The sequence below is a fragment of the Aquarana catesbeiana genome, linkage group LG11 (assembly GCF_042186555.1).
Source record: "Aquarana catesbeiana isolate 2022-GZ linkage group LG11, ASM4218655v1, whole genome shotgun sequence".
NCBI lineage: Eukaryota > Metazoa > Chordata > Amphibia > Anura > Ranidae > Aquarana > Aquarana catesbeiana.
The window spans coordinates 81,199,275-81,271,363 of NC_133334.1; positions in this window are offsets into that span (position 1 = coordinate 81,199,275).

Consider the following 72,089-nt stretch of genomic DNA (forward strand, 5'->3'; position numbering starts at 1 on the left):
TTCAATTTGTGTGTAGTATTTAAGCATCGAATATATAACTGTTAATAATGGCAGTATATACAGAAAAGTCTGTTTCTGCAGGCATGAATGTAGTCAGTATAAATAGATATTAAATATCTTGTAGGGTTAACAGCTATAGTAGTCAATGTATATAAGGAATTCAAGCAACAGACATGGTTAAACATTAATTCCAAATAACAGTAATGTTGGGACTCTGGGAAGGGAAATTGATGAGGAATTGTATAATAGAAACGTATATAACGGAATGGGTAGTGTAGAAAAGTATAAAAAGTACCTTTTTTGAAGAAAATTTGAAGTAAGCCAGTCACGCATCCCAGCATCCAGCATGTGCAACGCTCGGGCTGCGAGTGAGTGAGCCTGGCATTTATGTGAAATGAACTCTCATCAGCTGGCGCAACTAATTGCGCTCAGCTAAATGATTGAGTTCGTTGTTAGGGAGACCTCAGAGCCGCCCCCTGAGCCGTAGGTGCGCGGCGCCGCCCTTACCGCGCACACGCCAGCATAGCCACGTTGGAGCGACGTCGCGCACACCTGGCCCACTGACACGATATGCCACGCCGGAGGACTGCGCATGTCCGCCGGAGTAGCAAGATGGAGGTTGTGGGCGGAGATGTCGGATCGCCCAGCTGACCTCTCATAGCACCGCCCAGATAGTGTGTCTGGGCAGCTTTCCGTGCCGGGCAACCGATCTGGCCAATCGCATCCAAAGAGACCTAGGGAAGAACAAGAAAAGAAGTATTAGATTTGTAAAAACCATGTTATAGATTTTATATATACAAGTGGACATATCACTTCATAATGCGAAAGGACATTGTATGTCAAGATGGGAACAGCAACATTGATGGAAAAACAAAGTTATATATACACATGTAATGACATATACTTTTAGTGGGTAGCTATTTGAAAGTAGACAGAACTAATTGATAGTATAGAGGCGAAGCCAGTATGATAATGTAATTTCATATAGGCAAGCAAAGTACAGGCAAGAAGATGGTAAGCTGACAAAGATACATATTGTAAATTCTCTGATTGAAAGTCTGTATCATAAACCATAATAGCCTGTTTGATATGGGTGAAGGGTAAACATTATGACATAGATGTTAGTTCCATAAGTACAAATAGGCTGCTGAACATGGTAATATGAACTAACAGTAGTACAAGACATATTGATTTTATAGGTACAGACTGAATATTACATACAATAGTTCACAATATAGAGGTATAACACATATTGATATAGAAGGTCAAAGTAAAACCATATGAAGAAAAATATTGGTCATGCTATAAATTATAGGGTGTTTGTCCATGGCTATACATGTCTTCACATGTCTAATAGCTTAATTGAATCCCTTTTCAATATAAGGTGGACATATTATATGTTAGAAGAAACAATTCAGAGGGCATATAGAAGATGTCCCTCTACAGTGTAGGGTAGACATATTTTATATTACGAGGCAGTTCAAGGAACATCTGGAACAGCTGCATATGGTTTAGTAATCTACTATCTTAAAAATAGATTTATGGGAGTGAGGCTATTGAAGACATATATGTCATGGACAAGAAATCAGAAATTTTGAGCACTTATAGGTCATACATAGTATTTTATCATTCTATTTGTGTAAAGATATGCTGGTATTACACAGACGGAGAGACAAATCTCCACATTAATAGCAGAAGAAAATAGTGGGAAAAATATAGATGTTGAGAATAGTCGGAAATTAGTTAGAGGTCGTTTATTTCTCCATTCCGCCGGAGCAAAAACCTTCGAGGAATGGTTTAAAACAAACAGCCTCGTTTAAACCTGGAGGTAAAGTAGCCTATAGTAAGTAGATCCACCTCAGTTCTCCTTTGGAGGAGGATCTTGTTCCAGTCGCCCCCCCTAGGGCTCGGATGTATCCGATCTAATATTAAAAATTTAATCCTAGGAAAATTCCCTCCGTGTACTAATGAGACATGGCGGCCTAGGGGGAGATCAGGATCACAGGTTTGCATGGAAAGTATGTGTCTATAGGCTCTTCTCCAGAATTCTAATTTTGTTTTTCCTACGTAAAAGCAACTGCAGCTGCTCTGGAGCAGATAGACTACTCCAGTGGTTCTGCAGTTGGTGAAGTGTTTGGGGTAGAATTTTTTCCCATTTGGGAGAGTGGGGTTTCTCTGTGTGAGCATATACTTACAATAGTGGCAAGAGCCACATGCAAAGGTGCCCTTGTATTTGCAATGTGTTCTCATTAATTCGCTTTTGAACTCGCTGTTTGCAATTCTATCACTGATAGATGTAGCTCTTCTAAATGTGAATTGCGGTTTGTCTGGCACAAAGTGACCCAAGGAAGGATCAAGGGTCAGCATGTGTCAGTACTTTTCAATGATTCTTTTGACTTGGCAATGTTGTGCCAAGTCACCATATAACGTCATATAATGTCACCATAAAACCTTCAGACAAAGGCGGTAATGTGGTTGTTCTGTACAACGAACACTACATCAATATCTGTAAGAAAATTCTGAATAACGTAGATTGGTATCGTCGCATGTCGGCAACCATTATAGAAAAATATAATAAAGATTTTTACACATTAGTAGACTCCGCCTTTTTGAATAATACAATCAACAAATCAACCTGGACCTTTATTAGGAATAATTTTCCCAGAACTCCTACGTTCTATATACTCCCAAAAATTCACAAAAGTCTTACAGACCCGCCAGGCAGGCCAATCATCTCAGGTATCGGCTCGATTAGTGATAATGCGAGCAAATTAGTGGACGAATATCTAAGACCGTTTGTAATCTCACTAACATCGTATGTGAGAGACACAAGTCATCTCTTACAAATTTTGGATCAATTACATGTTTCAGACCAAATTTACTTAGTAACAATTGATGTAGAAACGCTACATAGCTCAATTCCTCATGAACGTGGATTAGCAGCTATTAGACATATCCTCCAACAAAATACGGCTACTGATCCTACATATAATGAATTCATTATTACACTGCTCGAGTACATCCTCACCCATAACGTCTTTACTTTCAATAGCTCCCACTACCTCCAGGTGCAGGGGGTTGCAATGGGGACATGTTGTGCCCCATCGTATGCCAACCTGTACCTGGGGGAGTGGGAGAAGATGTTTTTCTCTGATGAGAACCTTACTCAGTACACTAACCATATTATGGGATGGTACCGCTATATAGATGACATTTTGGTCATCTGGGACGGCCCCACTTATGTACTCGAGCAGTGTTTATCAAGAATGAACAAGAATTACTTTAACTTAACATTCACTATGTCCTTTGACAAGAACCGGATAACATTTTTAGACATAGAGATTTACAAAGGCGAACAAGGTAAACTATGCAGCAAGCTATTCAGAAAAACCACTGCAGGTAACACAATACTCCACGCTACCAGCTTTCACCCACAACCCCTCATCAATTCCATACCATATTCTCAATATCTCAGAATTAAGCGCAATTGTACAGATGACGATACGTTTATAAGAGAGGCAGGCAATTTACGAGACAGACTATTAGCACGAAGCTATACCCATACTTCCCTAAAAAAATCTTTTAAAAAAGTAATGAAAAAACCCAGGAACACTCTTTTCCAGGCTACTAGGCATAAAGACGCAAACCAATTACGAATTATCACGACATTTAATCAACAACATTGCCAAGTCAAAAGAATCATTGAAAAGTACTGGCACATGCTGACCCTTGATCCTTCCTTGGGTCACTTTGTGCCAGACAAACCGCAATTCACATTTAGAAGAGCTACATCTATCAGTGATAGATTGTAAACAGCGAGTTCAAAAGTGAATTAATGAGAACACATTGCAAATACAAGGGCACCTTTGCATGTGGCTCTTGCCACTATTGTAAGTATATGCTCACACAGAGAAACCCCACTCTCCCAAATGGGAAAAAAATTTTACCCCAAACACTTCGTCAACTGCAGAATCACTGGAGTAGTCTATCTGCTCCAGTGCAGGTGCAGTTGCTTTTACGTAGGAAAAACAAAATTAGAATTCTGGAGAAGAGCCTATAGACACATACTTTCCATGCAAACCTGTGATCCTGATCTCCCCCTAGGCCACCATGTCTCATTAGTACACGGAGGGAATTTTCTTAGGATTAAATTTTTAATATTAGATCGGATACATCCGAGCCCTAGGGGGGGGCGACTGGAACAAGATCCTCCTCCAAAGAGAACTGAGGTGGATCTACTTACTAAAGGCTACTTTACCTCCAGGTTTAAACGAGGCTGTTTGTTTTAAACCATTCCTCGAAGGTTTTTGCTCCGGCGGAATGGAGAAATAAACGACCTCTAACTAATTTCCGACTATTCTCAACATCTATATTTTTCCCACTATTTTCTTCTGCTATTAATGTGGAGATTTTCTCTCCGTCTGTGTAATACCAGCATATCTTTACACGAATAGAATGATAAAATACTATGTATGACCTATAAGTGCTCAACATTTCTGATTTCTTGTTCATGACATATATGTCTTCAATAGCCTCACTCCCATAAATCTATTTTTAAGATAGTAGATTACTAAACCATATGCAGCTGTTCCAGATGTTCCTTGAACTGCCTCGTAATATAAAATATGTCCACCCTACACTGTAGAGGGACATCTTCTATATGCCCTCTGAATTGTTTCTTGTAACATATCCACCTTATATTGAAAAGGGATTCAATTAAGCTGTTAGACATGTGAAGACATGTATAGCCATGGACAAAAACCCTATAATTTATAGCATGACCAATATTTTTCTTCATATGGTTTTACCTTCTATATCAGTGATGGCGAACCTTGGCACCCCAGATGTTTTGAAACTACATTTCCCATGATGCTCATCCACACTGCAGAGTGCATGAGCATCATGGGAAATGTAGTTCCAAAACATCTGGGGTGCCAAGGTTCGCCATCACTGTTCTATATCAATATGTGTTATACCTCTATATTGTGTACTATTGTATGTAATATTCAGTCTGTACCTATAAAATCAATATGTCTTGTACTACTGTTAGTTCATATTACCATGTTCAGCAGCCTATTTGTACTTATGGAACTAACATCTATGTCATAATGTTTACCCTTCACCCATATCAAACAGGCTATTACGGTTTATGATACAGACTTTCAATCAGAGAATTTACAATATGTATCTATGTCAGCTTACCATCTTCTTGCCTGTACTTTGATTGCCTATATGAAATTACATTATCATACTGGCCTCGCCTCTATACTATCAATTAGTTCTGTCTACCTTCAAATAGCTACCCACTAAAAGTATATGTCATTACATGAGTATATATAACTTTGTTTTTCCATCAATGTTGCTGTTCCCATCTTGACATACAATGTCTTTTCACACTTCTTATGAAGTGATATGTCCCCTTGTATATATAAAATCTATAACATGGTTTTTACAAATCTAATACTTCTTTTCTCGCTCTTCGCTAGGTCTCCCTTGGATGCGATCTTCCAGAGCGGTTGCCGGCACGGAAAGCCACCCAGACACACTATCTGGGCGGCGCTATGAGAGGTCAGCTGGGCGATCCGACATCTCCGCCCACAACCTTCATCTTGCTACTCCGGCGGACATGCGCAGTCCCCCGGCGTGGCATATCGTGTTGGTGGGCCGGGTGTGCGCGACGCCGCTCCAACGTGGCTACGCTGGCGTGTGTGCGGTAGGGGCGGCGCCGCGCTCCTACGGCTCAGGGGGCGGCTCTGAGGTCTCCCTAACAACAAACTCTATCATTCAGCTGAGCGCAATTAGTTGCGCCAGCTGATGAGAGTTCATTTCACATAAATGCCAGGCTCACTCACTCGCAGCTCGAGCGTTGCACATGCTGGATGCTGGGATGTGTGACTGGCTTACTTCAAATTTGCTTCAAAAAGGTACTTTTTATACTTTTCTACACTACCCATTCCGTTATATACTTTTCTATTATACAATTCCTCATCAATTTCCCTTCCCAGAGTCCCAACATTACTGTTATTTGGAACTAATGTTTAACCATGTCTGTTGCTTGAATTCCTTATATACATTGACTACTATAGCTGTTAACCCTACAAGATATTTAATATCTATTTATACTGACTACATTCATGCCTGCAGAAACAGACTTTTCTGTATATACTGCCATTATTAACAGTTATATATTCGATGCTTAAATACTACACACAAATTGAATGCTATAACTATTAATTTAATAGAACATATAGCATCTATCTATACTGGCCATTCTTTTCCCTGCATAAACAAAGTGTAATACCCACATAGTAAGAATAATTATAAAACCATATGATTAGTACAAAAAAACTCTATTTGTTATTCACTTAAAAAATATTGTCATTCCCTACCTTTATATTTATTTTTGTTAATACAATACTGTACAACCGTAGTTAGCACTATTAATCTTACTTGTTATTATTTAAAATATACTGCTATTCCTTACCTTTAATCATTATTTGTGCCAATACAATATTACACAATCTCATTTACTCTTTCACCTTTAGCTACAAATTTGATTTATAAACAACGTGTATTACATATGCCTCAATCTCTATTGGACATACGATATCTACATATTACTCGGCACCACATCCTGTGTCTCATACTATACATCTACAATTTTTAGTTTCATTCTCAACCCTCCTCATACCAATACCAATCAAAGATCCTTCACCCCCACAGACTCACTTCAGCTCCTTTTCTACTCATAGGGATTCCTATTTTTTGCCTCAGTATACCGCTCTGGCCTGTACGCATCTGTGGAAGGCGGGGGTAGGTGAGAAAATATACCTCTTGAATGAGATTACTGTTAAGCGACACTATCTTGTGACAACTATGATGTTAAAGGGACTGCAACCCCACCAGCACCAATGTGCAATGCTATCCTATCTTCAAGTTTTTGAAAGCAAATTAACAAAACATACCATGTAAGTGATTTGTTGATTATCTAACTTCAAGTGGATTAATGTATATATATCTACATGTTGTGGTAATTCACTCATCATTTTACACTCTAATTACTCTAGGTGAATCTCTCTTTTCTTCTACACCCCTGAAGAAGGACTAAAATACTGTATATCCCGAAATGCGTTGGGTGTGAAAAGAGCTTCTGTAAAAACCCACTGTTTAGTGACAACAATGAATCTGTCTATTATGTAAATGTTTCGTTGAACCTTATGTATACAATGTTTTAATATATGTTGTTTTCAAATAAAAAAACTTTTTTACTTTTAATACGCTGCTATAACCTCTTACTATCTATAATTTCTTACAAGTGCCGTTAAAGTCCACTTAGGGGAATCTTTCTTTATATGTATCTGTGCATTGGATGTGGCACTGCCCTTTTAAACCTAGGGGGGCTGATCACCCCTTATTTTACCCCACCAATGGGTGTCTCCTCACCTGCTTGAATGGACCTCACTAAGTAAAGGAGGTCTATATGCGCTTTGCAGTGTTATAAGTGGCACCGCTCCCACGGCTGTACACTCCAAATATTTAGCTCTCAGCAACTCTCATTGTGGTTTCAATCATATAGGAAGCTAGAGGAAAGAACCATAGTGCAAATCGCTAATAAAAAGTATTTATTTCCATCTAAAAATCCGCTCACATTTCAGGAGTAAAAAATGGGCATTTCACAATACAATCCTCAGCATACACAGCTCCCAGCGTGATTATGTCACCGTCCACCTTATGCGTAGCACCCAATGGGCTTTCTCAAAGGTTCAGGTTTTATTTAGCGATTTGCACTATGGTTCTTTCCTCTATATAATTGACACCACTCCGAGAGCTACGGATTTGGAGTGTACAGACAGTGGGAGCCGTACCACTTATAACACTGCAAAGCACATATAGACCTCATGTAATTAGTGAGGTCCATTCAAACAGGTGAGAAGACACCCATAGGTAGGGTGAAGGGCACTGTGGTGTTCAGAGGCAATTACTGAACAGTTTTTGGTGTATGGGGCTGCAACCTTTTTTTCACAGACATTTAATCATTTATTTATGGACTGTATATCTGTTTAAAAGAAAAGATGAACTCACATAAAGACATTTACCTCCTGCAAGGCTATTTAAAACACCTAGACATTTTCAAAAAACATTATCAAAAATATGGGGATTTGGTCACACCATATTGCTATATGGTGCTTAAGCCCACTTACTGCAACAAAGTACCCCATGGTTAGTGAGTCCTACGCTATCCATAAACTGAGAGATCCTGCTTCTCTGTGCCTCTCATTAGTGTCCACCTGTGTCATAGGTGGAGACCTCTAGTTCTCCCATATAGAGGAGTGCATGGCTCCCATGGTTCAGAGAAGCAGGATCTCCCAGTCTATGGATAGCGTAGAACCCACTAATCGTGGGGTACTTTGTCACAGTAAGTGGGCTTAAGCACCATATAGCAATATGGTGTGACCAAATCCCCATATTTTTTGATAATGTTTTTTGAAAATGTCTAGGTGTTTTAAATAGCCTTGCAGGAGGTAAATGTCTATTTTTCATGTGTGCACTGTAATAGTTTGTTCTGTTGTATGGTCTTATGGCTGCACCATCTTTAATGCATCTTTTAGGGTGTGCCCCCCAAATATCTTGTTTGTCTATTGAATGGATTCTGACCAAATCCTTTTGGGCAGGAGCACTCTACTCCCTCATGAGTGCCTCCCATTAGTGTCCACCTGTGTCATAGGTGGAGACCTCTAGTTCTCCCATATAGAGGAGTGCATGGCTCCCATGGTTCAGAGAAGCAGGATCTCCCAGTCTATGGATAACGTAGGACCCACTAACCATGGGGTACTTTGTCGCAGTAAGTGGGCTTAAGCACCATATAGCAATATGGTGTGACCAAATGGTGTAAGATGGCAGTGCCCACTACTTTGCCCAACCATAATTCTAACACAAGTGCCCAGAGCAGTCTGGGAGATGTAGTCATGAGAGAGGATCTTGAACACAGTGAAGCTGGGGTCACAACTACAAGGTCCACAAGCAACAGAAATGGGGAGGGACGATATAAAAACAAAAGCCTGGGAAGGAGCCGAGCAGCTGGAGAGAGAAGCACCAACTAGGAAAATGTGTGTGTTAGCCATGCTGTCATGTGCCATGCTGAACCAGACAAGGTTGGATTGAATCCTACTGGCTGTATCAGAGCCAAGGGGCAGAACGCTGAGTTGAGGTAGTCCAAGGTGGAGCCCCTCATTTAACTTTTCTTTAACTTCACCCCCTAGAAACATTGCACTGCTTTTGCATGCCCACAATAAAGGGCCCCAACTGTGCTGGCAGAAGATAATGTCCAAGGACTGTTCAGATCTTGTTGAATACATGGGGCAGAAATGGGTTTCTGGTAGTGTGTGAAACTCACAGGCCTATGTAGCAACTTTTGTCTGAGAGCCCTCAAATGAACTAGCCTGTTGTACCTATCCTTAGTCCTCCACAGCCACTTGGAGCGTAATCTATTGTTTATGTGCTGAGTCTATCCTTAAATGTTTTCTCATACGTTGAGCCTGAACTACTGATCTGCCGTGTTACCTTTTTTACTTTGATCTGCCATTACTACACTGGTAATGCGTGGGTCAGTGTGGGCCAACTTTGTGTGACTGCTGGGAGCTCCTAAACAAGGCATTCTGGTGGTGTCTGCAGGAGTGAGGTCCTCCCTAGGGTCAGAGAAATTACTGAGAACCCAATATTACAAGTGGCTCCTGCAGGTGTAGCGCTACATATGATTTTGCATTTTTACCATAGAAATGCTTTAAGGAAGTAGCATATGTAAAGTTGAAGAGAGTAGTTTTGTCTTATTGTTGGTCAATTTCAAAATAGGATTCACAGTATACAAACAAGAACTGTACGAGCACATAGGATATATATTTTCCCTAGGTTAAAAGTAGTCTTTTAACAACTTTCCATTTTTTTGTTAGTGTCCTTTTAAATAACCCGCAGGTGGGCTGAGACCCATAAATAACATCTTAATGTTATAAAGCCCAGGATTATTTCAAACAAGCCACTGGCAATATGAGAATGACTCTGAAATGTGGTTTTAGACCAAAGTAGGAGCTGCAAAAGTTCCCTGGCTGACGTCTTTAGGTTAAGTAACATGTTCAGTACTCGCTAAGTTACACTGTGTGTTTACATATCCAGGGTACAATGCCTCCCAGTCCCTCAGGGTGTATAGGTTTTAACGCACAGAGCCATAAAAGGCAGATATAATAGAATAGAGACATCTGAAAGGGATGTGTTATTGTTAGGATGCTATAGAAACTAATCTTCATATAAAGAAGTTATTAAGGGAAAAAAAAAGTGCTCTGCTCATGGGGAGTTTTCAGCAGATAATTTGTGGAAACTTTCATAATAAATCTAGCCAGCTTCTGCTGCAATTATTAAAGCTCAACTCTTTACAGATATAAAGTACTACCTTTTAAACTATGCATGTCCTAAAATAATATTACATTTATTGTAAGTGTACGTATCCAAATATGCCTTTATTTTCAAGTCCGGTAAAACTTTGAACAGAAAGACTGGGCGAGAGGGGTACCACACGTGGTGTAACTAGAACCTTCAGGGCCCCGGTGCAATAAACGATGAAATCCTCCCCCTGACTCCAGACCAGGGCCCTTCTCACTGATCCCGGGACCCTTTATTATGGTCCTGCAGTAGGACCCTTTCACATGTTCTGCAGCGGACTCCCTTCCTGCTGTCTTGGGGTCTGCTGCATTGTTTTTCCCACAATGCTTCGGGGGGGGGGTCTTAGGTGAAATAAAAGGGGTCTAAACAGACACCTGATGTCTCATTTTTGAGACACAGAAAGAGACTGAGGAAACAAGTTCCTCAGTTCCCTTCTGTAGCCTCAGCTGCACAGAATAAATGAACAAGAAGAGCTCTGTATAGCCTTCCTGTCCAATCATAAACGGAAGCATATGCTTCGGCTATGAACACAGTGAATGATCGGTAGCAATCACTCACTGTGCCCATTCAGAAAAGGAAGGGGCCAGTAGACATATTTACTGGCCCCTTCCCCAACTTCCATCTTGAAAAGATCCCCTGCAGCAGCCTGCGGGAGAGGGGAGGGGGAAAGCCACCAGAGCTGCAGAGGGCACACAGGGGCCAAACAGGGGCTGGGCAGCAGACATAGATCAATAATCAGTATAGAGAGGGTGATCGATGCGGTAGGGGACAATTAAAGGAACTGATCCCCCGTATGCAGCAGCTGAAAGCAGAGGGAGGGAGAGGAAGAGAAGAAGCTGTCTTTCAGCTGCCTTCAGGCTGAGCCATACATGGGATCAGATCCTAAAATCACAAACCTAACATACCAGGGAGGCTGCATGGGCCCCCCTGCAGCAGGGGCCTGCGACCCCTGATGGTACACCATTGGGTACCAAAACTCTATGCAGGTAGTTACTTCTACATTGTAAAGCATGTAGCTTGCTTACAGGGGCAGAAAGCAAGGTAGGCAGTAATGCTGCTCTTTCACTGTCCAAGCAGCAGGCTATGGGTATGTCAGTGATCAAGCTGCACTGCTCAAAAGAAGACTGATGGAGATATTTGACAGATTGGACAAGGAGGAATTGACAACTTGCAGTTAACTAAACAGGTGCAAAGTTTGAGCCAATAATGCAAACCAGGGTCAGGGTGGCAAAAGCATGCATACGCTGCAAAAAAAAAAAAAAATTATGAAGGGTGTACAAACATGGACTTTTCACAGTAATGTCTATGTGGCTCAATCAGGGTAGCTTGTTGCTTAGCATAGTCTCTATTCCAACAGAAAGTCTAGCTGAGAATCACTACTTTAATAAAACAGTTTGAACACAAATAGTTCCTTGTACTTGTCCTCATAAGCAGCATCACACTCATAAGCAGCATCACAGTTGGGGAGGTACTCTCCATAGTACAGTAGCTGTGTGTTATTAGGTTCCTAGGCTGTCTGCATGCTGGTTCTGACAGTAAAGGGTCTCTCAACTGACTGCAGATTACTTGCTCAACTACTACTGCCTCATTAGGTATGGCGTCTCTCAGCTGCTGAGTGAGGAAAGCTGAGGAACCTGAGGGAGTTTTTGGAACCCAGAGAGTTGTGGAAAATTGAGCTAAAGGGGCCTGGTGCCTGCATCTGAGCATGGTAAGTAAATAATCACTCCTCTATACTCCACTCCACTTGAACTTGCTGTATGTGGCAAGTTTACTTACCATTCAATTCATCCTGCATAAAGTATACTATCTTCCAGGTCTCCCAAAGTTAGGTTTTTGGGAGCACCTCAGGGAAGTCATCATTTGATCTTCCAGGACAAGAGGCAAGGCATCTGTCTTCAGGATGTTGGTTCAGAGGTCTCCACAGAGAAAGTATGGACCTAAGCTGGGATTGCATCAGTACCAGAAGCAGCAGTACCAGCGAGCAGTACCAGTCCTGGAGGACAGCCAGCAGCAGCCACCAGCCATACCCGCCTGGGGGACAGTAGCAGCCAGCGATACCTGCAGGAATCCTGAGGAAGAGGTGAAGATTGAGGTCAGTTGAGGTGCAGGTAAACCGCAGTGCATCAGTGTAAAAGCAGCCTTAGGCCCCTTTCACACAATCGGTCCGATCGGGACATTCTGTCTGTTTTTCAGATGGACCCAGTTGGACTCTCCATTCACCTCTATAGAGCGGCAGATGTAAACGAACTTGTGTCTGTTTATACCCGCCTATCTCCAATCTGATCCACTTAAAAAAGCAGAAGCGGATTCGTCCCCTTCTGTCTGGGTGGATCAGATCGGAGGGCCCGTAGAGTAGAGCGGGCTGTGTCCATGTCCACTCTGCATATGCATCTGTAAAACCAAGCATGGGGTACAGCCAACGTTTTACTGGTATACCGTGTGTGACTATTAGGGGGGGTTCGTATTCTTCATTCTCTGTTTAAGTTTGTCTGAAGTGGAGTAATGCCTCCAGACACTCCAGATATATGAAAATTTAGCTTGCTTGTCCAAGACATTGGCCTGCATTTCCTCCATTAGCATTATATTATTCATTTAATTGACCCATTCCAATATAGAGGGGGAAGTGGTAGATTTCCAGTGTCTGGGAATAAGCTGTCTCCCTGCACTCATGAAAAACTTCAAAAGACTGTTTTTCTGTGATTTTACAGCTCCGGGAAAAATAGATAGGAGGGCAATGGTGGGAGAAGGCATCAGGGTTTTATCATAAATCTCTGAATAAATGTGAAAAATCTGCGTCCAAAATGGTAAAAGCCTATCGCATTCCCACCAGATGTGCAAATAAGTACCTTTCTTGGAGTTGCATCTCCAGCACGTGTCCGAATTGGCAGGGAACATCATCCTAAGTGTTGTGGGGACTCGGTACCACCTTGATAGGATTTTATAGTTCCTCTCCTGCATATAGCTCGAGATCGAGGTCTTGCTTGTGAAAAGAAAGGCCTTACTCCAGTCCGCCTCAGATATATCAATTCCAACCTCTGCTGACTATTTTGTTGTGTAAATGGGAAGGACATTGTGAATGTGTTCTAAGATTTGTTTGTGTATAAGTGATAAGGGGTGTCTTGGGGTCTCCGGTAGGATGCAGAGTTGTTCAAATCCTGTTAAAGGTCTGTGAATTAGGCTAGAGTCGTGTAGTTGTTTGCAGTATTCGCTCAAGTGTCTACGGGTGAGCCAGGTCACTCTAGAGGTTGTATCTGGAAGAGCAGAAGCAAATGTACCTAAGGTGGGGTCCACAAATTGTCGTGCGGTGGGCCAAAGCTCTCTAAAATAGTTGTCTATGGAGTTTATGAGGTGGCCCTCCGGGAATTTAGGGTTATCAAACAAAGGGGTGAGTGGGCTGGGTTCCGAGGATAGAGCATAGGTAAGTTTTCTACGATACCAGATCGTCAAAGCATCTCTTGTAAGGGGGGACAATGCCGCTATCGATTTAAATGAATGGTCGTGTCCCCAGAGAAGGGCTCTGAGATCGTATGTGGATAGGTCTTGCTCCACGAATGTGGTAGCTTTGGTCATAGGTCGAGGAAACCACTCAAGGATACGGGAGATTACTGTAGATGTATGATATAGCTCAAAGTCAGGTAAACCCAACCCACCTTTTGTAATTGGGGAGCTCAGGAGTTTATGTTTCAGCCTCGGGTGTCTGCTCTTCCAAACGAAGCGGATAGCCATTGATCTTAGGGAGCGGAAAAAGGCAGGGGGAAGGACTATAGGGAGGGCCTGAAACAAGTATAGAAGTTTGGGAAGGATGTCTATTTTTAGTGTATTGATACGGCCCATCCAGGATACCGCTAACTCCATTCGTTCTTCCGTTAATTGTCTGAGTTTTAGGAGGAGGGGGCTAAAGTTCAGGGCGTAAATATCCGAAAGGTTTTTCGGGATGGCTGTACCTAGATAGGAAATGGAGTTCTGTTTCCATTGAAATTAAAAATTTGATTGGAGGGTTGAGAGTGTGGGTTGTGGTAAAGAAATGTTTAGGGCCTCAGTTTTGGAGATGTTTAATTTATAGTTACTAAAGCGACCGAATCTGTCTATCTCTGCTAGTATAGAGGGTATGGATATGTGGGGTTTGGTTACGTATAGGAGTAGGTCATCAGCGTAGAGAGAGAGCTTACAGTGAGATGAAGGGGTCTGGATGCCTTGTATGTTGGGATTCGATCTAATGGCTTGGGCTAGGTGTTCTATGACTAGGGCAAACAGGAGAGGGGAAAGGGGGCAACCCTGCCTGGTGCCGTTAGTGATCGTAAAGTTTTGTGATTGGGTGCCATTCACTAGGACAGTAGCAGAGGGTCCAGAGTAGAGTGCCATAATGCGTGCCAACATTTTCGGGCCAAGGCCTATTTGGGAGAGGGTGGATTGGAGGAAAGACCAACTGACCCTATCAAAGGCCTTCTCCGCGTCGCAAGAGAGAAGGCAGGTTGGTATGCGGTGGCGCTGGGCAAAAGTAATTAAGTGTATGGTCTTGGTGGTGTTGTCCCTGGCTTCTCGGCCCGGGACAAAACCAACCTGATCTTTATGTATTAAATTTGGTAACAGGGGGGAGAGCCGGTTAGCAAGTATTTTGGCATATAACTTTAAATCAATATTTAGGAGAGAAATCGGTCTGTAGTTGGAGCATATGGACGAGTCCTTTCCAGTCTTAGGGATGACCACTATTTGGGCTTGGAGGCTAGATGTGGAGAGGGCAATATTATCCTCTAGAGCGTTAAAAGCTTTCGCTAATAAAGGGGAGAGTTGTGTTGCGAAGAGTTTATAGAAACGAGAAGAGAACCCGTCGGGTCCAGGACTCTTACCATTCTTGAGGTTTTTAATGACAGAGAGGAATTCCGTATCGGATAAGGGCTCCTCTAGGTCTTGTGAATCTGATGTGGGGAGAGTTGGGAGAGCTGTCTCTTGAATATAAGAAGCTAAGTCAGGCGGTGAGGATGAGGATAGCGGGATCTGGGGGGTAAGGTTATACAGTGCTGAGTAGTACTGGCGGAATTCTTCGGCAATGGCCGAATTCTGCCTGATTTTACCTTTAGTGGGAGAGTTTATGAATGGAATGGGCGTTCTCTTTTGGCGGGGTTGAAGGGTGGATGCGAGATGTCTACCGCACCTATTGGCTTGAGAATAATAAGTGAATCTGCCTTTGTCTCTAGCTATGAGAGATTTCCCCGCGTAAATGCGCAGGAGGTCCCTCCTGGCGTTGGTGAGGTCAAGGAGTGTCGAGTCAATGGGATTTTGTTTGTGCGATTCTTCTAGAGTGGCGATGGTAGTGAGAAGACGCTTCGTGTCTGCTATACGCGCGTGTTTAAGTCTGGAACCGTGTTGCATCAATTTACCCCTGAGCACACATTTAAGGGCTTCCCATTTCGTGAAAGGATTAGTGGGGTCGTGAGTGTGGTCTGTCACAAAGTGTTTAATAGTCTGTGTTATATCTTGAGAACATACCAGGTCATTTAAGAGATTGTCATTCAATCTCCAGGACGAGTTTCGGTTGCGTGAAGGTGTGCGTCCCAAGCTAATGTGGATAGGGGCGTGGTCAGACCATAGAGAGATACCAATAGACGCGGATGGCGAGAAGTCTAATAGGGATTGTGAGATAAAGAGATAATCCAGTCTCCCGTAAGTGGCGTGTACGGGTGAGTAGAAGGTGTAATCTTTGGTGGAAGGGTGTAGCATACGCCACACGTCCACCAAAGATAAGTCAGATAGGAGGGTTCTGATTTTGGTCAGAGAGGTTGGAGAGATCGAGGACTTACCGGTTGAGGAGTCAAGACGAGGTATCAAGGTGGCATTCAGGTCCCCTCCCAGAATCATGTTGACTGTACCAAATCTTTTCAGACGGGCGATGACGGAGGTGAGGAATTGTTGCTGGTTCTGGTTAGGAGAATACACGTTAATAACAGTGTATATAACATTTTTGTATGACAGTTTGAGAAAAATATATCTGCCTATCGGATCGATATACGAGTCAAGCACATCTGGAGTAAAGGATGCGTGAAAGGCTATAGAAACCCCTTTAGATTTTGCTGAGGGATTGGAGCTATGAAACCAAGTGGGATATCTTTTATAAGGGATTTGCGGGATTTTTTCTGACCTAAAATGGGTTTCCTGTAAAAGTAGGATTTGAGTCCGCATTTTGTGGAAGTGAAAAAGAATTTGTCGTCTCTTCTCAGGAACATTGAGACCCCTGCAATTTAATGAGGAAATTTTCAAGGCGGTTTCTGATGCCATAAGAAAATTGATCTAATTGACGAAAAATAACAGATAAGAGGTAGGCTCGCTGTCTTCATAGATAGAGAGTAGGGGGTTGGGGGAGGAGAAGGGGGACATCTAGTGGTGAGTAAAAGGAGAGAGTTGAAGTTGAGAGAATTGAAAGGGAAAAAGGAAAAGAGAAGAGAAAAAAGGAAAAAAAGAAAAAAGGGCCAATACGGCTTCACTAATGGTGTTGTCAGCAACGTATCAGCTAACACCCCGAGGGGCGCTGAATGACCTAAATGGGGGAACAGTGGTCAGCGCAGGGGGGAGCCCGCACACGCCGGGCTATAGAGTGTGAGATAACAAAAGAAACATGATGGCTCTGTGTATTAACATAAACTGGTAACAATGAACATAACATTGCAGGGCCCTGCATGTCTAAATAAGCTAAAGACTGTACTGTTGACCTCCTAGGAGAGAATATCCCCAAAAGGTTTCAGATTAAATGTATTGCATACAGGGCCTTTACTCCAGCAACAAGGGGGGAAAGGGAGGGGGGGGGGGGGAAGGGGAGAGGGATGGGAGAGGATGGGACAATACATGGAGTTTGAAGCGCAGTGTCCTTGTGACGGGACACCGCACGTCAAAGATATCAGGGAACATTATCTGTAGTATAAATCCTACAGTAAGGAAGGAAAACATATTGTGTTAGTTATTCATATGTTCCAATGAAATTGTAACCGGGGACGCCGCCACCGATTAGGAACCTGTGGGAGAGATGGAAAAACAAAAAAAGGAGAATTGAGGAGATAGTTCATCCTTCGGTCGTCGAAGAGAGGTCCGACTTGGGTCGTTTGTTCTTCTTCGAATGTTTCTGCCAACCTGGCGCGGCTTTGAAACCCGGAGTGGCGGCATGGAGGGGCCAATCTGGGATGGAAATCTGTGGCAGTTCAAAAGTTCCAAGAAACTTAGGTAGATCGCCTAACGTGCGGAAAGTCGCAGATTTTCCTTCATGGGATGCAAACAGGTTTAAGGGGAAACCCCAGCGATACTTAATCTGCTTGGCTTGAAGGGCCCCGGTGAGAGGCTTCAGAGCTCGTCGCATGTCCAGGGTCAGTTTAGATATATCAGGGAGGAGAGACACTGGGGTTTCGTTGAAGTAGATGGCAGCTTGAGCACGTGCGGCTTGCATGATGGCGTCTTTAACTGCATAAAAGTGTACTCTGCAGATCACGTCTCTGGGGTGTTTCAGATTTGGATTTTTAGGGCCTAGGGCTCTGTGGACCCGGTCTAGCTCCAGCGGGTCATCTTTATCTTTCTGAAGTAGGTCATTAAAGATGGCTGTGACAGCCGGTGCTAGGTCCTTGGTTTCAACCGATTCAGGCAGACTGCGTATGCGGATGTTGTTGCGTCTGGCCCTACTCTCTTGGTCATCCTGATGATACATCAATTGCTGTATCTGAAGAGTATGCTCATGTAGAATAATGTCATGCGTTTGTAAAGTGGTTGCAGTTTCCTCCATGGTGTGTTCTACCTCCTCAATTCTGTTAGTGATATCTCTGCGGAGCTCAGACATCTCTTGTTTATATGAGCGCTCTAAGCGTTGCACGTAGGCCTCAAAATCATGTCTGGTGGGGAGTGCTTTGATATATGTTTCCATGTCCCATCCTGTGTAAGATCTGTGGGATTCAGGGAAATGGCAGGCCGAACGGGTGGATCCAGCTTCAGAATCAGGGGGAGATCGGGCCCTTTGCCTGGTTTTCATGTGTGGTGTGGAGCGCTGTGAAGCGGCTCCCTGTGAGGCAGCATGTGAGCCTGGGGTCCGGGCGGGCGCCATCTTGGACGAGGGGGGGCCGGAGCGGTTGTGGCCCAAGTGTGTGAAGAACCGATCTATGTCCCCTTCAGGATGTGGATCGGGGGTTCGGTGTCTGTCTCCCCCACCCTTCCTCCCCATAACAGACCTGGATGGCGGTGCTGGGAAGCGCTGAGAGCCTCGTTTGTGCCGGCGTGTGCGGGAGCTCCTAAGGAGAGCGACTTACTCCTCCATGCGTCAGGCCACGCCCCCTTATCATGATTTTTTAACTCTGTCTGATGTCAAGTTTGAAATGGATGTAGTAGTGTACTTTTACTCTACTGGGTCATCAAAGCGTCATCACAATTACGATAATGTTTTCATGATGGCACCATTGAAGAACAGCCTTTGAATCCTCCCCATAGTGAAAAAGCAGGAAGAATTGTCACTGTTGCCAAGACCAACCAATAAGATTTTACAGCTCTGTTAAACAAAAGGGAGAATCTCATTGGCTGATAGGAGCAGCGTTATGTAGAACTATTAGCTAAATGAGATAAGACAAACAGTATTGTGCAACTTGAAGTTTACTTTATGGATGCAAGATACATTGACAATACCATTAAATGGTAAATTGGTATGTAACAAGCATAGCAAATAAATATAACAGGCATGAAATTACTACAGTACAAAGCTGCCAGTTCCCACAAAGGCTGCTAGGTGACAGCGCAATATAGAATAACAGTATCTAGAAAAACATAATATAAGAAAAAATTGCAAGCAATAAACAGCACAATACAGCTCAGTCTAGTGCAAACCAAGTTACTGGCAGTTCCCCCTTTGGCGGGAATAACACCTCTCTCATAGGAAGATGGTAGCCCAGGTGGTCAAGAACAGGAATCTCCAGACAGGCTCCACAGAGGGAAGGCAGTGGGAGTCTCTGTTCTGGATGTCCAAGTATTGGCAAAAGTCCCCGGGAATGGAGTGTACAAGGAAACAGCTGATGATACAGGGTCATCCTATTGGAAAGGTAGTATTCTGGGGCCAGCAAGCACAGAGCCCAAAACAGTTACTGGGTCTACGATGAAGCTGCATGCCTCTTGCTCTTGATCTGGCAGCCCGCACACTGGGAACATCAAAATAATTTTCTACCTGGTGACAGCTAACGTGCCCAGTTCCTGTTGTCACACCCCTGTTGTTTGAAATGTTGGGTCATTGAAGTTATACCTCAAGATAAAAGGGGGGGTAATGTTGACCAACAGGTTCTCCAACATGGAGCCCGTTGGATTTGGGAGTTGGAGGCCACAAAGGTCCCTGGGTTAAATAACAGCCTGAGTATTGTTCCTTTTCTTAAATAACTGTGATTGGGTTTTCTCTCCCCCTCTCTTTCCCTCTTCCCCCTTTTTTTTTCTTTTAAGGTTTCCACGGCCCGCTATGTGTACTTGATGTTTTGTATTCCTTTTGGGAAGAATTGTTTATTGTTATCATTTACGGGAGTTGGTCCTGGGGCTTTGACATTGCCGCTGGGAATGTTGGTTTATGTGGATGGGCTCTGTATTTCCCTCGTGTGGACATTTCGTAATTATCACTTAATTTTCCCCTTCACTCATTGTGAAACAATTCAGAGCGTTTGCGCCAACGTGCATGATGCGGGAGGACGTCACCCGACGTATGACATGGTGACGACGCCATGCACGCATCAGCATAGCTGATGAGCATGCGACATGCTGTGACGCACGCACGCCGTGCAGAAAAGCACGCACCAACAGCCGTTTAAAGCCCAGGGGCGATGCATGGCAACAGGACTGCTCCCGATTTTGCGCCTCTGAAGCAGCCAGCAGAGTCTGGTGAAACCAGTCAGGCCATCCTTTTGACCACCTCTTGTATCGCAACCTTTCCACCAGCTGCAGCTCGACACCAAAGAAGTGGCAAACCAAGGAAATCTTTCCAGGACAATGATAAACCACAGGATTCGAAAAGTACTTTAAAATTCCCTTTCTTTCTTTTGGATATGGATTCATGTTACATACCATTTCACCTTGGATTACAAAAGACCCTATGGGATTATAATTTGGTAGTGTTTTGTTGTGACAATGTCTGTGAGTTTATGATACAGTGCAAGGGAAGCAGTTCAGGACAAGCACTATTTTACAATTGACTGTGTGGAACCATAAATTCATGTTGCTTCAAACTTGTTCCTGACATCTGTACCTCCCCTGGACCACTGTTACAACCTAACACATTCAACTACACACCAATATTCCCCCTTTGGTCCTCCATCTTGTCCGGGCTACGTGTACTTTATGGAATTCTACAAACCATTGTCCAACTATTTCACAAACAGGTTCCTTGGAGCATCTTTCATCCCCTTGCAGGAATATTTGCCACAAATCTTGGTGTGTTATACACACATTCAACCTATACCCTCTCCTTCCACATGATCAGGGTGGGTGTGGAGTATTAATCAATTTACAATTTTTGATTATTATGTAGTTTGGGCTACACGATTCAAGAGGTGGCCATGATGTTTTATTAGTATGCACGGTTGTATATTGATTTTAATGTGTCATTTATAAACTTACTTTTTACCTAATAAATATTTTGCTAATTTTGTATACACAGCGAGCTGCTGCATATTTGTTTACCAATAGGGATGGTTGAGCCTAATCAGGTCTTTTATTCTTGAGTTAGATGTATAGTTCATACCAAGGGCTCCCATTCCTCACCCCCTTTTCTTCCTTTGTTTAGGTGAGTACATGCATGATCATTTATCTACAATTACAGTAGGTGGTACCTTGAGAGTCCCTTATCTTTAGTGTTTCAAGGCTGCCAGTTCCCACAGAGGCTGCTAGGTGACAGCACAATATAGAATAACAGTATCTAGAAGAACAGAATATAAGAATAAATTGCTAGTAATAAACAGCACAATACAGCTCCGTTTAGTGCAAACCAAGTTACTGGCAGTTCCCCTTTGGCGGGAATAACACCTCTCTTAGAGGAAGCTGGTAGCCTATGTGGTCGACCACAGGAATCTCCAGACAGGCTCCACAGAGGGAAGGCAGTAGGAGTCTCTGTTCTGGATGTTCAGGTATTGGCAAAAGTCCCTGGGAATGGAGTGTACAAGGAAGCAGCTAAAGACACAGGGTCATCCTATTGGAAAGGTAGTATTCTGGGGCCAGCAAGCACAGAGCCCAAAACAGTTACTGGGTCTAAGACGAAGCTGCATGCTCTTGCTCTTGATCTGGCATTGATAAACACAAATTATTGACTGCGCTGACCCCTACCATATATTTCTAAAATACACCACTTAAAGTATGTCACCGAGTGATTGATTAATTAAATTATCTTATGTACAATGTGCTAGTGCCTATATAACATATATGTAATCATCAAACATTAACTAATATGCTAAATAATCCAATCCATATTATAAGTGAATCAATCAAAAAATGTGACAAAAATAAAATAAAATATAAATGCTAAAAATTAGTAATAAGTGTCCAATACACAAATAATAAATCAATGAGTGTCCAGTGATAATAAAACAATAAATGTCCAATATTGTTGCTAGTTAAATTGTGCCCACTAGTTTAATCAATCTCAATTAAAAATTCTCCTCTGTGGTTAAACTTTTCATGTGCACTCTTATCCCACATCCGTGATTCCGTGTGACTAATCCACCAACTCAGTGACAGCACCACCACCATATGTATTGGCCACTCACCAGATATTGGTAAAAACACGCCTTTGGTTCATTAAGAGGGATAACCACTCCACTCAAGATGTTGATATATGCTACTTCCAATGAAATAGGTACAAGAGATATCCGTCCTCATAAAAAACGAACTATGATCATTGCGCAATATGTAAGTACTGTTTATTTTAAAAAAGTTAAAAAAGAGAGACTCAAAACTCACATTTTCCTGTGCCCATAAGTCGGCACCAACTATTCCAGCATTTTGGATGGGTGGAGCATTCGTCGTGTGTCCCCGTGTATCTCCTCTGCCGGCGTGCGTCCCAAGCCTCACTATCGCCCGGTCGGAAGTGACATAGTATTCTTCCCAGCAGCCTCTATGCGTTTCGCAAATACAATTGCGTCATCAGGAAGCTCCTGGGAACAACAAAAGAATTTCCCAACTGGTGACAGCTAACATGCCCAGTCCCTGCTGTCACATCAGACACAGTCTCTCTAAACACCTAAGGATAGGAAACTGGAATTTATATCCCCTGGAGTATGAGGCCTGCATCCACTGCTGAACAAGGTAGGTAAATAAGGACTCCCTTACAGCAGCAGAGACCGACAATAGCAGAAACATGAAATGCCTTCACAAGTATAGGCACATAGAATTGTTGAAATGCAAGTTACCTTCTCCATTTTACAAGGGGCATAGGCCGTTGGGCCTATTTGGCTTCTCAAATACACATTTTTTATACCAATGGTGTTCCTCCTTGCTTCAATTGTGTCTTTCAATTCCCTGATCACAGTGGTGTACCTAGTAACAAATTTATTATTGCACCAACTACAAATCCTTTCTTGTTATCCTTCTTAATTTGACATCTTAGTATTTAAAATTAGAAATTTCTACCACACCAGCACATGTAACAATATGTGGATAGGATATACTGTACATTATTTCCGTGTGTACCCATAACTAAAGTTTTGTAACTTTCTTTCAAGGGGTTTACTCACAAAAAAGTTGCATTTACCAGACAGCAAACAAGCATTTAATTAAAGCAACCATTCTCAGCCAGGGTTTCGTGGAACCCTAGGGTTCCTTCAAAGGTGTCTAGGGGTTCCTTGAGCTGTGGATGATTGAATTCCCATTTGATGGTGTAGGCATAGTTCCCGGGCCAACATCACCTGCCAAAGCTAGCAGCATGCCACCAGAAATCTTTTTAAGAGTTTCATTCTTCCTACTGCCCTCCCATGTAATGCGGAATTTTCCCACTTAATTGGTTTTAGCAAGAGTTCCTTAAGGAGACCTGTAAATCAGTTTAGGGGTTCATCTAATGTAAAATAAAACATGGTTATGGATGTATTCTTGACACTGGAGTATACAAATAAAGGAATGAAAAAATGGTAGCCTGAGGCTTGTTGAGCTTGATTAGTGGAAAGAGAAATTGTAGGTGCTCTGGCCCCAACTAGACTCAGGAGGAAGGTTAATAGGTGCCAGCACCCTCTGCAGTTGTGATTGACCTTTCCATGGAAGCTAATGCACAGTGCTCAGACAGTTCTTGTGACTAGAATTACTGTGAATTGACTTTAATGAAGAACATAATTTCATAACCATGTACACAGCCAATTCTGTTCTGGAGACAGATGCAACAGAATGTTTATTTGTTCATTTAAAATGTCCTCAACCCATTCACACCTGAGCAATTTTCTGCTTGAAGCTCCAAGCTGCTCACTAAGCAAAATCCTATTCATTTCAATGACCCATGTTCAAATCTGAGTGTTTTGTTGCTTGTAGCAAAATGCCTGTCGCTCAAAAAAGTACATGAGCCTCTTCTAGGCAGATTAGACGTGCACTGTGTTACCTTTTAAATGAATTGGCTCCCTTAACACAACTCAGGGTTTACATATAGCCAAAGGTAGATGTGTCTCAATAGTGAGCTTTGAAGATGAATTTCTCTATAGTGTCAGCAGCTACAGAAATCAGTGAGGAATTGTTGTAAAGCTATCTTACTGCTTATTACGAATTTAGTGTCTATTATATGAACAAAATTTCACTTTAACCACTTCAATACAGGGCATTTTCACTCCCTTCCTGTCCAGGCCATATTTCAGCTTTTGACGCAGTCGCATTTTCAATGACAATTGCGCAGCCATGCAAAACTGTACCCAAGTGAAATTTTTATAATTTTTTTCCCCACAAATACAGATTTCTTTTGGTGGCATTTGATCACCTCTGCGGTTTTTATTTTTTGCGCTCTAAACAAAAAAAGACTGACAAGTTTGAAATAAGCACAATATTTTTAACTTTTTGCTATAATAAATATCCAATTCTTTTCTAAAAAAAACACATTTTCTCCTCAGTTTAGGCTGATATGTATTCTTCTACATATTTTTGGTAAAAAAAAAATCTCAATAAGCGTATATTGATTGGTTTGTGCAAAAGTTAGAGTGCCTACAAAATAGAGGATAGATTTATGGCGTTTTTATTATTATTATTTTTTTTTTTTACTAGTAATGGCGGCGATCTGCGATTTTTATCGTGACTGTGACATTGCGGCGGACATATGGGACAATTTTGACACTATTTTGGGACCCTTGACATTTATACAGCGATCATTGCTTTAAATATGCACTGATTACTGTATAAATGTCACTGGCAGGGAACGAGTTAACACTAAGGGGCAATCAAGGGGTTAAATGTGTTACCTAGGGAGTGATTCTAACTGTGGGGGGAGGGGACTGACTAGGGAAGGAGACCGATCGGTGTTCCTATATATTAACTACCTTGGTGATCTATGATATATCAAGCCCCACCCAACCACAGCCTTGAAGTTAAAGTTGAATGATGCATGAAAAGGCTAGTGCAATATAAACCTCATTAGCAGTCAAAAAGTGTATTTTTATACAGATCTCTACCCCAAAGAGGGACATTTTAAGTGGCATGGTATGTAGCAAAAATTGGATATCTGAAAGCTATGCGAACTATAAAACATATGTGAAAGAATGTCCAGATATACATTCAAATTGTTGTACGACAGGTTTAATACAATATAGTGATGACTCCTTAGGGAGCCACTGGAAATAATTGGATTCCTGTCATGTCCAGTGGCCACCTTCCCTGTATCTGGATCCAAACCTCTGACAACAACCAAGGGCCAGTCATTAGGGTCTTTTTATCATTTACTGCAATTTTCCAACTGGAGAGAGGGTTTAGGCAGGGCCGCCAATAGGGGGGGTACCCTGGTCCTCCTGTAGGGGGCCTGGGCACACAAGGGGGCCCGGGCAGCAAGGGGAATGGGTGCGGCAGGGCGGGGAAACAATTACAGGACGATGCCCTGTGCGGCTCTCTGCAGTAGCTGAAAGCTGGGTTCTCTCCCGTCGGCTTTTAACTGCTGCTGGGAGAGGCAGGGAGAGACACACACGGGGCATCATTCTGTAATTGCCCCCCTCCACACCGATCCCACTCCCTGTTTTGCCAACATCTTATTCCCCTCTATGTGCCCCCCTGTGTGCCTGGGCCCCCCTCCTGCAGCTCTGCCGACTTTCCTGTCCCGCCGGCTGCTACGGGTACACAGAGGGGTGTTTCCGAAAGGAGCGCGGTGGAAGGGGCTTGTAAATATGTAATTTACTGGCCCCTTCCTTTTCCGATCACTCCTGTGTCCATTGATAACTGACCTTCTGTCTCCTGTTCATTCATCTTCAGAGGCTGCAGAGAAAGTAATGAAAGAATCTGTTTCCTCAATTTGTTTCTCTGTCTGAGATGTCAGGGGTCTGTTGTTGATATCTCACCAAAGCCCCCAAAAATTTGTAAAAAATAATTTTAAAAATGTAAAAAAATAATTAATTTGTTAAAAAAAATGTAAAAACTGTGAAATAATTTTTACAATTGTAAAAAATAGTAAAAAAAGAAAATTAAAAGCTCATTCATATGGGTTCTCTGACCCATACAGTGTAAATGAGCAGTTTGTGCGGCTGGAGCTGTATGTGAGGATGCAGCGGCTGTATAAACACAGCGGCAGGTCTTAATTTGATAAGTGTGTGGGTAAGTGGCCCTGAATACACTCTGTCTTTGTTTGGGGCCATACACCTGCATCCACACACCTGTCAAATTAGGATCTGAGGCTGCTGCGTCCCCATAGCTTAACATAGGCTGCCTGCACACAGCTCCAGCTACATTAACAAAAAAAACACTGATGCCGCGTACACACGATCAGACTTTACGGCATACTTGGTCCGGCGATCTTTTCGACGGACTTTGTACGATAGGTGCGCCGGACTTAAAAATGGACGGACTTGGGCACACACGATCACTCCAAAAGTCCGATGGTTTTGAACGCGGTGACGTACAGCACGTACGACGGGACTAGAAAAAGGAAGTTCAAGCCCCACTACGCCACCCTTTGGGCTCCTTCTGCTAATCTCATGTTTATCTTGTGTTAGTAGAAGTTTGGTTAGAGACGATTCGCGCTTTTCACACTTCAGCTTATTTCGATCGTTTTCTGCGGTTCAGTTTGTGATTGTGAGGTTTGTATCTGATTTTCAGTGCGTGTTGGTCAGTTCGTAACCTGCCTAGCAGGCCGTTCTGGTCCACTCGTTCCTGATTTTCAAGTCGCTCTTCATAGGCCTTGCTGTTCTTCAGTGCATTTGTTCTAAGTTTGTTTGTTTGACCAGCCGACCGTTTTGAATCCATGGTGCATGGACGTACTCGTTCTCGAGTTCGTGCTGCGTGGGGACCTGGTGTTGGGGTTAATACTTTGACCCAAGTCCAGTCCATGAACAGGGCGAGGAGGAGTTCATGTATGAAGAATTGGTTGCGCCAGCGTGACCAATTCTCGCACATGCCTTTACTCCGTGAGATCCTGAGGATTTCAGGAATTTTCTCAGGATGACGGACCCCGTTTTTGAACGTCTGCTGGCTATGCTGACCCCCTATATCAGCAGGCAGGATACCTGCATGAGGCAAGCCATCACTGCGGAGCAGAGGCTAGTTGCCACTTTACGTTACTTGGCGACTGGGAGAAGTTTTCAGGACTTGAAGTTCTCGACAGGCATCTCCCCCCAGGCTCTGGGGATCATAATCCCAGAGACCTGTTCTGCCATTATTCACGTCCTGCAGAAGGACTATATGAAGGTAAGTTTTTTCCTTTAACATTACATGATATGTATTGAATGTTTGCTAATGTATTGTCTAAATGTCCTCGTTACCTAATTACCATGCTTTGAATATGCTGCGAAGGTCCTCTTTATCTTCATTCATGCCTGTTTTTTTACCTTAATCATTTTTGGGCCTACATGCATATTTCCCTTCAATAACCTCCCCACCATGCAATCCTGGGTCCATTTATACCTCTAGCCTATAGTCCTTTGAACAATGTATATTGTCAGCTCCATTGTACTGTTTTACCCTCCCCCACCCCCTCAAATGTTTGCATATGTCAGGTGTGTTCTTGGCCCCAATTAGTACCCCTCCCCCACCCCCTCAAATGTTTGCATCTGTCAGGTGTGTTCTTGGCCCCAATTAGTACCCCTCCCCCACCCCTCAAATGTTTGCATCTGTCAGGTGTGTTCTTGGCCTCAATTAGTACCCCTCCCCCACCCCCTCAAATGTTTGCATCTGTCAGGTGTGTTCTTGGCCCCAATTAGTACCCCTCCCCCACCCCCTCAAATGTTTGCATCTGTCAGGTGTGTTCTTGGCCCCAATTAGTACCCCTCCCCCACCCCCTCAAATGTTTGCAACTGTCAGGTGTGTTCTTGGCCCCAATTAGCCCCCCTCCCCCCACCCCCTCAAATGTTTGCAACTGTCAGGTTGTTCTTGGCCCCAATTAGTACCCCTCCCTCACATACAAATTGATCAATGGGCCATCAGAGGGGGTGAGTAATCTTATAAGTGGGCCTTATTTTTTTTTTTAGCTAAAAATAACACATATTAATAATGTTCAACTGCTGTTGTTCAAGAATGTTTTTGTGTAATCTGATATCCAAGTTATGTTTAAAAGTACTTATATTTTTTTTTCTTGTTTGACTTCACAGTTTCCTTCAAAAAAACAGGAATGGCAGACTGTGGCCTCCCAGTTCGCTGACCATTGGGACTTTCCCAACTGTGTCGGCGCGATCGATGGGAAGCATGTCCACATTGTGCCACCACCCCATTCGGGGTCTTATTTCTACAACTATAAGGGGTTCCATAGTGTAGTTTTGATGGCGGTGGTCTCGGCACAATTGGAATTTATGTTTGTGGACGTGGGGAAGAACGGCCGGATGTCTGACGGAGGAGTTTTTGCACAGACCGAGCTGTGGCAGCGTCTCCAGACTGGTGGCCTGGGATTGCCACCTGATGACCAGAATGTGGATGGACTCCCCTCAGTTTTCATTGCTGATGAAACGTTTGCTCTCGGCGAGCATTTGATGAGGCCGTTCCCCCAAAGGACACTCACCCCTGAGAGGAGGGTATTTAATTACCGGCTGGCCAGAGCAAGAAGAGTTGTGGAGAATACCTTTGGGATTCTGGCCAGCCGGTTCCGTTTGTTCCTCTCCGCAATAAATCTAGCAAAATACAAAATCAATTATGTGATCTTTGCTTGCTGCATCCTGCATAATTTCTTGAGACGTCATTCTTTGACATATATAACTTTGTGGCCATATTGGCTTGGCCCCCCAAACCGCCCGTGAAGTGCGTGACAGATATGTCAATTATTTAAATGGTCGGGGGGCCATTGCAATGCAACAAGATCTTTAAGATTTTTTGAAAAAAAAATAAAAAAATTTTGGCAACAATCTCTTGTTTTGATTCTTGTTTGCATTTAGTTTTGTCTTTCTCCCGGTGCACTTGGAGTGGCAAGTGCATTTCCCTTTAGTTAATTAAGCCCTTTGTCACTGTAACCACACAAAAAAATAACAAACAGTTATTGATAAATAATAAGCCATACACATTGTAGTAAAAACATTTTACTGTGTGCACATTGAAAGGTGCATTTTGTTTGAACGTGTTTTTTTTTTTTTTTTTGGTTATCAATATTTTTTTGAATATTTTTAGTTTAGGCATATTTGTAGAAAATATACATTGTTTACAAAATATGGCTTCACAACAGGGTTTTAAAAACCATAAGAACAAAAAATAACAGGAACTTACAAAGTTCAACATGTTAATAACAGTGCTGGTGATGTCACCCATGTAAAATAACAAAATTGCAGATGCTCACAATTTCTCGTGAAAAAAGGTTCAAGTCAACATGTGCTATCTCCCATCACGGGGGAGCAATGGACGTGTTTTGTGTGTGCAATCCCTTTGTTCCTCTCACAAACTAACATTATTCTGATGAAGGGGTTGCAAACACAAAACAAGTACATTGATATCCCCTGATGGATGATTGCATATGATGACACACAGTGTGCATCTGCAAAATTTTTACATTATAGTATTTAGCAAGTTAAAACATTTTAGAAAAATAAAACTTGACAATGAAATGAAGAACATGATTGATGTTTTTAGGCAAAAAGTTATTAGATTCTGCCCAAAACATCAATCATGTTCTTCATTTCCTGTTGCATGCTGTCCAGCCAATTTCTCATGCTGTCAATTTTGTCACACATTCTATCAAGTTGGCCATTCCACACCATTATCTGACCAATGAGGATTTGTGCACTGTCGGTGCTAAATGGCTCCGCCGCTTGGCCTTCCACAACCAGAACATCACCTAAATTTTGTGGAAAAAAATTATTGTAAAATATGCACGCCTAAATAGATGAACTTAAGCTGGGGTGTCAGTCACTCACTTGGTGGGGTGGAAATATCGCACACTTCCTCCAGCTCTCCTTCCTCCAGCTCGACGGGTGGGCGTGGTCTTGGGCTGGGGCTTGGGGTAATGTCAACTTCAGGCTGGTGACTTGGGGAGGTCCTGGGATCCTTGTACTGTTGTCTGAGTCTTTTCTCCCCTATGATAATTAAACAAAAGGTATAGTTAAAACACAAAAATGCCAAACAATACACATTTTCATGCAGCCGATTTCTCATTCTATCAATTTGGCCATTCCACACCATTATCTGGCCAATGAGTCTTTGTGCACTGTCTGTGCTAAATGGCTCCGCCGCTTGGCCTTCCACAACCAGAACATCGCCTAAAATTTGTGGAAAAAAAAATATTGTAAAATATGCACGCCTAAATAGATGAACTTAAGCTGGGGTGTCAGTCACTCACTTGGTGGGGTGGAAATATCGTACACTTCCTCCACCTCTCCTTCCTCCAGCTCGTTGGGTGTGCATGGTCTTGGGCTGGGGCTTGGTGTAATGTCAGCTTCAGGCTGGTGACTTGGGGGGGTCCTGGGATCCTTGGACTGTTGTCTGAGTCTTTTCTCCCCTATGATAATTAAACAAAAGTTATAGTTAAAACACAGTGATATTTCAGTCTTGAAAAAGGAATATGAAACGTTCGTTAGAAGTTGTGAACAATTGTCATTTTTTGGCACCAAAAATTTTGAAGACAGGATTAAAATTCACTATGCCCAAAAATGCCAAACAATACACATTTTCATGCAAGTTTCACAGATGCAGAGACCTCAAGTATCCCCTGGAGCCCCTATGTGTATTACCCCCCAAAATTTTCTCGGGTGTCACATAGTACACTAGTGCTCGTGAGTCCAGATGTGGAAACAGCTGCTATGTCCTGTCCTTACATTAAATAAAAAGAAAAAAATTTGTGCGCTTGCATTAGATACTTAAATCTATATTCCTGTGTGATTGTCATAAATAGATGAATAAATGAATAAACACCATCAGAGTTAATTTTAAGTGTAAGTGAATAAAAAGTCGCTATGCGACACAGCAAATAGCAATATGTAAATCAAATACTAATATTAACCATTCCATACAGATAAATATAGAAAACTTGCAAAAAACAAGGTTATTCCTCCCAAGTACAAAATCATAAGTGAAAGAGTTCAAAATTGCGTCATGAGTCGCAAAAAAAAAAACGCATATCCAAAGTTCATGAGTTGCATTCCTTAGTGTGTATAAAGGAATAAGGGGACGTGAAGGGACCTCCAACCACCAGTGGATCCAAAGGTTGATAACAGATGTATCCTTACCAGACGCGTTGGACCTCCTTTATAGCAAGGTCTTAGAAGCATACAGATTTAGCCCTCTGCAGGGACAGGAGATGACAGCTCACCACACGATCGGAGATGATTCCGAAACTTCCGCGTTGATGTAAATACTCCCTCGTTTTAAACTCGTGAATAAAGAAGGGGAGAAAAAGAAACTCCAATAGAGTAGTAGATAAAAAAAGGGAATTTTATTGCCTCAGACAACTAGGCATCATACAAAAACATCCAAAATATAAAAGCCGGCAAAATATAAAAACAGCAGAGACGCCCGTGCTAAATTACATGGGGCTCTATGGCGATCTGGCATACACTGCGTAGCCACGGGCGGGGCGTGGCTACGCAGTGTATGCCAGATCGCCATAGAGCCCCATGTAATTTAGCACATTTTTTTCTTTTTATTTACATTTTTCAACTCATTGATATTTGTGGTTTTTGTTGCAGCTGCAGTCACACTAATTTTTGCTTGGTAGCGCAGGTTTTCTTTCTTTTTTCCTTTCTCTCTTTACATTACACTGAATCATTATTGAAGAAGCATTATATTTTCAAACACATCTACACAACATCACCACATTTTTGGAATACGACAAGTTATCAAGATCTAAATGTATGTCAAAACCCTGTACCATCGTATTTGGCGAAAAAAACACGTCATTTTCTTAGTGTCATATGTTTTTTCAAAAGAACGGTCTTTACAAACGATGCTGTATAAACTAAAAGCATATGGATCAGCATGCAAGTTAAGTATCTCATTAGGAACACACAACAAGTACTTACTTTTTTAAGCAGCTTCTTTATTCGCCAATATTGTTCAGGCTCCCTACTTTTGAGGTCAGACCACCGCTTTCTCAATTGTTCTTTAGCCCGTTTAGTGCCAAATTTTTGTTCAAGAGCGGTGACAACTGAGGACATTATTTTGTCCTTACGCATATTGGGTCTATGTACGGTCCTTTTTTGGCATCGTAGTCCTCCCTTTTTAATATGGACACCATCTCCACCATCTCTTCAAAGGCCATGTTGGTGGCCTTATATCTCCTCTTGGATCTGGATGGTTGTGGCTCCGGGCTTTCCTCCGTGCTACTTGCAGATAATCTCTTCGCCATCTTTCTCTATATCCTGCCACTGCGCAACAAAGAGTGAAGGGGCGGGGACAAATCGTACTAAAGAACGTCAGGGGCGGGCGACGCAGGCTATTACGCTGGCCTACGTATGTCCGAGCAGAAGTAGCGAGCTTCAGAAACAAAGGTAAGATTAAACGTGGGTGTGTGTTTGGTGAATGTGTTTGGTGTGTGTGTGTGTGTGTGTACCCTAGATTGAGTCAAATATAATACTGGGAGTTTGGACTGACATTACAGTTTTTAACTTGTGTCTTGTCTTTCAGCAAAAATGAATCATTTTAAGGAGGAAAAATTTTTGACACGTTTTCTTGATTTGTATCAACAAAACAGAAACCTGTGGGAGGTCAAGCACCCATTATATTTTAATAGAGATGTAAGGAAGGCAACACTGGGCACACTTTTGGAATTTGTGAAGACTCGAGTCCCCCAAGCAGACCTTAAGTTTGTGGACAATAAAATTGGTATCTTGAGCAACATGTACAGGCGGGAACACAAGAAGATCCAGGAGTTGCGCAGATCCGGAGCAGCAGCAGACCAGGTTTATGTCCCCAAGCTGTGGTACTACCAAAAAATGCGATTTCTGGATGCCCAGACAGAAGCAAGGCAATCACTTTTGAGCCTTCCCTCCAGCCTTCCCTCCACCCTTCCCTCCACCCCAGCTGAGGAGTCCCAAGAAGAACTGGGCCCTTTCATCCTTGATGAAGTGGATGCGCCCAGCTTCAGCCAGGTATACTTTTTTGGTAAATTTGGGATTGTGTAAATATTAATGATGTAAACCTAAAAATGTTTGAAGTGCTTCACCAAAAATGACTATTATTAATATGTAGACATATCACTAGACAGTAGTGGCCAAAAATATACTTCAAATATTGGTGAGCAGCTAGAATAATGGTGGGGTCAAAAAGATAGCCTTTACTATTTGTTTAGAATTATATTTGCAAGTCATGAGCTGAAAATTGTGTGTTATTGCGTAAGCAAAAATTGCAACTACTGGTATGTCCCTTTTTTTGACCCAGGATGAGCTCAGCCAGGAGGAGTCCGTGCCCAGAGGTATAGAGGAGGAGGCCTTGTCCAGTGGGAGAGAGGAGGAGGCCGTGGCTGGGCCCAGTAGAAGCCTCACGGAGTGTCAGGTGCCTCCCCTCCGCATTACCACCAAAAGGCCCAGAAAGATAACCCAAACAGAGGAGGAAACACTAGCCCTCATTCGCGAAGCCAGCCAAATCCTCAGCATACCACCCAATGCAGAAGAGGCGTATGGAACCTATATGGCCACCAGAACAATTGAGGAAGCGGTGGTCTGACCTCAAGGGAGCCTGAACAATATTGGCGAATAAAGAAGCTGCTTAAAAAAAGTAAGTACTTGTGTGTTCCTAATGAGATACTTAACTTGCATGCTGATCCATATGCTTTTCGTTTATACAGCATCGTTCGTAAAGACCGTTCTTTTGAAAAAACATATGATACTAAGAAAATGACGTGTTTTTTTCGCCAAATACAATGCTACAGGGTTTTGACATACATTTAGGTCTTGATAATTTGTCGTATTCCAAAAATGTGGTGATGTGTAGATGTGTTTGAAAACATAATGCTTCTTCAATAATGATTCAGTGTAATGTAAGGACAGGACACAGCAGCTGTTTCCACATCTGGACTCACGAGCACTAGTGTACTATGTGACACCCGAGAAAATTTTGGGGGGTAATACACATAGGGGCTCCAGGGGATACTTGAGGTCTCTGCATCTGTGAAACTTGCATGAAAATGTGTATTGTTTGGCATTTTTGTGCTTTAACTATACCTTTTGTTTAATTATCATAGGGGAGAAAAGACTCAGACAACAGTACAAGGATCCCAGGACCTCCCCAAGTCACCAGCCTGAAGTTGACATTACCCCAAGCCCCAGCCCAAGACCACGCCCACCCGACGAGCTGGAGGAAGGAGAGCTGGAGGAAGTGTGCGATATTTCCACCCCACCAAGTGAGTGACTGACACCCCAGCTTAAGTTCATCTATTTAGGCGTGCATATTTTACAATAATTTTTTTCCACAAAATTTAGGTGATGTTCTGGTTGTGGAAGGCCAAGCGGCGGAGCCATTTAGCACCGACAGTGCACAAATCCTCATTGGTCAGATAATGGTGTGGAATGGCCAACTTGATAGAATGTGTGACAAAACTGACAGCATGAGAAATTGGCTGGACAGCATGCAACAGGAAATGAAGAACACGATTGATGTTTTGGGCAGAATCTAATAACTTTTTGCCTAAAAACATCAATCATGTTCTTCATTTCATTGTCAAGTTTTATGTTTCTAAAATGTTTTAACTTGCTAAATACTATAATGTAAAAATTTTGCAGATGCACACGGTGTGTCATCATGTGCCATCTTCCATCAGGGGATATCAATGTACTTGTTTTGTGTTTGCAACCCCTTCATCAGAATAATGTTAGTTTGTGAGAGGAACAAAGGGATTGCAGACACAAAACATGTCCATTGCTCCCCCGTGATGGGAGATAGCACATGTTGACTTGAACCTTTTTTCACGAGAAATTGTGAGCAATTTTGTTATTTTACATGGGTGGCATCACCAGCACTGTTATTAACATGTTGAACTTTGTAAGTTCCTGTTATTTTTTGTTCTTATGGTTTTTAAAACCCTGTTGTGAAGCCAAATTTTGTAAACAATGTATATTTTCTACAAATATGCCTAAACTAAAAATATTCAAAAAATACTGATAACCAAAAAAAAAAAAAAACACGTTCAAACAAAATGCACCTTTCAATGTGCACACAGTAAAATGTTTTTACTACAACAATGTGTATGGCTTATTATTTATCAATAACTGTTTGTTATTTTTTTGTGTGGTTACAGTGACAAAGGGCTTTATTAACTAAAGGGAAATGCACTTGCCACTCCAAGTGCACTAGGAGACAGACAAAACTAAATGCAAACAAGAATCAAAACAAGAGATTGTTGCCAAAATTTTTTTATTTTTTTTTCAAAAAATCTTAAAGATCTTGTTGCATTGCAATGGCCCCCCGACCATTAAAATAATTGACATATCTGTCACGCACTTCATGGGCGGTTTGGGGGGCCAAGCCAATACGGCCACTTTCCAGGCCTGTGAGTGGTTCATCAACACCAAGTCCGGCCTCAGGCCCAACCGAAGTTATATATGTCAAAGAATGACGTCTCAAGAAATTATGCAGAATGCAGCAAGCAAAGATCACATAATTGATTTTGTATTCTGCTAGATTTATTGTGGAGAGGAACAAACGGAACCGGCTGGCCAGAATCCCAAAGGCATTCTCCACAACTCTTCTTGCTCTGGCCAGCCGTTAATTAAATACCCTCCTCTCAGGGGTGAGTGTCCTTTGGGGGAACGACCTCATCAAGTGCTCACCGAGAGCAAACGCTTCATCAGCGATGAAAACTGAGGGGAATCCATCCACATTCTGGTCATCAGGTGGCAATCCCAGGCCACCAGTCTGGAGACACTGCCACAGCTCGGTCTGTGCAAAAACTCCTCTGTCAGACATCCGGTTGTTCTTCCCCACGTCCACGAACATAAATTCCAATTGTGCCGAGACCACCGCCATCAAAACTACACTACGGAACCCCTTATAGTTGTAGAAATAAGACCCCGAATGGGGTGGTGGCACAATGCGGACATGCTTCCCATCGATCGCGCCGACACAGTTGGGAAAGTCCCAACGGTCAGCGAACTGGGAGGCCACAGTCTGCCATTCCTGTGTGTTTGAAGGAAACTGTGGAGTCAAACAAGAAAAAAAAATATAAGTACTTTTAAACATAACTTGGATATCAGATTACACAAAAACATTCTTGAACAACAGCAGTTGAACATTATTAATATGTGTTATTTTTAGCTAAAAAAAATAAATAAAATAAGACCCACTTATAAGATTACTCAACCCCTCTGATGGACCATTGATCAATTTGTATGTGGGGGAGGGGTACTAATTGGGGCCAAGAACACACCTGACAGTTGCAAACATTTGAGGGGGTGGGGGAGGGGTACTAATTGGGGCCAAGAACACACCTGACAGATGCAAACATTTGAGGGGGTGGGGGAGGGGTACTAATTGGGGCCAAGAACACACCTGACAGTTGCAAACATTTTGAGGGGGGTGGGGGAGGGGTACTAATTGGGGCCAAGAACACACCTGACAGATGCAAACATTTGAGAGGGTGGGGGAGGTGTACTAATTGGGGACAAGAACACACCTGACAGTTGCAAACATTTGAGGGGGTGGGGGAGAGGTACTAATTGGGGCCAAGAACACACCTGACAGATGCAAACATTTGAGGGGGTGGGGGAGGGGTACTAATTGGGGCCAAGAACACACCTAACAGATGCAAACATTTGAGGGGGTGGGGAGGGTAAAACAGTACAATGGAGCTGACAATATACATTGTTCAAAGGAATATAGGCTAGAGGTATAAATGGACCCAGGATTGCATGGTGGGGAGGTTATTGAAGGGAAATATGCATGTAGGCCCAAAAATAATTAAGGTAAAAAAACAGGCATGCATGAAGATAAAGGGGACATTCCCAGCATATTCAAAGCATGGTAATTAGGTAACGAGGACATTTAGACAATACTTTAGCAAACATTCAATACATATCATGTAATGTTAAAGGAAAAAACTTACCTTCATATAGTCCTTCTGCAGGACGTGAATAATGGCAGAACAGGTCTCTGGGATTATGATCCCCAGAGCCTGGGGGAGATGCCTGTCGAGAACTTCAAGTCCTGAAGACTTCTCCCAGTCGCCAAGTAATGTAAAGTGGCAACTAGCCTCTGCTCCGCAGTGATGGCTTGCCTCATGCAGGTATCCTGCCTGCTGATATAGGGGGTCAGCATAGCCAGCAGTTGTTCATCCTGAAAAAATTCCTCAGGATCCTCAGGATTATTCTCACGGATCTCATGGAGCTAAGGCATGTGTGAGAATTGGTCACGTTGGCGCAACCAATTCTTCATCCATGAACTCCTCCTCGTCCTGTTCATGGACTGGACTCGGGTCAAAGTATTAACCCCAATACCAAGTCCCCACGCAGCACGAACTCGAGAACGAGTACGTCCACGCACCATGGATTCAAAACGGTCGGCTGGTCAAACAAACAAACTTAGAACAAACGCACTGAAGAACAGCAAGGCCTATGAAGAGCGACCTGAAAATCAGGAACGAGCGGACCAGAACGGCCTGCTAGGAAGGTTACGAACTGACCAGCACGCACTGAAAAGCAGATACAAACCTCACAAGCACAAACTGAACCGCGGAAAACAATCGAAATAAGCTGAAGTGTGAAAAACGCGAATCGTCTCTAACCAAACTTCTACTAACATGAGATAAACACGAGATGAGCAGAAGGAGCCCAAAGGGTGTCGTAGTGGGGCTTGAACTTCCTTTTTCTAGTCCCGTCGTACGTGCTGTACGTCACCGCGTTCAAAACCATCAGACTTTTGGAATGATCGTGTGTGCCCAAGTCCATCCGTTTTCAAGTCCGGCGCACCTAGCGTACAAAGTCCGTCGAAAAGATCGCCGGACCAAGTATGCCGTAAAGTCCGATCCTGTGTACACGGCAAAAGTCAGTCAAACTTTTGAGAAAACAAAGTCCGCTGGAGCCCACACACGATTGAATTGTCAGACGAAATTCGGTATGCCGGACCAAGTATGCCATAAAGTCCGATCGTGTGTACGCGGCATGACTCACACTGCACAGGTCACATCACAATGTGTATGAGCCCCAAGACCTCATTTGCAGGGCAATCTTAATAGCATCATGGGCCCCTGGGCAAAGTAATGCTATGGGGCCCCTACAAGCCTGCCCCAATTTACGCACCTACTCTCAAGAATTAAAGTACAATATTTTCTACCTACATAGTTGCATAGTAGGTGAGGTTGAAAAAAGACATCAAGTCCAACCTATGTGTGTGATTATATGTCAGTATTACATTGTATATCCCTGTATGTTGTGGTCGTTCAGGTGCTTATCTAATAGTTTTTTGAAACTATCGATGCTCCTAGCTTAGACCACTGCCTGTGGAAGGAAATTCCACATCCTTACCGCTCCTACAGTAAACAACCCTCTACATAGTTTAAGGTTAAACCTCTTTTTTCTAATTTTAATGAGTGGCCATGTGTCTTGTTAAACGCCCTTCTGGAAAGAGTTTTATCCCTATTGTGGGGTCACCAGTACGGTATTTATAAGTTGAAATCATATCCCCTCTCAAGCGTCTCTTCTCCAGAGAGAATAAGTTCAGTGCTCGCAACCTTTCCTCATAACTAATATCTAATAAATATCATAACTAATAGACCCTTTATTAGCTTTGTTGCCCTTCTTTGTACTCGCTCTATTTCCAGTACATCCTTCCTGACGACTTTGCAGCGTGTCACTTGCTACTGTCCCATGCCACAAGATTCAGCATGTTACTTGCCACCTGTCCCCTGTGACCAGATGCAGCATGTCACTTGCCATCCGTACCCTGCCTCCAAATTCAGCATGTTACTTGTCACCTATCCCCTGCCACGAGATGCAGCGTGTCACTTGCCATGTCCCCTGCCTCCAGATTCAGTGTGTCACTTGCCACCGGTCCCTTGTCACCAGATTCAGCGTGTCATTTGCCACTGGTCCCCTGTCACCAGATTCAGCGTGTCACTTGCCACCAGATTTAGTGTGTCACTTGCCACCGGTCACCTGCCACCAGATTTAGCATGTCACTTGCCACTGGTCCTCTGCCACCAGATTCAGCGTGCTACTTGCCACCGGTCCCCTGCCTCCAGATTTAGCATGTCACTTGCCACCGGTCCCCTGCCACCCTGATCCCGTATCTTTCCCAGTAACACAGACATGACCACCATTCAAACATCCTTAGCTCCACAGCTCGACTGTCTCTGGAGAGCCTGTGTTCTGTTTATTTACCAATAGAGCTTAATGGTTTCACAATCAGCCAATCAAGCACAGGTATTCCTTCAAACAGGAGGAGTCATACAAATCACAACCAATGAACAATGACTAGGAGAGTCTTATGGGGGTGTCTGGGCAGGGGCAGCGTGTATGATTTCCCGCCCCCTGTCTCTGTAAGCCATCATATTCAGCTAGACAATGAAAGCCGCATGGCTGGCCTTGAAATCATGGACACTGTCTCCGATCAACGCACCCAAAGACTCACTTATTTACCGTTTGGTGTGAATCCTTATTCTGCATTATTCAGGGAACAATGCAAAGCCAGATTATACTACCATTCCTGTGGACGGGAGATTATCTGCAGGGGTACGCCACGGCCCCTCCATGTACTGATCAGACACACAGAAAGACAAAAGCGTGCATCCCCCCCATAACCAATAATGTCTTTGCAGAGTGCACACATCCCCTCACCCCTCGACAATCGTCTGTGCATCGTACAGGGGCCCTTCGCTGGCGGACATATCACGGACATATCGCCACTCTGCAAACACTTCTCTGCATCCTCAGGAATCTTTCCACTACCAAAATGGGTCTCAACTGGCGTCAGTCTGCCCCAGTCTGCTCCTTAGAGCGGGCAGCAGGAGAACTAACACTGGGAGACACTGTGACAATACATATTAAATACATCTTAATAAAATTTCCACAACACCACAGACATACACAATATGGTGTACACACATACTGGTGCACAGTCATGTTGGAACAGGAAGGGGCCATCCCCAAACTGTCCCCACAAACTTCGGAGCGTAAAATTGTCCAAAATGTCTTGGTATGCTGACCCCTTAAGAGTTCCCCACACCATAATCCACCCTCCACCAAATGATTTGTACCAGTGAACAAAGCAAGGTCCATAAAGACATGGATGAGCAAGTTTGGAGGAACTTGACTGGCCTGCACAGAGTCCTGACCTCAACCTGAACACCTTTGGGAGGAATTGGAGCGGAGACTGCGAGCCAGGCCTTCTCGTCCATCAGTGCCTGACCTCACAAATGCACTTCTGGAAGAATGGTCAAAGATTCCCATAGACACACTCCTAAACCTTGTGGACAGCCTTCCCAGAGGTGTTGAAGCTGCTATAGCTGCAGAGTGGGACAACACAATATTGAACCCCTTCGGACTAAGACTGGGATGCCACTAAAGTTCATGGGCATGTAAAGGTAGGCGTCCCAATACTTTTAGTAATATTATATATATTATTATTATTATACAGGATTTATACAGCGCCGAGAGTTACGCAGCGCTTTACAACATTAGGGCAGACAGTACAGGTACAATACAATTCAATACAGGAGGAATCAGAGGGCCCTGCTCGTTAGAGCTTACAATCTAGGAGGGAGGGTCAAGTTATACAAAAGGGTAATAGCTGTGGGGGATGAGCTAATGGAGAAAATAGTGCAGTTGTTAGATGGAGGCAGGATAGGCTTCTCTGAAGAGGAACGTTTTCAGGGATCGCCTAAAAGTGGATAAATTTGGAGACGGTCTGACAGATTGGGGTAGGGAATTCCAGAGGATGGGCGAGGCTCGGGAGAAGTCCTGGAGGCGGATATGGGAGGAGGTGATGAGGGAGCTAGAGAGCAAGAGATCTTGGGAGGAACGGAGATGGCGATTAGGTTGGTATTTTGAGACTAGGTTAGTGATGTAGCTGGGGGCAGAGTTGCGGATGGCTTTGTAACTTATTGTTAGTATTTTGAATTTAATTCGTTGGGAGAGGGGTAGCAGACACTGAGCGGTTTGTAAGGTGGATGAGTCTGGCAGCCGCATTCATGATGGACTGAAGGGGGGATAGTCTATTTAAAGGTAAGCCAATGAGGAGGGAGTTGCAGTAGTCAAGGCGAGAGATAACCAGGGAGTGAATCAGGAGCTTTGTGGTTTCACTGGTTAGAAAGGGACGTAGTTTAGAGATGTTGCGGAGATTGAGGCGGCAAGCTTTGGAAAGTGATTGGATGTGGGGCTGAAAGGAGAGTTCAGAATCCAGGATAACACCTAGCACCCTGACATGTGGAGGCGGGTGGATGGTTTTGCCATTGCTCTTGACAAAGAAGTCAGGGGAAGAGGCACGTGGGGGAGGAAATATTATAAGCTCGGTTTTGGACAAGTTGAGTTTGAGGAAGTGGTGTGACATCCATACAGATATGTCGGTTAGTAAGTTAGTGATGCGTGAGGAGACTGATGGAGTGAGTTGAGGGGTGGAGAGATAGATTTGTGTGTCATCAGCATAGAAATGATATTGAAAGCCGTGAGAGGCTATCAGCTGACCCAGGGAAGAGGTGTAGATTGAAAATAAAAGAGGTCCAAGAACAGAACCTTGGGGGACCCCGACAGAGAAGGGAAGAGGAGTGGAGGAAGTAGAATTGTAAGTGACACTGAAGGGGTGTTGGGATAGGTAGGATGAGAGCCACTGAACAGCACAGTCACGGAGACCGAGGGAGTTTTTTGAGGAGGAGAGGGTCGTCAACCCTGTCAAAGGCAGCTGAAAGATCCAGAAGTAGGAGTACAGAATAGTGTCCGTTGGTTTTTGCAGTTAGTAGGTCATTTGTGAGTTTTAAAAGAGTAGTTTCTGTGGAGTGTTGAGGGCGAAATCCAGATTGAAGGGGATCAAGAAGGTTGTTTTTAATGAGGTGGTCACTCAGTTGGTTGTAAACCAGGCGTAAACCAGGCGTTCAAGGAGTTTAGAGGAAAAGGGGAGCAAGGAGATAGGGCGTAGGTTGTTAAGATTGGTAGGGTCCAAAGGCAGCTTTTTGAGTATGGGAGTGACCAGTGCATGTTTTAGAGCATCGGGGAAGATGCCAGAGGTGAGGGAGAGATTGAAGATGTGGGTTAGAGAGTGTAGAATGGGGTCAGAGAGTGACCATAGCATTTGAGAGGGAATAGGGTCCAGGGGACAGGTGGTTAGGTGGGCGATAGAAAGCAATTTAGCAACTTCGTCTGGAGTAGCAAATTTGAATAGGGGGAGTGTCTGTTGTACCTGTTGACATGGGGTCTTTGCTTGGGGAGATACCTGTAGAGTGGAGATTTCATCACGGATTGTGTCAGTCTTGTTTTTGAAGTGATTAGCGATTTCCTGGGCAGTGAGTAAGTCAGTGGGGGGAGGCGGTGGAGGACAAAGTAGAGAGTTGAAGGTAGAGAAGTTTATGGGGATTGGATGAGAAGGTGCTAATAAGAGTTGTAAAATAGGTTTGCTTGGCAGTGTGGAGGAAAGAATAGTATTTTTGGAGGGCAGATTTGTATTGGTTGAAGTCTTTTGAGAGACTTAGTCTTGTGCCACAGATGCAATATATATATATATATATATATATATATATATATATATATATATATATATATATATATATATATATATATACTGTGTGTGTGTATATATATATATATATATATATATATATATATATATATATATATATATATATATATATATATATATATATATATATATATATATTATGGAGCAGACTCAACAAACCACTTGGTCTTTTTCTGCCATCACTCTGTGTTTCTATGATTCTAATTACAGTCATATGACTAAAATATAGATTAGTATCCTTGTGTTTATCTATTGCAGATATTTATAAAGTACCAACAATTTATGCAGCACTTGACATACTATACATTCCCACCAGCCCTGTTCCCTGGACTGGTACTGCAAGGCAGAATTTCTAACCCCTAAGCCACTGTGTTAAAGCTTTGTGAGACCATTCAATTCAAAAGGTTATATAGGGAGGTGGAGGAGCTAGGCCAGCACAGATTAATTAGACTTTCCTAGAGGGCAGGAGGGGGCTGTGCTAGGCAATTAACTCTTCCTTGAAGTCAAATTTTCTAGCAAGTTCAAAGCACATTGCAAGTAAATAAAACAAATAACAGCAAGTGAGCATACCTAATTTTTCTGTGCTTTTACCTCAATTTTAGGGTCTTATTAAGCATATAACATGTGTATATTTGCCATAACAATTGTTATTTTCAACCACGTGACTATATTTCAGCTCTTCTTGCCAAAAATAGCAATTATGGTAAACTTCAGTTGTTGCAACTAACTAATTCCTCCTATCCTTTTGTAGCCAAGCAAGATGCCATCTTAGCCTCTGTTTAGCTCTGCAGACACCATGGTAACTCCACACATGATCAGCAAGTTATTTTAGAGTTTGAAGGTCCAGTTGAGGGATGACATAGGCAGACAGAAAAAAGTCGGGTGGTTTGTTTCACAACCCCCCCCCCCCAAAAAAAATGGAGCACCAGCCGCCACTGCATTAAAGTTCATGTCCGTCCTCTGAGGTGGTCCTCTTGTCTATGCTTCCTGGATCCTTCAAATCTGTAAAGAAAAACATCCTGCAACGCTTCCTGGCTGCGGCTAGGGTAGTTATTCCCCGCCATTGGAGACTGATGACTATGCCTTCCCTGGGGGACTGGGCGATTGAGGTGGACCGCAAAAGAGACCTGGAACATCTGTTGGCTCAGGAAGCTGGACGTGAAGAACAGTTTTCCCTCACCTGGACCACATGGTCCGTGTTCCACTACTCTTCAGAGTTCCTTGCTTGGACTGAAAGTGGGTCTGCTGCCACCCCTGATAGCCTTGTTGGAGTGTATTCTTTCCTTGCTTCCTTATGTTCTTTTTCTTTTTCATCTGGCTTTTTAGTTCCCTTTTAGTCATATAACGTTCAGGGGCCTTGTGTCCATCCCTTGTGTCAATTGACATTGTTCATAAATGACAGCTTGTGATCCCTTCAGCATACTCCTCTCTGAAAAACAACAGTGTTTCATTATACTTCTTGATGCCCTTTCCTTCACAATGAAGTTTCTTGCTACTGTAGATTATTTTTGGTGCCTCTCACCCGTGTTGCTGACCCGTATCCCTTGATTTCTTTACAACCACCTGTACTTCTTTGATTTTTGAATATATGATCTTGAATTTGCATATACAAGATTGTAATCTTTCTACCGCTATCAAAGTGGACTTTTGCTTCTATTTTTATATGTGTTAACCTCTCTTTGTATTTTTCATAAAATCAGATTGAGCTAAAGTTTATGTGCATGTAAGGGCAGGCATCCCAATACTTTTGTCAATATAGTGTGTGTGTGTGTGTGTATATATATATATATATATATATATATATATATATATATATATATATATATATATATATATATATATATATATATATATATATATATATATATATATACAGTTGCAGTAAAAAGTATGTGAACCCTTTTGGAATGATATGGATTTCTGCACCCTCCATCACACCCCAGCACCCCTTGCCATTTCATACATTCAGTTCTGGAGGTGCCGGAACGGCATTCCCCCACGTTCCCGCTGAAAAAAAAAGCTCTGGATATATGTTTGTTTCAAGCATGTTTGAATTCATTTACTCTTGACTGTCTCACTACCTCAGCTGGAAGTTTATTCCAAGTATCAACTACTTTATCAGTAAAATAATACTTTCTAAGGTTAGCTTAGAACTCTCCTCCTGCTAGTCTGAGGTCATCTCCCTGTGCTTTTGGTCTTAGCTTCATATTGAAAATTCTGCCCTCCTAAACCTCCAAATTTTCATATCTCATTAAACTTAGCTGAAACTGTTTTTTTTTTTTTTTTTAATAAGCATCTATTATTATCTTTGTGAATTGAGCCTATTATCTCTTAGTGACTTAAGCTTATTGCATATTTAAAAAAAAAAAAAAACGTCTATATGTGAATAAAAAAGCCTTGTGAGTGAAAGTGGAAATATAATCAGTGATTATTTATTGCAAAGTCACAGAGTGATTTATAAATATTACAGCTTTCCAACACGAGATTGCATAGCAGGGACAAAAAAAAAAAAATACTTTAGACTACTGTAAATTTAAATATATGTGGAAAATACAAGGTGTCTGTAAAGTCTGGGTGTCATTTCCTCATGTAGCCACTAGATGGCGCGATGTAGAGCTCCCATGAAGGCAGTTTGTCCCTAGTTGAGTTCTGCTTCTTGTGTGTTTGGGAATTTAACCTTATAAGGATCCCTGCAGCCTGCTCCCAGCCTGGCTGGATTCTTCTCATGTGAAAGCACAGCCTGGTCCCAGCCGTGCGGCCTTTTAAGGCATATAGTGGCTGACTGTTTATTGTTTCTTAGGTGGCTGCCAGAGAAAGGAAGCGATGGGGGAGCAAGCTCTTCTTATGCCTGGAGGGGGTCGCAAGGAGAGCCATCTCTAGCAAATAGTTGCTTAATGTCCCAAGAAAAAAAAAAGTCAGACTACCTCCTGCACCCCCCACCCAGCCTTTCAGTCTCACACACAGTGAACTTTATAGTTTTCAGAGCCAAATCAACGCCTGCTTCTGTCACAAATCCAAAGAAAGCCTACTCAGATCAAGATCTTGAAAAGTTTTTCCACTAATTGTTAATGTGAATATGGCTGAAAAAAAGTCGACAACCACACCTCCTTCTTCGCACAAATGAGACTGAAAACAGCTAAGAAAGCAATGGAAATTAATAAGTCAAAACTCCGACCCGGTATCCGGAACAGAGTGGCTGTTTCCCTTTCACGCACCCTTTCGACAAACTTCCTTTTTTAAATAATAAAGTCATTTGTGGTTTTCCAATTTCTTTCCTGGAATATCATCACAAGTCCAGGCAGTAGCTACAGTGCCTTGAAAAAGTATTCACACCCCATAAAATTTTCCACATTTTGTCATGTTACAACCAAAAACGTAAATGTATTTAATGGGATTTTATGTGATAGACCAACACAAATCAGCACATAATTATGAAGTGGAAGGAAAATGATCACTGGTTTTCAAAATGTTTTACAAATAAACATCTGAAAAGTGTTGCGTGCATTTGTATCGAGCCCCCTTCTCTCTGATACCCCTGACAAAAATCTACTGAAACCAATTGCCCTCAGAAGTCACCTAATTAGCAAATAGCGTCCACCCGTGTGTAATTTAATCTCAGTATAAATACAGCTGTTCTGTGAAGCCCTCAGAGGTTTGGTAGAGAACCTTGGTGAACAAACAGAATCATGAAAGCCAAGGAACACACCAGACAGGTCAGGGATAAAGCTGTGGAGATGTTTAAAGCAGGGTTAGGTTCTAAAAAAATATCCCAAGCTTTGAACATCTCACAGAGCACTGTTCAATCCATCATCAGAAAATGGAAAGAGTATGGCACAACTGCAAACCTTGCGAAACATGGCCATCCAGCTAAACTGACAGGCCGGGCAAGGAGAGCATTAAACAGAGAAGCAGCCAAGAGGTGGCATGGTAACTCTGGAAAAGCTGCAGAGATCCACAGCTCAGGTGGGAGAATCTGTCCACAGGACAACTATTAGTCATGTACTCCACAAAATCTGGCCTTTCCGGAAGAATGGCAAGAAGAAAGCCATTGTTGAAAGCCATAAGAAGTCCGGTTTGCAGTTTGCAAGAAGCCATGTGTGGAACAAAGCAAACATGTGGAAGAAGGTGCTCTGGTCAGATGAGACCAAAATTGAACTTTTTGGCCTGAAAGCAATACGGTGCGTGTGGTGAAAAACTAACACTGCGCATCACCCTAAACACACCATCCCCACCCTGAAACATGGTGGTGGCAGCATCATGTTGTGGGGATACTTTTCTTCAGCAGGGACAGGGAAGCTGGTTAGAGTTGATGGGAAGATGGATGGAGCCATATACAGGGCAGAAAACCTGTTATGCCCTGTACACACGGTCGGACTTTCCGACGGAAAATGTGCGATCGGAGCTTGTTGTCGGAAATTCCGATCGTGTGTGGGCTCCATCGGACTTTTTCCATCGGAATTTCGGACACACAAAGTTTGAGAGCTGGCTCCAAAATTTTCCGACAACAAAATCCGTTCGCGTAAATTCTGATCGTGTGCAGACAATTCCGACGCACAAAGTGCCACGCATGCTCAGAATCAAGCAGAAGAGCAGCACTGGCTATAGAACTTAATTTTTCTCGGCTCATCGTACGTGTTGTACGTCACCGCATTCTTGACGTTCGGAATTTCCAACCAACTTTGTGCGACCGTGTGTATGCAAGACAAGTTTGAGCCAACATCCGTCGGAAAAAATCAGATGGATTTTGTTGTCGTAATGTGCGATCGTGTGTACAGGGCATTAGTCTGCAAAAGACTTGAGGCTGGGGCAGCGGTTCACCTTCCAGCAGGACAACGACCCTAAACATACAGCCAGAGCTACAATGGAATGGTTTAGATCAAAGTATATTAATGTGTTAGAATGGCCCAGTAAAGTCCAGACCTAAGTCCAATTGAGAATCTGTGACAAGACCTGAAAATTTCTGGTAACAGACGCTCTCCATCCAATCTGACAGAGCTTAAGCTATTTTGCAAGGAAGAATGGGCAAAAATGTTACTCTCTAGATGTGCAAAGCTGGTAGAGACATGTAAATAAAAAGACCTGCAGCTGTAATTGCAACGAAAGATGGTTCTACAAAGTATTTAATGCACGCCACACTTTTCACATATTTATTTGTAATTTTTTTTTACCATTTATCATTTACCTTCCTCTTCAGAATTATGTGCCATTTTGTGTTGGTCTATCACATAAAATCCCAATAAAATACATTTACATTTTTGGTTATAATATGAGAAAATTTCAAGGGGTATGAATACTTTTTCAAGGCACTGTATGGGGCCCAGGTGCATGTTGGCTGCCTATAAAATCTCACCTACTGTTCATAAGTTAACTAAGAAACAATAATATGACAATTAAAGGTAGCAACATTATTCGAGAGGTTAGACATTTACAACAGACAGAGATTATGGAATGATTAGTATTCATTAGTGCTAGTTCCTGATTGGTCAGTGCCTGTACAGTGAATCGATCTGGTCCGCCCAGGAAGCGCTGCACTGAGAAGAGCGGGGATTTCAATTGTTTGGACTGACAGCTCAGCATCTCTGAAAATAAGTATAGTAGGGGCCAGGGGAGTGGGGAGGGTGTAAGAAGATAATTCAACTTTACATTTTTTAAGGAAAGGTGAATTAACACTTTAAATCCATGTACGTGTTGCCCTCTCTGTACCATTGGGGAGATTTCACTTCTTCCTGTCCCACACCCAAAACAGGAAGTGTGAAGAAATCCTGGGTTTTCACCAGATCTAATGTCCCCATCAGTAGAATGCCCCTCTTTTCCTGTTCTTCTAAAAACCAAAAATGTGGAATTTTCTTTCACTTTCATTCTCAGTGATAACCTCCCTAATTGGGGGACACAGACAACAATAAAAACCTGACAGGTGTTCAAATCTGTAACTAGTCTATCAAAAAAAAAGTTTCGCCTTTAGTTATATTTCAAAGTTCCCACCCCTTGACCCTGTATAAGAAGTAAAACATACTTGGTAGCCCATGGAATCCAGTGTTGTCTTCCTTGCAGGCAGAGCTCTCCCTGTGCTGTTCTTCCCCTGCATCGCCATCTTGAGACAAGATCCAGCGCATGGGTGCACAAGATCTCGCAATCTGCCTCCTGGGATGAGTGATGAAGACATTGCAAGAGGTAGCTGCTAGCCAGATATGTTATCCTTGCCTAGGTGATGATGAGGGAAGTTGAGCTATAAAAAAAGAAAACAAGGTATCTAAGAAAAAATTCTCCAATAGTGTAAGGTGTGTGTGTATGTGTGTGTGTGTGTGTGTGTGTGTGTGGGGGGGGGGGGTGGATGAGAGAGGATGTCATTTAAATGGATATGGGTCTGCTTTAAAGTGTATCTAAAGCCAAAAATGTTTACATTTTGATTAAAGTTGTGAGAATTTAAAGCCCCCCAATTTTTTTTTTTTTTTTCTGCTCTCTATGGAGATTTACTCCTATTTGTACTGTATAGGTGAGCACTATCACCTGGACTGAAAGTGGGAGATAATTCAACAATTTGAGTTGTCACCAGAACAGATAGTTTTTCTTTAACAGCTGTCTAAGGGGGGATTTTTCTCACTTTGGAGAGATTTCCTTTAGTCCCTCTTCAGGAGATAATTAACCAACCAGAATGTTTTTGGAGTGTTAACCAACCAGTGTATATGGAGGAAACCCACCCAAGCAAAGGGAGAGCATACAAATATCATGCAGAGAGTGTCCTGGCTAGGATTCAGGCTGAGGACCCCAGTACTGCAAAGCAGAAAAGCTAACCACTGAGCCACTATGCTGCTCTGATGGGGATTTAAATTAAACACTTTCAAAGCTTTTAATTATTTTACCTAGGTATTAGTGTAGTTTTATCTCCTGTGTCTTTTGTTTGCCTTACCCTGTGATGATTGGCTCACATGTTGTGGCTGCAGTTTGTAGTAACATGGCTGATCGAATTCCCCTATGTCCATGTATTCATTCGGCTAGCTTGTCCCTCTTTGCTAAAGGGACAGACAGCTTCTTATTTAAGGTCACATAGCATCCAATGCATGCCACGCAATTTCGTGAGTGAGCCCCGCACAAGCCGCTTGCTATGAGGGCACTCAGGGGAGTAGGACCTAGGAGCACAGGCGGGGACCCCAGCAGAGGAGCTGCTCTGTGCAAAACCATTACATAGAACGGGTAAGTGTTACATGTTTATTATTCAAAATAAAAAAAAAATCTTTTAGAACTGCTTTGCCTGAGACAGATTTAATTAGTGGGAAGCTCTCACCTGCAGAACACTAGAATGAGAGACCCAGGAATTTTGGCATATGTAGTTTTATCACAGGAAGTGTCAGTTCTTAGACTACATGGTCATGCATTAACCTGTGCACCACAGATGTGCACAGCCTATTGCATTAGGGTGTGCACCCCAAAACTCAAACACACGTAGCAAAATCTTTAGCCTCTTCCAGTTTAATGAGGACCTCTAAGGCCAAAGATAGCTGACATCCTTCTGTAAGTAGTGGGTTGTGAGGCATAGTGGGTGCAAGGTGTAAGTTATTGGGTGCCAGACACTTCTTGAATGCAAAAGAGATGTTTGGCACCCAAGTTATTGGGTGCCAGACACTTCTTGAATGCAAAAGAGATGTTTATTTCTTTTACTGTCTTTCCTTTATTAAGGAAAGAGGGTTAGGGCCAGGACACCCTTAAGCAGATGCAATTTCAATTGGCAGACACCGAGACTTCAATTGGAGGACAGCCATACAGGGAAAGGCCCCAGCAAGGCACCACATCTGCACGTGCAGGATTGCTGTCTCCTATGGTTACAGTCTTTAACAGTTCCTAACACAAATCATAACAGCCCTCTCAGCTTCACTACAACTTCTACTTATAGTTCTTCAGCCCCTTGAGCTCCTGGTCTCTCACTGGACCCTCTGATTCATCGACTCTGAATCCCTGGAGCTCCTCAAAGTTTTGCGGTGGTATCTCCCTCAAGCGTCACCCACGCTTCCCTGCTGGGTCCCTAGCTTAGCACTCCAGATACTTCTCAAGCTTCACCCCCACTAACTGGCTCAGTCCCTGGCTTCACTCACAAGGCTGCTCTGCAAGCGTCACCTCTGCTGGTTGGGTCCCTGACTTGATCACCGCCTAAAGTTTCCCGATTCTCCACTGTGCCTGTTCGGTGACAAGGCTGCTCTGGTGCTTGCTTCAGTTACTCACTGTGGTCCCTGTTAAAGGCGGTTGGTCCCTTAATGGTGACAGCTTCCTTTCTACCTCTGACCACAACCGGGTCCCCGACTGGAAGAACCGTCACCTCTGGTTGGGATGCAAGCCACAGTCCCAGCCCTATGCTGTCCTCTTATTTCTGGATAGGCCCTCACACAGCCTGGCAGCCAGAGGCCCTCAGGATAGGCCCAATCTCTGGCCTAGCAGCCCGGGGCGTACGACACACGTCCACCCAGACAGCCAGGTAGCACAGAACATAGATCGCCTGACTCCACCCAAATATATAGGTTCTCCCAGTAGGCCAAGGGATTCAAGTAAATTCCCGCCCATTGGCTAAGACATCCCACATACCCATAACTTGACCTTGGGTTGCCCTTCTCATATCTAGAACCACCAAGTACCCGGCCACCTAGCAGTAGCAGAGAAAAGTGCAATAAGGCCAAACTTTAGGAGAAATCAATAGATCTCTATCAATTAACCAGGATAACTACTCCTGGCATGTAAATTTATGAGGCGCTCCCTCCCTAAACTACAGGGTGCTACATCCCTCCCCTGCCCAAGAAACTACGTCTCAGAATTTGCAGAAAATAATTTGAGCTCGCAAGCCTGAAAGCAAGTGTCCTGGCAAAAAAACTGGGATATGTAGGGAAACAGGAAAAGAGTTAACAGTATAACAGTAGAATAACATATGTGTGGCGCACCACATGAATAAATGTTAGTGTCAAAACATAAAAGCAGTTAGTCACATATGACATTCAAATATCAAAAAGGGGTAGAGCGCATGCGCGGACGGCTGGAGCAGATGTGCTTCTGAGCTGCTCCGCACACCCCCGGCAGACAGAGCTATTTTTAGCGGCCCCGCACCTCGCCCGCTGCATCTAACCACCCGATCCTCCTGGGGTGAGGACCAGGAACCCATTGGATGCCGCATCAGTCGCGTGGAAAGCCCCAGGGAGGCTCCCGCTATTCTTTCCGGGCCACAAGCAGGCATTCCAAGATGGTGACCGGCTGTAACACACGAGGGACGCCGGCATCCAGGGAGGAGAAATCACCCTCACAGAAGAAGGTCCCTAAACCTCCTGGTCATGGCAGCTTCAAGACAAGCTCCTCTATGCCTTCCCCAGCTACAGGTGAGCACACAAACACACGCTGCTCACCTCCTAGCCCTAGGCTGCACAGTCTCCCTCACAGGCTGCAGCCCTGTCACCTAGCCAAGACTCGCACACATCCTCTGTTTTAGACAGGGAGATGACAGACATTTTATGCAGCCAGCCCAGCAGCCAAGAGCTAGATCAGGACAGCACTACCGATTGCCCTGCTATCACATCAGCTCAGCTACAATATTCGGGAGACCCAATACTTTTAGCCCACTTTGCGGATCTGCTACAAAGGGAATTGGCTAAAGCTACCGACAAATTAGCCTTGGACATAAAACAGGATTTTCAAGAGCTGGGGAACCGGCTGGAAAGCATTGAATCAAAAGTAGATGATATGGTTCATAGGGTGTCCCAAAATTCGAATATGATAACTGACCTACAAGATCGCCTTGAAGAAGCTTACTCCAAAATCGACGACCGTGAAAATCGTACCAGGCGCTATAGCTTTCGTATCAGGGGCATTCTGGAAAGTGTGAAAGATATTACTTCTGTCACTTATTCACTAATGCAAGCTGCAGTACCTGACATTGATGACATTCATATGGAAATAGATCGCATCCATAGGGCTCTGGTCCCTCCAAAACCTGACGGCCCCCCCCAGGGATGTTATCGTAAAACCACACGTTTTCCGGATCAAAGAAGCAGTGATGTGCCATGCTAGAGAAAACCCAGATCTGGAAATAGATGGTCTCAAGATTCAGATATTTGCTGATATCTCCCAAGCCACCATCCAAAAGAGGCAATCATTTAAGCCTTTCTTGCTGCCGCTGATTCAACAAAATATTCGCTATAGATGGAACTACCCCTTCAAAGCTCCAATTCATCTTTAACAGCAAGTCTTACTCCTTTTCTACATTTACTGAGGGTGAAACGATTTTACTGAAGTTGGGTTTTATTTCTCACAGCCCTTCATCCCGGAATCGGCCCCCCTCCTCCACTCTCCCCTCTTTGGTCAACTAAGCCGACGAAGAAATCAGCCTCTTCCTCTCATACATCTTGAGAACTTGTTGCATACTACCGGGTGGCCCTTTTGTTTAGAGCATCGGCTTCTCAGTGGTCCCATTAGGGGACATTAGCCACTGTTTCTGCCTTTTTGCTTTTTTGCCGACATTGATGTAACATACATCTGCTGCCTAATAGTTCTAGCCGACTTTGAAGATTTTTTGTTTTTCTTTTTTATTAAGGTTAACATACTTGTTTTTTTCAGGTTGGACATTTTTATATTAACGTGCATACCGTTATGTTATATATTATGGTTATTTCACTATGTGGTTCTATCAGTTTTCCTGGGAAGTGTTATGGGACCAAAAATTTACTTATATGTGCCTTTACTGCCGGGGGGGCGTCTATGCACTCTCCTCATTCAAAGGACTCTTCCCATTACTTGCTTTTGGTGAAGACTCCTCCGCACTCTGAGCTTCGGCTCTGAGACATTTAAATTGTTTACTAGTTGCTGTACATGACTTTTTACATTTCTATGCCATGTTACTCGGCGCTGGGGGTTTCCTGGCCCGACTATCCTATTGTCTCTTTTTTTTTTTCCTCTTTCTCTATTTTTACTTTAACCTTTTCTATTACTGTTCCTTCCTGAGGGTTACCTGGAGATTCTCTTGGCGTCTCTGGATTCGGAAGTTCGCAGATCGGTGGGTGAGTCTGTTTGTCGATGATTGGCTGACTGTTTCCTATGGCTAGTGTAATGTCTACCTCCCAAAACATGTGCCTGCTCTCCCAAAATATTCAGGGTTTCGGGTCGCCCGCTAAACGGATTAAGGCCTTTACACATTATCGATCTCTGGGGGCGGACATTGTTGCTCTTTGCTGCTATGCAAATGCATTGGAGAAAAAGAGGGGGGTGGCCCTCTGCTTCTCTAGACGTGTATCATTCACCGAAACCAAGGTCCTTAGGGACAAGGACGGGCGTTACCTTCTAGTTAAAGGTCATCTGGGAGAAACATTAGTTACATTCCTAATTTACTACGCTCCCAACACAAATCAAACCGAATTCTTTCACTCCCTCTTACGGTCCATGGCTCCTGAATTTGAAGGTGAAGTAATTTTAGCAGGTGACTCTAACCTAGCCCTGGATTTTATTAAAGACAAATCGCACACCGCTGGGCTCCGACCCCCTCCTAAACAGAGTCACAAATTTGCACAACTGCTTTATCACTATGATTTAGTGGATGCCTGGATGGAGGCTAACCCCAACTCTAGAGATTACTCTCATTATTCAAGAGCACATGGACATTACTCATGTATAGATCACATATTTCTCCTCTCGGGACTGTTGCCTAAATTGAAGTCCGACAAAATATTATCTACCTTCTGGTCGGACCATGATCCAGTTATGGTTCAGATTTCGGACCTCACCAGCAAATCCACATTGGCGATTAAATGAATCTCTCCTCGGTGACAAATCTCACTGTCATGAGATTTCTAATCATTTACAAACTTACTTAATATTCCAGAAGACACATCCCCTGCAATTAACTGGGCCGCACACAAAGCTTTTGTCCGGGGAGCCTTTATTCAATTGTCCTCCAGACTCAAAAAAGCTCACACTGAATTGATCTCTACCAAAACCAAGGAGTTTGAAGCTTTAACTAAACAACATAAATGCTCTCCGTCCTATAACCTATTTATTAAAATGGAACAATCCCGCTTGGAACTTAATATCTGCCTTACCACAAGGGCCGAGAAACAATTACGTTGGACGAACCATAAGTTTTTCACTTGGCGAGACCGCCCAGGTTCTTTGTTAGCACACAAGCTTACCCCTAGACACTCTCACCTGGCACACCCTAAAATTAGATTGTCGGGAGGCCATCTCTCTCAAGACCCCCAAAAAATTCTTCGGGTGTTTCATGATTTTTACGCTGACCTATATGGAAATCCTCGGGACGCTGCCCCTCCATCCATCAGGGGATTCTTGGGGAATCTTCCCATCTTGTCCATTGCAGATGATCATAAGGACCTTATGGACCAACCTTTTACGGGTAAGGAGATCTGCAATGCTATCCAAACGCTATCACTCCATAAATCACCTGGCCCCAATGTTCTTCCTAATCTTTACTATAAAAAAATTTCCAAACAGCTGGTTCCACATATGGCTCTTTATTTTATTTCCCTGCGGGATGGAGGTACGGTCCCTTTAGATGAAAATAAGGCATATATTAGTGCTATTCCTAAACCCAACAGGGACCCTACTGACGTTCGTAATTTCCGCCCAATTTCGCTAATAAATTGCGATTTAAAGATCCTTACAAAAATTTTGGCCCTCGCCTTAATACTTTTTTTGAACATTACATTCATAAAGACCAATCAGGATTTATAACAGGACGTCAGACCCTAGATCAAATTCGTAGATCCATAACCCTGATCTCAGTGGCGCGTTCCAACTGAGATGCTCCACTCACCCAGGAACTCTTGCTCCTTTCACTGGACCTTAATAAGGCTTTTGACAGCCTAAATTGAAACTACCTTTTTGTTACTCTAGAGACCCTAGGGTTCAGCCCTACATTCCTTTCCTTGCTGAAAACATTATATAATTCCCCAGTAGCCCAAGTTTCCATTAGAGGTCATAAATCATCACTATTCCCTGTCCAGCGTGGTATGAGACAGGGATGCCCACTCTCTCCTTTGTTATTTGCATTGGCAATAGAACCCCTAGCTATGGCGATTAGTTCCCACTCTGACATTCACGGTATTCGTTGTGGCCAACCGGAACATAAATGTGCGCTATTTGCCGATGATGTCCTTATGTACATCACCAATCCCCAAGTAACTTTGCCTAATTTGCTGTCCTTATTAGATCATTTCTCACAACTCTCCGGCCTGTCTCTGAATTCTCAAAATACAGTAGCATTTAACATATCATTGCCCTCTGCTATGGTGCAGACTCTTCAAAATACATACAGTTTTAAGTGGGCTCCTCGCTCCCTCCCATACTTAGGGCTCCAGCTGACTTCCTCTATAGACACTATATATAGGGCAAATTACCCCCCATTATTTAACCGCTTGCCGACCGCCTCCCGCAGATATACTGCGGCAGAAGGGCTCGTACAGGCAAAATCATGTACCTGTATGTTGCCCTTTGCGCACCCGCGGCAAGCTCCGTGAGTCGGGTCGCGGGTCCCACAGACTCGATCGCCGCGGGGATACCCATGTTCGCCTCACGGGGAGGAAGAACGGGGAGATGCTGATGTAAACAGCATCTCCCCGTTCTGCCTAGTGACAGTGTCACTCGATCTCGGCTCCCTGTCATCGGAGCAGAGATCAGGGACGTCACACACACAGCCCATCCCCCTGACAGTTATAAAACACTCCCTAGTACTGATTTAACCCCTCCCCGCCCCCTAGTGGTTAACCCCTTCACTGCCAGTGTCATTTACACAGGAATCAGTGCATTTTTATAGCACTGATTGCTGTATAAATGACAATGGTACCAAAAATGTATCAAAAATGTCCGATGTGTCCGCCATAATGTCGCAGTCACGATAAAAATCGCTGATCGCCGCCATTTAAAAAAAAAAAAAATATATTAATAAAAATGCCATAAAACTATCCCCTATTTTGTAAACGCTATAGCTTTTGCGCAAACCGATCAATAATCGCTTGCGATTTTTTTTACCAAAAATATGTAGAAGAATACGTATCGGCCTAAACTTAGGAAAATTTTTTTTTTATATATATTTTTGGGGATATTTATTATAGCAAAAAGTAAAGAATAATGCGTTTTTTTCAAAATTGTCGCTCTATTTTTGTTTATAGCGTAAAAAATAAAAACCGCAGAGGCGATCAAATACCACCAAAAGAAAGCTCTATTTGTGGGAAAAAAAAGGAAGTCAATTTTGTTTGGGAGCCATATCGCACATCTGCGCAATTGTCAGTTAAAGCGACGCAGTGCCGAATCGCAAAAAGTGCTCTGGTCAGGAAGGGGGTAAATTCTTCCGGGGCTGAAGTGATTAAAAGACTTAAAGAGGATCTTCGTTTTTGAGCGGATTATTCCCTTTCATGGTTTGGCAGAGTCAATTCAATAAAAATGACGTTCTTACCTAGACTTCTTTATGACTTTAGAACTTTACTGGTGGCAGTCCCGAGGGGAGACATACAACGTTTGCAAGCTGAAGTCCTGCGTTTCGTGTGGGGTAACACCCCACCCCCTGATACAAAAACAAACACTTTTTACACCTAAACCTATGGGGGGGCTTGGACTTCCCAATTTACAGGCATATTTCCAAGCAGCCCAGATTGCCCAGCTAGCCTACACCACAGCTAAAGACTCAGTCCCCCCTTTGGGTCTCCATTGAAGCACTTTCCTGCCATTCGTTTGCCATAGGATCCTTAATGTGGCTTCCTAGTCATTTACACCCGCCTATATTATGCCCCACTTTATCACATTCTTGGGCAATATGGGACAGGACACGCCACCGCAGTCCTTTATCATTCCCTCATACTACACTAGCTCCCATTCTCTGTAACCCAGAGTTTCCACCTGGTTTGACTCCGCAATTGTTCCAATGGTGGCTTAATAAGGGGCTACTGAGAACTGGCGATTTCCTTAATGGAGATCAGATATATACTATACAACATTTTAAAGACACGTTTCTAATGCCTCCTAATGAAATATTTTGATACAACCAAATCATATCATTTGCCAAATCCAAACTTAACAAAGTGGTGGGACCCCTCAAGTTCACAACATTTGAATTGATATGCCAGGCCAGAGGCTTCCAGAGGGGCCAGATATCTGCGATATACACTTCTCTTGCTGAGCCAGATTGGAAACTTGCCTATATGGACCAGTGGGAAAGGGACTTAAACCTTACCTTTCATCTGACCTAATGCAAGATATCGCTTATCAGCTATCCAAAATTTCTATCAATACGACTCTTATAGAGGCCAATTATAAAACGCTCCTGTGATCCATGTTTACCCCCAGAGAAAGAGCCAACATTGAGAGACTTATTTTTGGCAGTAAGTGCATGTAAGGGCTCGCTAAAAGAACTTTGCGACCAAATGAAAGGGGTAAAAGAAGATTTGATAATGGTCAGACAGGACCTACAAAAAAATAGCGGAAAGAACAACAGCCCTGGAGGGGAGGACAAGCCAATTAGAAGATGATATGCTTCCACTAATAAAAGAGGTGAAAAGTATGAAAGAACAGATGGGGGGATGTAAGACAGGTAATGATCAATTATTAATACGGGGGAAATATGGATTAAATAAGAGTCAAAAAGCCAAGGGCATATCACAAAAGAATTTTATAGGAAAATATGGTTGTTTTTGTAAAATAATACACAAAGTAATAATTTTTGGCACAGGAAAACACTGCGTGAAATTCACATGATAATATTTTGGAAGGTGAATTCAATTTTATTAGCTGCACTGATTAAAATTATAAAAGGTGGTGTGAAAAAGTTGTGTGCACGGGGATATTATCACAAAATAATTGATGTTAGAGTGGAGATTAGATATGACTGCAATATAAATTTATTTTGGAACAGGAACCCACGACAGTTTTATATATACCTTCTACCTTTATATGAAAGTTAAAACACTCAACATAGGATCCTGGAACGTTAGGGGGTTGGGGACACCGGCCAAAAAAGCAGCAGTGCTCTCCATGTTGGAGAAATACGGAGCTGAGCTGGTCTGCCTGCAGGAAACACACCTAACTAAACTTACAGCCCAGCAGCTGCGGAATAGGAAATACCAATTTCAGTTGCACTCGGTATATTCCTCTTACGGTAGGGGAGTAAGTGTTCTGGTGAAAACTGGAGTGGTTTTTTCCTGCAGTCAGACCAGCATAGATGAGAATGGCCGATATATTTTTGTACTGCTCAATTGGAAACAGAATGTATGTTGTGGCAAACATCTATATCCCTCCGCCATTTAAAATGGATGTTATGATCAGATTAAATGAATTTTTGTTAGATAAAGAAGAAGTACCGGTCATAGTAGTAGGGGATTTTAATGAGATCCTAGATAAAAAGTTGGATAGGTTCCCTATATGGATGCACTCAGAGCCTGCAGGGAGGGGCCGATTGAGTCAATTTTTGGATGAAGTGGGGCTGATGGATATCTGGAGGGTGCGGAACCCCGGAGTCCAACAGTACTCCTGTTATTCAACTTCATACTCTACGCTCTCTAGGATAGATTTGGCATTGGGAAATGATAGAGCACTTCAGATAACAGAGAAGATCGTATATATGCCAAGAGGAATATCAGACCACTCTCCAATAGTCCTTGCATTGAAATTAGGGGAGAAAAGTGCCCAGAGGGAGTGGAAAATAAATCCATATTGGTTTGAACTAATTAAAAAAACAGACGGGGTCCTGCCTCAATTGAGAGAATTTATAGTATGTAATGAAGGCACTGCAGTGGCTGGGATTCTGTGGGATACCCTGAAGGCATACCTTAGAGGGGTCCTGATTCAGCAGGTAGCCAAATTTAATAAGGATTCTAGGGTATGGAAAGAAGAAATTTGAAGAGAGGTACTAGAGGCTGAAAATAACTATGTAGTGGAGCCATCATCTGAAAGGGAAAAAATATGGATGGATAAACAACAACACTATAAGATTGCAATTATGCGGAAGGTTGAGACCAGACGACTCTTCTTGCGTCAGTCTTCCTTCGCAGAGGGGGAAAGCATGGGAAAGATGTTAGCGCAGTTGGTGAAGTCCAATTCCCCACCTTCTACCATCTCTACTATTAGGTCCCCAGGAGGAGAGATTTTATCCGACACCACAAAAATATTGCAGATATTTATGGCTTATTATAAAAATATTTATACAGCCCAAAAGGTGGGGGTAGAGGGCGTAATGGAAGACTTCCTGGATAACCTGGAAATACCGACCATTGCGCAAGAGGAAAGAGAAGAGTTGGAATCTCCAAAAACCTTATTAGAATTTCAACAGGCTGTAACAAGTATGGCAAATCAAAAATCCCCTGGTCCAGATGGCCTCTCGATTGAGGCATATAAGTACTACGGAGAAATATTACTCCTGGAGCTTTTAAAAGCGTTGGGGGGAGCGGCCAGAGGGGGAGGACTGCCCGCTTCAATGCCAGAAGCAACTATTACACTTATACAAAAAGAAGGGAAGGACCCTCTGGATGTAGCGGCATATAGACCAATTTCTCTTTTATGCTCAGATGCTAAAATCCTAGCCAAGATTCTGGCAACTAGGCTGAACAGACTTATTCCAAAACTGATCCACCCAGATCGGGCGGGATTTATAGCTAATAGATCCACAAGTATGAATATTAGAAGGACATTCCTAAATATACAGACTCCAACGGAGAATGTAGGATCAAGAGCCGTGTTGTCACTTGATGTGACTAAAGCTTTTGACAGTGTGGAGTGGGGATACATTTGGAGGGTATTGGAGAAGTTCGGGTTTGGCCCCTCCTTCATCGGGAGGATAAAGATGTTTTACCACAGACCCAGTGCTAGGCTTAGAATTAACAGCAAGCTCTCGGATAAGATTGAGCTTGAGAGGGGGACGAGACAGGGATGCCCTTTGTCACCCCTCCTCTTTGCCCTAGCAGTGGAACCTCTCGCCATTTTTATCAGATCGAGCTCTGAAATAACTGGGTTTCAGAGGAAGACGGGAGATGAAAGAACCGTGCTATATGCAGACGATATTATTCTCTACCTGGGAGATACGGTGCAATCATTGACCAAAGCAATGAGTATAGTCGAGAAATTTGGTAGCTTCTCAGGGCTAGAGATAAACTGGGAAAAAATCTGAACTCCTACCACTGGATTCCACTACAGAGTTAACAATACCTGGAATGCCTCAATTGGTAGTAGTGGATACAATGAAATATCTGGGGATAGCCCTGACGAAAAACCCTAATCAATTTATATGTAAAAATCTTATACCACTTTTGGCTAAATTTAAACAAAAAATAGGCATTTGGAAACGGCTTCCATTGTCGGTGGCAGGCAGATGTAGCCTTATAAAGATGATCTAGATGCCCCAATTATTGTACCTGCTGCATAACTCTCCAGTCTGGATATGTAAGAAATGGTTTAACAAAATTGAGTCCCTTTATAGGGAACTAATATGGAAAGGGGGACAAGCCAGGATTCGACTGAGAACGTTGCAGTTACCAGTAGGGGAAGGAGGTCTGGCATTACCTCACCCTGAGCGTTACTATTTGTCGTCACAGCTGCAGCACTTAATGGGATGTGTTGTCCTGAGTGGAGGTACCCCTAATGGGAGCATAATATTAACTGGGGCCTTACATGATACAATTATTGAAGCTCTAGAGGCGGACTCCTTTGCCTATAGGTCTCCAACAATAAAAATGATAACTAAAATATGGAAAACCGTTAAAAAGCAGATGGGATATAATGGGCTAACTGAATACACTCCCCTTTGGAATAACTGTAATCTGCAGGAAACCCTCTCGATAGAAAAAGTGAGAGAATGGGAAATACATGGCATCAAGAGGCAACTGTATATGGGTAATACTTTTTAAAAAATTCTCAAACTTGAGACTAGAGTTTAACATATGGCAACGCTCATTCTATACCTACTTGCAGTTGGGGCATGCCCTTGCAGCCCAATTTAGGAAACAGCCCCTAGTGTGGAATAAAATGCTCCTTTTTCACAGTATACTCCAGGTAGGCTCCACCAAGGGACTTATATCTGAATTATATGGACAGATAAGCAAGGAAGCCAAAACTGTGGGGAAACTCTGCAACGAAAAAAAAGATGGGAAGAGGATATAGGGGTGTAGCGCTGGTAGATTTTTAATCTACCGCTGATAGGTAAATCTTGTGGGTTACTTGTTAGGTGAAGTTAGATTTGCCTCTGTTCCAGCTTGGCTGAGTTGCGTGTAGTTCCACACTGTGCCGGTGGGTGTCGTTGTCACCATGGGCTGGTGTTGGAAAGGAAACGTGTTGAAGCGTATGAGTGCTCCTCTGTCCCGGGGACAACTCAGTGGAGGTGGTCCTCCGAGTTGCATTCTGGGAGAGGGTATTTATGGGACAGACGCCATGTTTAGGGGTTCGTTTTCAGCCACCTGCTGGCCCTCCTGGCCGACAGGTATGCGTTAAGAGTACCACCTCATGGTCCTCCGTTCCGGAGGCCCATGTCGCTGCGGCGTGTGGGTGGGCCCAGAAGCCTGTCTGGGGCCTACCACAGCAGCAGAGGAATGGTCCTGAGCTGTCTATCCTGAGTGAAGAAGCTGGACAACCGAGGAGATCCCAGGGGAGGACCTGTCATGGAAGGATCATGCAGAGTGCTGGTCTGGAGAGGGGCCTGCTGACTCGGTTGGAGGACGTATCCCGAAGTAATCTTACTGCATAGTACTGCCGGGTTGGCTTAAAGGTTCAAGTACTGTGTCTGACATTCATCGCAAACCAATACATCCTGTGGCAGAGGATCATACGGGTTTTATTCCAAACAAGTCTGTGGCAGAGACTTTTGTTCGTGCTACGTACTGGCTGCTAGGCAAGTGAGAGAGGCCTATCCAGGCGGGCAAAGATTGAATCCTATAAGGGGAGTGCATTCAACTACAAGTGTTCAATTCCAAAGAATGTTCTAAAGAATACTAAGGAAGGGTATTTGAGCTTCCCTGCAGCTTTCCTTCTGCCTCTTTCCTGCTACTTCCTTTATTACTTGTTCATTAAAGCATTGGAAAATATACTCAAGTGTTTGGTGCTTATACCGTCCAGAGGTAAACTCAACGGGACCCTAGACCTGGTGCCGGTGAAACAGAGGTGTCGAGAGTGAAGGTAACAGCCCGCTTTAAACCAGCAGCTCCACCAAGAGTTAGTGCTACATGTGGGGGCTCGTCTGGGATTTGTTGGCCATCAGTTCTCGCAACCTGGAGAAGTGTTTCACCGGGAGTTTACGGTGAGAGCTGGACTTTGTCAATTTCTCAGGAGAAGAAGAGGTTAAAAGTTGCAGGACTTTATTTCTGACTGCGTAGGCGGCGGGCGCCAGTGGAAGCCCTGGAGCTACGTGATCAGAGGAACAAGCGGGAGGAGCCTAGCCTACTTGATAGCACATGGGACGCGTGTGTGTGTTGGCGCCAGAGAAGAAGAGAGGCCTCGTGATTGTCCTGAGAAGATCAGAGTGTGGCCATGTCTTTTTCGGTGATGCAACCAACTGTGGGGCCTAAGATGTTCACTGCCAGCACCACTGCGGGTGCTATGCTGACCAGAACCTTGCTTACAGATACCGGCATTCGTTTGAAACCGCAGGGGAGGTTTGTTCTTTATACAGTTGGAGATATTGAAGGACTGGGCTTGCTTTGCCACAAGTGTGAAGGACTGGTCATACATCTCCATCCATTTGTTCACTGCTCACAATGTGGAGAATATTTGTTTGTGGTGGAACAACCTACCATGTCGCCCCGTGCTTATCGTATGGACTGGGCTACAGGTATCACCACAGTAGAAGCTGCTACTACTGCTGAAAAGGAACGGCAGGCCGTGATTTCGCCTGTTGTCACCGAAAGTGTTTCTGAGAGAGATACTGCAGTAACCGATTCATCAGCGGACATTACCTTGATTTCCACATCCACTACGCCTATCCCTGTTGTACCTGTACAGAGGAAGGTTGGATATGTAAAGGCTTCCCGCGGCCGTGGTCGAGGCCTACCCCAGAGACTACCCGAACCGGAGAAATCCATGTCAGGAACGGGTGAGAGATCAGAGGGGAATGTATCTGGGACATTGTGTAAATATTTGCCAGCAGAAGAGTTGAGAGATTCGGAGATAGATTCCATGTCGGATCTCTCCGGTGATGATGATTTATTTGAGACAATGTCACGAGAACTGTTATGGGCCCAGGGTGAAGACGTTGCTTCTGCCTTAACTTTCTCAGAATGGACAGCCCTGGATTCTGGGAGAACATCACCTTGTGTGGAGCCACACAGTACTGTCGGGGAGACATTGCCTAAAGTTACTACTTTGTTGCCGACACCCGTCAGGTCTATGGTGAGCAAGTCATTGAACTCTTGTGTGCCCCCTGGTTTGGGGAAAAATAGATTGTTGCCCAAACGTGCACGTTTACAGAGAATGCTTAACAAGCGTGTGGCCAGGGAATATGGTTTGGAGTTCCCATATGTTACCCAGAACATTATGCAAGAGATTGAAGCTAACTGGGAGCTGTGGTACAGTGAAGCTGTTTGGGACTATTTGTGCCTAAGCCATTCCGGAGGACTGGATGTTCTGTCGCTATGGATGAACGCTTCAGTGGATGTTTCCTACATTGGAACTATGGTCGGCACATTTATGCTGACAAAGTGGTCATTTGCAGACCAGGAAAAGATGATGTGGTGTATTTTATCACTACAATGGTAAAGAACTGTGGGGTATGTAGATAGATAGTGTCAGTGTTCAGAGATCTGGGGGGCGTGGCCAACTTCCGGGATGTGAGGACGTGAGAAGCCTGAGCTCCGTCCATACCGTTTCAATCCTATCATAATCCTGCTAGCCCGGTCGCCATCCGACACCATCCTCAGCCTCCAAAGACCTCTGAGCCTCCTAAGAGCAACCCGCGATGGTGAAATACGGCCCAGCCATGGAGGAAGCCCCAGGATTTGATCCGCCGACACCGGCGTCTCAGCAGCAGCAAAATGGCCCTGGCCGGCCTCATGCTCTGAAGCACAGCCATCCATCCACCTCTCTGCCAGCCCAGCAACATCAAGGGAAGGGTGAGTTACAGCGAACCCCCTCCTGCAGCCCTGAAGACCCCCTGCTGCTCTTCCCTTTAGAGGACACTGACCCAGCATCCCATCCCACTGCTGACGCGGCCCTAGGCCCTGCTGAGCCATCCCTCTCTCAAATAATGGAGGCTATACAACACAGCCATGCCTCTCTGACCACTCAGATGGACTCCATTAAGACAGACCTGTCATTTCTCAAGCATGATGTGCAGAATCTGAGACACAGAGTGCAAAATGCAGAGCAACGGATAGGAGATTTGGAGGATGACACACGTCCCTTACAGGGATCAGTCAGGGAGCTGCGTCAGGCCCAAGAATATACATCTGACAAAATCACAGATATGGAAGATCGTTTGAGACGTAACAATCTCCGCTTCCTAGGCTTTCCAGAGGGCTCGGAGGGTAAAGCACCAGAGCAGTTTATGGAGCAGTGGTTGACATCCACTTTTGGCGCCAATATGTTTTCCAAAATGTTTGCCATTGAAAGAGCGCACAGAGTCCCACTTCGCCCCTTACCTCCTGGGGCGCCTCCACGGGCTATGCTTATTAAGCTACTATATTTCAGAGATAGAGAGGCCATCATCAGGGCAGCCAGAGAAAAAGGGAACACACTATTTAATGGTAATGGTATAACCATCTTCCCTGATTTTTCAGTAACCACGCAAAAGCAACGAGCCACCTTTTTGGCGATTAAAAGGCGCCTACGTGACTTACAATTGCCTTATAGTATGCCTACAGGTTATCCATCAGGGCAAGGCCCACTTTTTCACAGATCCGAAAGAAGCAGCTCACTGGGCAGACACATTGGGTCCATTCAACCAGAGAAATCAGCAACGGAGATCCCCACCTCGATGAACATATACCCTACTTCACCACATAGATACTAGCAGAACTCTCCATTTGCTAACACTCTTACATTGCTGCCATATAATATCGACGGAGCAAAATAGGAGCCTATACCAAGAACAGAACATTTCCTCTATGCAATCATCAGGTTACAGGAAGATTGAAGATCCCACCGAGGCTTGAAAAGGAAAATCACTGCTGTCATCCTGTCAGGCTGATTACCATCATTATTGCAACACAAGCTAAATCAGAAACACACTTCTATCACACAGGATGACATTGCCTGAAGACCGGGCTATTACTTGCTTATTTAGTCTAAGGAGCGAACATGGGTGGTTGCTTGCGTTCACAACCACCCTTGTTTGTGCTACCTAAAGTTTGTTGACCACGAGACTGGTTTAGATACCCCCTACTTTACAGTTCCAGTTAAGGGATCAAAGCTCTCATGAGTTTGGGTATGGGAGCCGGGAGGGTTAGGGTGGGTTGGGAGGATTGGGGAATGTTTCAAGTGTCGCCATTGTTCAGGCTACACAAATGTTACTTCATAATATTGGTTCACAGGTATGTAGGCCCTTCAGGCTATCAAGATGTTCAAGTATATACGTCAAAAAGCACATTATTATTGTTATTATTTTTTCCACTTTTACATAAATGTTTTTCAGATTGCACCACCGCCTATCGGGAAGTTCGGGTCCCCATGACTTGGTGGGCTCTGGGCCATTCGGATGAGTGGTCGTGCAAACTCATATCTTATATTCAAGAATGAATACTTTACGGTTGGTATCATGGAATGTTAGGTGGCTTAATTCTAAGGTAAAATGCTCAATAATGTTTGATTACTTATCACGATATAAACCGCATGTAATCCTTCTCCAGGAGACCCATCTTCAGGGCTCCAGAGTGATGGCCCTTAAAAGAGCTAAAATAGCATATGCCCTACACTCTACCTACTCCTCCTACGCCCGCGGGACATCTATTCTTATTGCCAAATCGGCACCAATCTCCATTAAACGCATAAAACTAGATCACAATGGCTGTTTTGTGATCCTGGTAATGGAACTAATGGGTAAACCCTACACTGTGACAAATGTGTATATCCCACCGCCTTTCACGAAGAAATTTTTTGAAAAGGTGATGGGAACGATACTTTAAATTGCTGAAGGCCCTTTATTGATTGCAGGGGATTACAACACAGTCCTAGATAATTCTATGGATAGATTTCGATGCCCTACATTGCCCCCAACTCCTCTAGGATCCTTTCTGGTTCAATTTGATTTGGTGGAAGCCTGGAGATGGAAACATGCAAATATAAGGGAATACTCATGTCAGTCTGACACTCATAATACTTTATCAAGAATTGATTTATGTCTGGTTTCATCTGACTTACTCAGTCTTGTAACCAGTATTAGATATTTACCTAGGGCTCTGTCTGTTCATTCGCCTTTAATGGTGGACCTAGCCCTGAATACATCTTCCTCATATCGGGTGTGGAGGCTGAGCTCGTTATGATTGGCAGACCAAGCTGTATTAGATCAAAGTATGGCGGATATGAGATCATACTGGGTGATCAACAAATGCAGCGCAGACGTCCCGGTGGTCTGGGATGCCTTCAAGGCCACTGCCCGTGGCTCTTTTGCAGCTGCCATCGGGGGGCCCGCAAGGCGTCGCAGTCCAGGTTAGTGGACGCAGAGGGAGAACTTAGAATAGCGGAAACAGAATATTCTACACACCCCACTACTGACACACATGCTGTTTGGCGACATAAGGCTAGAGAACTAGACCTGGTACTACTAGAACGTACACAGAAAAAATTACTATATCAAAATCAACGTATATTTGAATTTGGGGATAAAAATAGCCGTCTACTAGCATATCTGGCCAAGCCTGATTATCAACCCTGTAACATTCCCAGAATAAAAACCCAAACGGGCATGATGGTTGAGCAGAGTGAAGATATTATGAAGGAGTTTGTTACCTTCTACTCCGCTCTGTACGCCACCAGAGCTCATTATACAATAGTAGAATTAGATGACTATTTACCAGAGGTTTCACTTCCGAAATTGACGAGGAGTCAGGCTGATGAGCTTGACGCTCCGTTAACGACGGAAGAAATAGAGGAAGCAATACAATCGTTTGCCGGACACAAGACCCCGGGCCTCGATGGATTCCCTATCGAGTGGTATATGCAATTTCGGGATCTTTTAGTCCCACATCTATTGCGGATGTACAATTATGCCCTTAGAACAGGTCAGTTACCACCATCCATGTCAGAAGCATTGATAGTTCTAATTCCCAAGCCCCATAAAGATTACCTTTTATGTGAATCATACCGGCCAAATTCACTTATCAACTCAGACGTTAAAATTCTGGCTAAAGTACTTGCCAGGCGCTTAAACGTAGTAATCACATCTATTATAGGGGCGGATCAAACAGGATTTATGCCTGGACGATCAACCTCTATAAACCTACGAAGATTATATACCAACCTACAGACACCACATGACAAAACCAGCGCTCGAGCGGTTTTGTCGCTAGACGCTCACAAGGCTTTCGACTCAGTCAAATGGCCATACCTGTTTGAAGTCCTGGCCAAATTTGGATTTGGCAATGTTTTCATAAAATGGGTACAGCTCCTCTATTCCAAACCCATAGCTAGATTAAGGGTCAATATGTCTATATCAGACGCTTTTCAAATAAAGAGAGGAACAAGGCAGGGATGCCTGTTATCACCACTACTATTTGCACTGGCAATAGAACCTTTGGCTGCGTTGGTGAGATCCAGTGGGGAGATTAAGGGATTGACGACTGGGGGTTTAGAAGAAAAAATCTCCTTATATGCAGATGATATGTTGATATATCTAGAGGACCCTCGGTCGTCTCTCCCAGTCTTGTTGGAGATTATCCAGCGTTTCGGTCACTTTTCAGGATTCCAGGTCAATTGGGATAAATCTCTTTTGTTTCAGATTGACCGGGAATCACAAATAATATTACCCCCGGCATGTCCATTACAAATAGTAACTACCTTTCGATATCTGGGGGTCCTGATCGAACACCCTATTTCCTCATATACTAAGATTAACCTAGACCCTCTTATCACTAGATTAAAATCCACCCTGAAAACATGGAATAATCTTCCTCTTACGTTATTAGGAAGAATCAATATTTTCAAGATGATCTACCTCCTGAGATTCCTTTATATCCTGAGTAATTCCCCAATTTATATTACCAAAGCTAAATTTAAAGAAATAGATTCCATAATTATCAACTTTTTATGGAAAGGAGGGGTGGTAAAGATTGCGAAACATACTTTACAATTACCCATTTTGGAAGGGGGTCTGGCACTGCCATGCCTTCAGATGTACTACATTGCCTCGCAATTGATGCATGCTCACTGGTGGTTCTTTCCGGAGGCCAACAATGCAGCTGCTGCACTTTTTTAATTTAAATAAAATTAAACGAATCTCTCCAAAATCTAATACATCGCATGTCACTTAGAGGGAGGGAGGGCGTAAATATCTTATCTATGACCTTGCAGATTTTTAAAATTTCCAAACTAATCCCAACCAGCACTCAAGCTGTTTATTCTCCAAACGCCCCACTCTGGGGAAACCCCTCCCTACCAGAATTTAATCAGAGAACTGATGGAGGATATTGGTCCAAAAAAGGGGTGAAAACAATATCACACTTATTTACGGGTAACACGTTTAGATCTTTTGTAGAATTCCAGAGAGATTTTGGGCTCCCAAGGACGGCCTACTTCCAATACCTGCAGATTAGACACACGGCAGCTGCACAATTTGGGCTAAGAAATATAGAGATGAAATCCTCCAGGCTTGAACTCTCGCTGACTGATCCCTCTCACGATAAATTAATTTCATATTATTATAAAACTCTGCTTCACTCCACCACTACCAGATTGGAGAGGGTTGAACACACATGGCGTGCAGATATACCTGAGTTGACGGAGGAGATATGGGGGGAGCTTCTTCCCTTGCAGGTCCCCTCGGTCATCTCCTCTAGGGATAGGGTGATCCAGTCAAAGCTACTGTATAGGGCGTACTTTACACCCAAATTGCTATTTAAATTAAAAAAATTGCCAGATCCTTTGTGCTTAAGATGCAGTGCAGCTGAGGGTACATTCTTCCATTTAATGTGGGAGTGTGCTCCGATAAGACAGTTCTGGTCAGAAGTTACGGCCTTCATCAGCTCTGTAGCTAACATACCAAATATCTGTAATCCTCTTAGATGTCTATTGGGCTACATTGATGATGAGGGCTTATCCAAAAATACACAGTCCTTTTTAAGGATTGTGCTGTTCTACGCCAAAAAAACAATAACTATGCACTGGAAATCCCACTCTACTCCGACTATAAAGTTCTGGCTCACCCTCATCAATCAAGCCATACCACTGTATAAGCTAACATTTGAAGCTAGAGGATGTCCCAAAAAATTCTTCAAAATGTGGAACTCATGGGTAAACTCGGAGAGCACTGTAACACCTGTTTGACAAGCTATAAGCGATGTATAGGAATACCATACTGTAGTAACTGTGTACAACCTCCCCTAACTGCAACAAAATATGATGTAAAACGATTTATACTGATGTGTAATGCAAACCTATATACCTGTTCACCATATTGTAATATGACTAAAGAAATGCTTGATGTGAGTGTACGTCTGTGTAACCAATATTGATCTGCTTATAAAAATAATAAAAGTTAACCTTTAAAAAAAAAAGTGTTCAGAGATCTTCGAGGTCAAGATTTGGTGTTCAGCTCTGTGTTTCTAAATCCAAGGCTTGTTTTTTCGCTAGCTGGACTTCTTTCGTTTAAAGATATGACATACCTAAATATATATAGGGATGGACTCCTCAAGTTATTCTAGTTGGTTCCTTAGTGGGAACATAGGAAAGATTATAGGAAGAGAGTTTCATTTTTTAAAAATGAGACTTTGCTCCCAAAACTGTATATATCTTGTGTGTGTGTTTAACTTTGTTTTTTTTTCAGGAGCAAGTGGAACTGCTATCAAGCTGTTAGGCTTTTCAGCTAGATAGATAGTGGGGTTGCAACAGTATTAATGTGGTTTTGTTTACGGATGTGAACATATTGTTTAAAAGAAAAAAACTGTTGAAATTGTAATATCTCTCTACTGTCTTCTCTTCTTTACTTTAATCCAAGTTTTAAGCTCAAATACCTGCTCTCAGGCTTGGGAGTTATTATTATTTTTTTGTAGTGGGGGGAGTATGTAGCGCTGGTAGATTTTTAATCTACCGCTGATAGGTAAATCTTGTGGGTTACTTGTTAGGTGAAGTTAGATTTGCCTCTGTTCCAGCTTGGCTGAGTTGTGTGTAGTTCCACACTGTGCCGGTGGGTGTGGTTGTCACCATGGGCTGGTGTTGGAAAGGCAACGTGTTGAAGCGTATGAGTGCTCCTCTATCCCAGGGGACAACTAGGTGGAGGTGGTCCTCCGAGTTGCATTCTGGGAGAGGGTATTTATGGGACAGACGCCATGTTTAGGGGTTCGTTTTCAGCCACCTGCTGGCCCTCCTGGCCGACAGGTATGCGTTAAGAGTACCACCTTGTGGTCCTCCGTTCCAGAGGCCCATGTCGCTGCAGCGTGTGGGTGGGTCCAGAAGCCTGTCTGGGGCTTACCACAGCAGCAGAGGAATGGTCCTGAGCTGTCTATCCTGAGTGAAGAAGCTGGACAACCGAGGAGATCTCAGGGGAGGACCCCTCATGGAAGGATCATGCAGAGTGCTGGTCTGGAGAGGGGCCTGGTGACTCGGTTGGAGGACGTATCCCGAAGTAATCTTACTGCATAGTACTGCCGGGTTGGCTTAAAGGTTCAAGTACTGTGTCTGACATTCATCGCAAACCAATACATCCCGTGGCAGAGGATCATACGGGTTTTATTCCAAACAAGTCTGTGGCACAGACTTTTGTTCGTGCTACGTACTGGCTGCTAGGCAAGTGAGGGGCCTATCCAGGCGGGCAAAGATTGAATCCTATAAGGGGAGTGCATTTAACTACAAGTGTTCAATTCCAAAGAATGTTCTAAAGAATACTAAGGAAGGGTATTTGAGCTTCCCTGCAGCTTTCCTTCTGCCTCTTTCCTGCTACTTCCTTTATTACTTGTTCATTAAAGCATTGGAAAATATACTCAAGTGTTTGGTGCTTATACCGTCCAGAGGTAAACTCAACGGGACACTAGACCCGGTGCCGGTGAAACAGAGGTGTCGAGAGTGAAGGTAACAGCCCGCTTTAAACCAGCAGCTCCACCAAGAGTTAGTGCTACATGTGGGGGCTCGTCCGGGATTTGTTGGCCATCTGTTCTCGCAACCTGGAGAAGTGTTTCACCGGGAGTTTACGGTGAGAGCTGGACTTTTCAATTTCTCAGGAGAAGAAGAGGTTAAAAGTTGCAGGACTTTATTTCTGACTGCGTAGGCGGCGGGCGCCAGTGAAAGTCCGGGAGCTATGTGATCAGAGGAACAAGTGGGAGGAGCCTAGCCTACTTGATACCGCGTGGGACGCGTGTGTGTGT